The sequence below is a fragment of the Zingiber officinale genome, chromosome 1B (assembly GCF_018446385.1).
Source record: "Zingiber officinale cultivar Zhangliang chromosome 1B, Zo_v1.1, whole genome shotgun sequence".
Taxonomy (NCBI): Eukaryota; Viridiplantae; Streptophyta; class Magnoliopsida; order Zingiberales; family Zingiberaceae; genus Zingiber; species Zingiber officinale.
The window spans coordinates 84,977,023-85,049,111 of NC_055986.1; the positions used below are offsets into that span (position 1 = coordinate 84,977,023).

The following is a 72,089-nucleotide window of genomic DNA, read 5'->3' on the forward strand; positions in this document are numbered from 1 at the left end:
ACCAACACCTCAAAACACCGTGAATTTTGCATGTCACGTTAGTGTGGACGTATACAAATTCAACATTTGTAAAAGGAGGGTCTTACCCATTAATTTTATTATTTTGTCATCCTAACTTTATGACAAATAAAATTAATAGTTGGTATTCCTTTGGTCACACAAATAATAGCAGGGACTCCGTTGGGGAGGATACTATTAGATGTGCCTAAGTGTATACCATTACTTGATATAGGATTGTGCTCTTTCACCTAGAGAAGATCACACAAACCTAAATAATTTCCTATAATTATCCATAAAGGAAGTTTGATCTAGTGATCCGTAATCAAACTCATCCGTTGTGGAGGAAGGCACTCAGAGCCAACACGCAAGTTTGAATGCATCACCTACAAACCAGTAATTATAAAGGAAGTTTGATCTAGTGATCTGCAAAACAAACTCATCCGTTGTGGAGGATGGCACTCAGAGCCAACATGCAAGTTTGAATGCATCACCTACAAACCAGTAATTATAAAGGAAGTTTGATCTAGTGATCCACAAAATAAACTCATCCGTTGTGGAGGAAGACACTCAGAGCCAACATGCAAGTTTGAATGCATCACCTACAAACCAGTAATCATTCATAAAGAAAGTTTGATCTAGTGATCCGCAAACAAACTCATCCGTTATGGAGGAAGGCACTGAGAGCCAACACGCAAGTTTGTTGCATCACTTACAAACCAGTAATGGAGACATTAGAATTTATTTACAAATCCCTTTCCCACTTAGTTATTTAAGGTGAGGAATTTTAAACTATGCAAGCACACATCACATGCACACACACATCACAGTAAATAAAAGCAATAAATATGAAAATTAATTTTCCAACTATTATGACTTTTTTCATCACTGCCCTCCGTATGCTGCCAACCCTAGCTGCTGCCATCTTTAGCCACCGCAATCGGGTACAGTCGTCGCATCCATCTTGCTTCTTTTTCCACTGCATCTCTGGTCCTCAAAAAGTACCACACCTTGCAAGGATACGATCCGCGACAAAATAGAATTTTACATATATCGATCCTATATTCCACAAAGGAAAGTACATTTAATCTAGATCGAAACAAAAATGTAAAATCCTAAAACTAATACAACTCCTGCTGTATTTAATACATAGAATCATGCACGCACAAAAATACCCTTGACATGTCCAAGGGTCTAATCACACACAATATCTATAAGCCATAATAGTTGGAGTCTGCAACCACAGAGTTAGCACATCCTACTATTATCCTACCTAAATTATGTATAACATGTGCATAATTAAACTGAAACCAAACATATAGAGGCAACCCCTAGCTTTGATACCAATTATTGGTTGATACTCAGAATATCATACCGGTTCTCCTGTATAAAAATTTTGTACAAGTCCTAAACCATTCCTAACAACCTATTGTGTTATTTAGAAATTAAATTAGGAATCACAAGCGGAACTTAACATTATTGATTCCAAATTTAATTTATCTGTTCTTAGAGGTTTAGACTTGGATCACAAACGATCCTTAACATTATTAATCCAAGTCCACCCATGTTACAAAGTTGATTAAATATTTATTTCTAAAATTAGCTTCCAGGTTAAACATGGCGAGACACTAGGCCTTCTTGGTTATGGGATCATCCACCACTTCCTTGACAAAGCCTTTTAAAGAAATTCAATATTCAATATCCTTATAGTAACCCTAGGTTTAACCAATAAGAACAATCGAATCACAAGATCAAAAAAGAAAAGAAAAGAACACAAACTCAAATCACAAATTCGAAACCTAGAATATCTAGCCTCTTGTGTTTGGAATTCATACAAAGAAAACTAGTATGATGAGGAAAACAATTACTAGTTATACCTTTCTTTGTAAGCAGCAACCTTTTGATCTTCTATCGTATTCCTCTTCTTATCTCGGATATTGTGTGGGCAATGATCTACCGAGATGAGAGTCCACCAAGACTCCTTCTTCCTTCTTCCAAGTTTCGGCCAAGAAACCTTCTCCAAGAGATAGCAAGTCTCGGCCACCAACCAAGCTCCAAGGAAAACTAGGAAACAAAGCCTTCTTTCTCTCCTTCTTCACCAAGCAAATTCGGCCACCAAAACAATCTCCAAGAGGATGATAGGTTCGGCCACTAGAAGAAGAGAGGAAGAGATGATTAGGGCCGGCCACACCAAGGAAGAAAAGAGAGAGGAATAATAGAAGATATGTTGTGAGGTGAGGAACCTCTACCCCCTCTTTTATATTCCTTGGTCTAGGCATATAAGGAAATTTAATTATAATTAAAATTCCTTTATTCTCCTTTCCATTGGTTAATAAGGAAAATTTAATTAAAAATTCCTTTTAACCCTTTACATGGTCGGTCATCTCATGTGCTCCAAATAAGGCAAGTTTTAAACACAAAATTAAAACTTCCTTATTTGTTTCCGGAAATTTTTAAAATAAAAATTTCTCTAATAATTTTTCCCTTCATGCTTGGTTATAAAAGGAAATTTTATAAATTAAAATCTCTCTATAAAAACATGTGGATGATTTCCAAAAAGGAAAGTTTTCTATAAAATTAAAATCTTCCTTTTAATCTACAAATAAGGAAAGATATCAAATCTTTTCTTAATCTTTTATAGAAACTATAATAGGAAAGATTTAATTTTAAAACTCTCTTTTAAATCATGAAGATGGTTACAAAAAAGGAAAGTTTTATCAAAAATTAAAATCTTCCTTTTAACTACAAATAAGAAAAGATATCAAACCTTTCATTTAATCTTTTGTAGAAAGCTATAAAAGGAAAGATTTAAATTTTTTACTCTCTTTTAAAACTATGGTATCCACATAAGAAAAGATTTTAAAAATAAAATCCTTTTATTTTATATATGGCCGGCCACACCAAGCTTGGGCTCCAAGCTAGGGCCGACCACCTTTACTTGGCTCAACCTTTGGCTTGGTCGGCCCAAGCTTGGACTCCATGCTTGCTTGACCGGCCACCTAAGGTTGGGTAGGAAGGTGGGTATATGTGGGTATAACACTTTATAACTAAGAGTCTACGATAGAGATCGAGAGGAGGAATTGATTTTGGTCTCCCGATGAAATTAAGCTTCCCGTGTTAGCCCCGAACACCCAACTTAATTTCATCAATAATAATTCATACCATTAAAGAATTATTATCACTACAACAAAAACCCTCATAGACATCGGTTTTCCACCGATGTCTATTACATTTTCGACCGATGTCTATGAAGGCGATGTAAAAGGTCTGCCATTTTAGACATCGGGTTAAAACCAGTGTAGTATCACTTAACGACATCGGATGTAAAACCGATGTAATATTATATGTTAATAGCACCAGTTTTGGCAGTGGTATACGACCAATGTAATATTAGTTAATGACACCGGTTTTGCAGTGGTAGAAAACCGATATAATATCAATATTGTTTAACGACACAAATTCAATTTCTAAAATAGTGAAAAACCAATATTATCACCAAGCAAATCATAAAATTAAGTTAATATTATTAATTCACTAAGAAAATCACAAATAAAAATACACCGATGTATCTAAACACACCAAGTCAATATCTATATAACCAACACATAAATATTCTTCTTACAACATAAAAAGATAATAGATATTGTGCACATCAAGTCAGTATCCACAAATTACACATAACTATTCTTCTTACAACATCAAAAGGTAATAGATAGTACACAAATATTCTTCTTACTGGTGCCAATGTTATCCTTCTTGCTCTGTGCAGAGATTTAACTAAATCTTCCCCTGTAGTTTTATTTGTTAATAGACAATTTTCTTTATCTATTATTGGATGGGCAACTCTGCTTATTTGATGTCCTGAGGGTGACAACTGATTGATGATTCTTTGTAAAGGAGGCTTCCATCTTAAAGGAGCCACTGGAGGCTTTGGGAACTTTTGCAACATCCTTCTTGGTTGTCCTCTCACCATTTAATTGATTCTCCAGTTCTCTTACCTAAATAAAATAAAACAAAATAATCTGTTATAAGGCATCTTAAAGGGTACCATGACATTTGGTTAAACTCGCACCTTTGGTTCATCAAGAGGATCATATTGGCCAATCCAGTCCTATGGCCAATCAACAAGATGTGGCATTAAGATTAGACAATGCATGAATATAAAAGCAAAGATTAACTTACCACAGCAGGAATATCAAGTCCACGAGCAGCAACATCAGTGCAAAGCAGTATATACCCTTTTCGGCTTTGCAGAACTCAAAGAATGTACTAGTTCATTTTTGCTGCTTCTGCTTTCCATGGATATCGAGACAATCGACATGAATGTATCTGAGAAGCTCAGAATGGTACTTGACCAAATTGCATGAGGAGAAGAAGACCATTATCTTCTTCGAAAGGTTCCTCTTAAGAAAAGCATATAAGACCAGAAACCTTTTATTGCTAGGCAAGACACAATAGCCCTGCTGCAACCCTTCGACGGTCAACTAAGAAAGATGAATTTGTGTCAACCTTGCTATTGACAAAACAACTGAGTAAAAACAATGATAAAATAAATCTGGAGATTACCTTCGACCTTCCATCATCAACACCTACATATACAAGCTTTTCCTTAAATGACAAGTTCGTAAAATCCTCAACCTGCAATTTTTTTTTATAAGTTAAAGAAAATGAAAACCAAAATGATTATGAATAGTAGTTAGAAAGAAATAGAAACCTGCTTAGTTTGGGTAGCTGTAAATAGAGCAGTTTGCCTTGTCTGCGTATTTGGGAGTGAATGTGATAATTATAAAACATGATGCCGACTTTGCAACACTCCTGTAATAACTATAAACCGAAGGGAACTAAATAGCATACCTTTGGCAGCCGCTTAAATACTTGCTCCATGTCTTCCTCAAAGTTAGCCTCCAATATTCAGTCAGCTTCATCGATTATAAGAAACTACATTTGGTACACCAACACCCAAAATTAGTATCTCAATGTCAAACAAAGGAACATATGAAAATAATTATTGATCTCGTGGTTAGGATTAAACATGCTAGCAAATAATCATTAGCATGGATATGCGATAAGATGAAACACGCAACTAGTTGGAGAACATAAGTAGAGCTCATTAAAGCAAAAAAGAAAAGAAACAACAGATCATTTAGTAAAAGGAAATCAATGAGTACTGAGGGCATTCAATGGAAAGATATACAATTTCAGTATGCAACCACTTCAAACTACATCCAGTCACCTCCACTTTGCCATTGTAGTATCTTTCTCAATATGGATAGCATGTTGTGCTGTGCTTAGTTACATTCAATTTCCAAAAACAAATTTCAATAGAACAATGATAAATGAGATTTTCAAAAAAGAAAGTACAATTCCTCAATCCAATAGTCAATGGTTAAGGTATTGTTTAAATCAGTTCCTCACTACTTTTTCTGCTATAATTCCATATAATTGCATAATTTATCAAAACATAAATGACCAGGAACCAAAACATTGAAAACAAGAATAAGCCAATAATTTAGATACATGGGATCAAATGCTTTACAAAAATAAACCATTTACCATAATTTTACTTATTTGCTCAGCTTTTTTGATCTGCAAATTTGAAGTAATCTGTTATACGACAACTGATTTGAAAGAAGCTAAATATAGTGATGCATGGTGTATAGTAGATTATTATAATTTTTCTTGGAATATATAAAATAATTTATTCACACTATCTTCAAAAAGATTCTACTTATATTAACATAATAAATTTTCAAAAGAATAAAATGAAAGATTCTTCCTTCATTCTTAATCCTCATAAATCTAAGCAGCATGGAGGAGACATGATTATAATTAAACTTCCACATAATCAATAGATGTGAATTCACATTCTGTGATCCGAATACATTAACACTAATTTATTGAAAGGTTCATTAAACATGAGATTGAAAAGGAACATGAATTCTTCCAAAAAAAAAAAACAATGCTCCAGCTCAATGGAGGTGCAAAATGTGGGCTAGAGAGCACCTAGAACCTTGGCCTGCATATTCCTTGTCCTCTTAGATATAACTACTGTAACACCCTAAATTTCATGATTTGGAGTCCTAAAAGATCTTATTAAAATCTAGAAATGCTTTAGAAAAATTCTAGAGATTTTTAGGAATTTATAGAATAATTTTATGTAATTTTCGGAGGTCGTTTGGTATTTTTACTAAACGAAAGAAGTTTCGACAAAAAAATGCCCAAGCCAAGATTCGAACCAAAGACCTCGGACTCGAACCAAACCTTACCCGAATCCAGCTAACCAACTGTTCCACAAGTGTTTCATGAATGAAATAGGAAACGAAATATATTTAAGTGGTTATAGATAACAGAAATAAAAGGATGAAGAAGAAGGGCCGGGCCGAGGTTCGAACCCGCGACCTCGAACCCGACTCGAGACTTAGGCGGAGCAGATGACCAGGTGTTCAAGCAGTTTTTTTGTGATTAAATAGATAGCGAAATAATCTTAAGCCATAACAGAATACCTAGTATTATAAAGAGAGATAAGTTGATGTTATCCTGTGACCCAAAACCTAATCTCCTCTTCGATCTTGCGCGGCCGGCGTTCCTGTGCCCGGGCGGAAACGAAGTCGAGCCTAGGGCTTTGTCTCCGGCAGCCGGCAAGGACCTTTCCCGTGAGATCTTCACGTTCTCAAGACCCCTTCAGCGAGGAGAAGGTGTAGACGCAAGAGATCGCCGAGATTTGGAGCTCACCCGAACCCTAGAAGCACTAGAAGGTTCCTCCTTCGGCTGTGAGTCAAGGAAACAAAGGTGAGTTGCTACTCACCTGCAGTAGGAGTAGTTCCACAAGCTTTGATTCTTCTTTGTTTGCTTTCGGGCACGCTGTATAGAATTGGAATTTCTAGAGGTTTGAGAATAGTTTTGAGTTTTATTTTGGTGTTTCCTTCGAGTTTTGAGACGTGCTGTTGAGATTGTGAAGTTATGCTTGCTGTCGTGAGTTTCTGAGAAGGGATTGGAGGTTTAGGATTAATTTCGGTGTTGTCCTTATTTGCTTAAATAGTTTGCAACCTAAGAATAGATTTGTAGCATGCAGATCAGTTTCATGTTGGAGTATTTTGTTTCCTTTGGTTTCCTGCCGTGCCACTGAACAGGAGGGGTTATTTCTTTGGTTTTCAGATTTTAGTTGTAGAGAATCATGTTGTTTAGACCTTTGCTTAGATCTACTTCTTTTATTGCTCTTCCTGGTATTGTTATGTCCCCACGGAATGGAGTTTTGGAATTTATTCTTAGCTTGGGCCTGAGGCATGTGATTTTGATTGTCATGTTCAAGGAAGTATAGATGGATTCGGGTTTAATGAGGGCATGAAATTGTAAACGTTGTATCTCTTTAAGCGTGAGCTTTTGATGTGCACTTCTGTATATCAAGTAGTTTGTGAGGTTGAATCCATATTGACATTTGCCTTGTTTTGACAGATTAATGCTTTCTGTAATCATATTAGTTTAGTTAAGAATTTTATTATTGAAAGTTGTAACATGTAGGGTAAGCTCTAGGGAAAATGACATTGTTATTATACCCTCGAGGGCCACATCGACAACAACTGATCTATCTGATGATATGTGTTCATTTGCTTTTAAAAGCTCTTTTAAGTGAAACATACAGTTAATTTTCCTTACTTGAACAAGCATGAACGACCTTCATTTTTAGCTCCTTTGTGTAGCAAATTTAGTTTATATAGATATACATGAGCAGATCTTTTAGCTTTCATTTGCTAATAATTAAGCATGATTAGTTTAACATGAACTGTTATTAAGTTTATCTTGTAGTTGATTGGCTTTGCTTTATTTTATATAGCATGCTCAGTTAGTTGCAATTCTCTACTTGTTAGATCAACTTACAGTGTTCTAGTAAGCTCTAATAAAGGATTATGAGAAGTATGAGTAAAAAAAAGAAAGAAAAAGGTCAAGATCTTAAGTAGATCCCAAAGTCAAGACTTTAGGGATTTTAGGCACACAAGGTGTCTATTAAAATGCCAAGGCATTTAAAGAAGAAGTAATTAAGATTATAAGTATTTTACTTTTAAGAAGAGGCTAGTACCCGACTTCCGAGGTTGTCGTTAAAAAAATCCAGGTATCCAATTCTAAGGTCTTGGCCCTGGTAGACCGAGGTCTGCTCTTTTAGGATTGGTGGCTCGCTATCCCAACCTATTAGGGAACGCGCATAAGATGGTACTACGCCTGGGCCCAAGAGAAGTTGATTACTATTTTGAAGTATTAAAAGTATAAATTTTTGAACAAGTAAAATAAGTTTCACATCAGTACAAAAGTAGTAAAGAATAAGTTTTAAACAAGTGAGATAAAAGAATAAGTTTAGAACAAATGAATTAAGTTTTACTTTGTTTTAAAATCAGCAAGTTGAGTTTTCTTTTATGCTAGCATGTTATTTAGATTAGCTACTGTTCTTTACTATTAGAAGAGCATGAGTAGTTTACTGTTATTTGCTACTTATGAACATGATTAGCTTTACATGTTTAGTATTTCAGTTAGTTTGATTTCTTTACTATTGGATTAGCACGAGTCACTTTTTTTTCCTTAAGCATTCAGTTTTAGCATGTTTTTATTTATATACATGCATATCGAGATTTTGTGAGTTAGATAGCGCTCACTAAGCATTTTGCTTATAGTTTGCATTCCTCCTACTGCAGATAAAAGATAAAGGAAAAGCATAAAAGGAAGGCGACAAGGAGATGCTGTGACGATGTGTGATGCCAGGACTATGGAAGTCTTGGAACTAGAAAGGAGTTCCTTAAGTCTTCTTTCCTTATTCTTTTTTTTAGCTTCTGCATTTTAGTTATTGTAAACATTTGAGACTGTACTTTACACTCCGTGTCATTCAAGTTTATTTTTGTTCTAGGTTGCATGTAGGATGAGTTCAGTTTAGTAAGTAGATATTTGTGTGTTTAATACTTATTTAATTGCTTGGGTGTTTGATAAATGTTCCAGCCGCCTGTGGCTGATGTATACTATGTTTGTATCTCAGTTTATGGTCACCGGTATAGGGGGGACTCTGTCGAAATTTTTCGGTAGAGACTCTTCGTGGTTTTGATCATACCGGTTAAGTAGAGTTAGTAGTTAAGTAACGGTCACCTTAGAGAGTAATATAGTATAGTAAGAAGGGTGGTCGTTACAACTACAATCTTGGTAAAAATTAAACAGAATCAAAGCAAAAGGAATAATATTTATCCAACTCCAAGGCATCAAAAGAAAATTAGAATATCAATGGAAGAAGTAACAAATAACATTTGATCTTCACATACTTCAGAACAAATACTATGACAAATTGTCAAATAAAAACAAATGTCACATAATTGCACAAATAAAATTGAAAAAGAAAACCACCGTTTATACGGATAAGAAATGTCAATTCCTCACCCAAGTAGAATCCTTTACCACACTTTACCTCAATATTAATAACCATTAAATTGATGGGATAATTGACCAAGATCCTGATACAGATAGTAAAGTGTAATAGCAAAGTGTATAAATACAACCTGATTTAGATTAGGAATACTGAGAGAATGACCAAAATATAGAGAAAATATCAGTGAAATTTGTAAGGTAATCAAGTATAGTATTTCAAGTTCTCTCTGCAATCTATCTAAAACATACAAAAATTATATTAGTAATTTCTTGTTATCAAAGAGGTTGAGATGAGACATGCATAAGACTTACAGAAAACTAGGTGTTATGCAACTTGTATTAAAACAATCTGCCAGCAATGTGTCCTATTCTTCTACAAAACAAAATTGTTATTATCTTCTCAGAAAATGGGATAATATGAAAGAGTACCAAAGAATTAACAAGAGATTAATAGAAGTGAACTGATAAGAGTTAAGACTACTGATTTACGAAGGAAAACATACTCATACAGACGATCCAAATGCAGAAAAATAGGAATAAGCATTACAATAGAATTCTTACAAACACAGGAAAATAGGAACAATAATTAAAATTGAATTGTTAATCACATCAAAAGGTCCAAACCAATTCAAGTTTATCTAGTACTATATATAATACAAATAATCATTTAAGTAATCTTCATCGTGAAATCTTTGTAAACATGAATTGCTAAAATTCAATAACCACCTAAATAAAACCAATAGGGAGGAGCTTTAAAAAAAAGGCAAATCTACCAAAACAAAGGAAAATATCTTTGTTTATGTAAAGTAGATACTTTTAATTCCACATTTCTTGCATGCTTGGTTGCTTTCATCTATTGGAAATTGACAAAGCAGAATCAATCAAATGAGAAGGTAAGCAGAAAATATTTTGTAGCAAATAGTTGCTTACATGATCAAGAAGTGGAGATATTGCACTAGCATTCACTGGATGTTCTATCACATACGTCTGCAGAGACAATGAAGACAAGAGGGTGATTTTCAATCCAGGGAGGTGAGAGTATTTATGTAATTAGCATAGCACACTACAAACAGACAAGACGCTATGGTGTAATTTCTTATTTCACTTTTTCTTATGAAGTTATAGTCGAAAAACATGAACTTATGTTCAATATCCTTAAAAGCATAGCAAAAAATCTACTCCTGGACAAAGAACCCTAATTGTCCCTCCAAAAAAATGAAGCAGAAGCAAAACCAATCAAAGATTTGTACCTCTGACCTAAGAAGCGAAGTCAAAACCAAGAATAAAAGTAAATACTAAAAAATATTAATAGATCTACACCATCACCTTAATTTAACAAGCTTTAAACCCCTCAAAAGAAAGTCTAGCGATCAAAACAACCAACGCGAGGAAATTCCAACAAGGAACTCAAAAATCCCAACAGATCTAGCCCAGAGTCGACCGATTTCCTCCAAGAAAACACTAAGAAACAAGCTAAGCATACAAGGATCAACGAGGGATCACCTCCGCGTTTGACGAGAGCCGCCATGAGTTCAGACGACGAAGGAACAGCCCCGAGGAGCCAAATCGAGCACCAACAGCGAAAATAGCAACGAAATCAAGATGATTTCCAGGGAAAAGGACACCAACGAATCAACGGAGAAACCAGAAAGCATGAGGAGAAGAAACCCTAAGAGATGAAGCAACCCGCGAGAGGGCAAAGACGGAAGGGAGAGGAGAAGAGAAGTGGAAAGAGGATATGGATGTGGTCGTTTGGGAAAGCGGGGCATTCCGCAAACCTCACAAGGGAGTCGTGTGTTGATCCTGATCGGGAGACGAAGGAGTGTCAATCTAGGAAGGGGAAGGACGGCGCGATATAGGTTTAGGTTTGGAGGGAAGAGTGAAGCGTTGTAAATTTTGGCTAAGTATTGGTGGAAAAATTAAATTATTTTATTTATCATAGACACCGGATTTTAAAACCCGCTGTTAAAATCAGTGTCTATTAACGAAAAAAAGGCGCTCATTGACATCGACTAAAAAACCGATGTCTATGAGCAAAAATCTGCGCTCATAGACATCGGTTTTTGGAAAAACTGGTGTAAAATACTCAAAGACATCGGTTTTTGCTTAAAATCGTTGTTGTTCCACCGATGTCTATGAGGGTTTTTCTTGTAGTGTATTGAACTACCGCACCAATCCCAAATTTCATTTTGGGCTCCTTCTTATCATGAGTGTGTTAGTCTCCTTGTGTTTAAGATACAGAATACCCACTAATTAAATGAGTTACTGACAACTCACTTAATTAGTATCTAGCTCCAAGAGTAGTACCACTCAACCTTATCGTCATGTCGAACTAAATTCACCTGCAGGGTTTACATGACAATCCTTATGAGCTCCTCTTGGGGACATCAATAACCTAGATTACTAGGACATAGTTTCCTTCTATAATCAATATCACACAATATAAATAATATCATTTCCCAACTTATCGGGCCTATTGATTTATCGAACTAAATCACACCCTTTGATAAGTCAAAGAAATAAATACTAGATATATGCGCTTGTTATTATATCAGGATCAAGAGCACACACTTCCATAATAACAAAGGTCTTGTTCTTTTATTCAGTTAGTATAAAAAGAACTTACCTTAAATGGTCTAGCTCAATACACTCTGAGTGTACTAGTGTAATTTTATAGTTAAGATAAACTAATACCACATTATACTACGACTATTCCAATGGTTTGTTCATTTCCATCTTAGTCATGAGCTACTGTTTATAATTTATAAGGAATTGATAACATGATCTTCTGTGTGTGACACTACACACCATGTTATCTACAATATAAATTAATTGAACAACTACACTTAGCATATAAATGTAGACATTTGACCAATGTGATTCTTTATTACAAAAATAAATGTTTACAAAAAGCTAGGCTTTTAGTATACACTCTAACAATTACACCCTAAACAATAAGATCTAATGACTTACTAGAAATTTTACCAAATGACACTTTAAACAAACTACCCTAATTAATCTGTAACTAAACTAGACCGAATAAGACTATTGAGACAATTAAACATCTAAAGTAATTTTGACCAGTAAACCTTAGAAATCAATTCTACAAAATTCCTAAATCAAGAAACCAAAACTGAATTCAGAAATTGAATCAAAACTAAAGACCTAACTAACTCTGAACTTAGTGCGGATTAACTCTGAACCATGAATTACGAAATCAATTTGAAATCAAGAGGTAGAATTTCCATCTCAGTTGTTAACTAGAATAGAATTCAAATCTGGATGTGGGTTGCTGTGAAGAATTGCAAAGTAAATGTAAATCTAGCACAAAACTCTGATCTAAGTTATGGAAAACATTCTCAAATTCAAATCTCAGATCTAATCATAGAAACTAAAACAGAATTCAAAGAATTAAATTGCATCCACAAACTATAACAGAAAACTAGAACAGAATTCTAAGAACTTCTAATCTGAACTACGAAATCAGAAATGGGAAGTGTTTGTGTGAGAGGAAAACCCAACAAACAATTGATCTACAAACATAATCTAAAATCTAGATTAAGAAACATTCACAAACTCCAAATCATAGATCCAATCCCTTCTCTTTGCTGATCTGCACAGGAGCTGCAGGGAACACCCTTCAAGCTCTCAGCAGCTGTATCAGATCTTTAGCCAGTAAATAAGAATCACCAAGCAGTAGGGAACACCCTTCAAGCTCGCGATCTTGTTGCGTGAAGAACAGAGGAAGACATTGACATTGGAAGCTTCAATCGATTGATCAGTCCAATTTCAAAGCTACGAACATATATGAATGTGGAACGAATGCGGAGGCTTCAGGAAAACTCCTGCTAATCTTCGTAGACGCCTAGAAACCACAGATCTAGGGAACACCCTTCAATCTGTCGTGGATGCGGATCGCGAAGAAAATGTCGCGGATCTAGGGAACACCCATGGATCACGACCTGTTCTTCAATTGCTGATCGCCAAGAAACCCTGAATTCACTATTGAAGACAGAACTGAAATCTAAAATCTGGAGCAGTGAACGGATCTTGCGCCCGTGCTGAGGAGGAAGACACGACACGATGAACAGTAGAGCAAGCCACTGTTCATCTTGCCATTCCTGGGTTTTTCTTCTTTGCATCGGGCCAAGTTCATTGTTTATTCTGGTTCAATGACTTGGTCCAGTTTGGTTACAGCAACAACTGATTTGGCCCACCGAGATCAACAATACATTGGCGCGGATCAACTCCATGTTCAAGCTCACTACTTGAGTGCATCTAATTGTAATCTATGAGCCCAAATCTTCACCTACAACCAAAATTGAAATGTATGAGACACAAATCATGAATAAAAAGTAGCTAATTGAATTAGCTCTAGATATATCTTGAATAACAAAATCTAACTCCAAAATCAATTTCTCAACTAAAATGAACACCAAAACCAATCAAATTGAATCAAAATACAAAACCCATTTGACACATCATCAAAATCCTCCACACTTATTCTTACTTGTCTCAAGCAAGTTAAAAAAACTAAAGTCCTACTTAAATGGCCCCCCCCCCCCCCCCCTTAACACAATCTGACACATGATTAGAAAATTGAAAAGGAAAGTCATCTAAGATAATAAAGTTCAAAGATCTTAAGCATTCTTGGACACTCACTTTACTTCCGGTTAACTACATACTAACTTCCACTTTCATGAATGAATTAAATATGTTTCCCTCTCATCTCACAAGATAAAAACTCTGTGGTTCTCATTCTCATTCACAATGTTGATTTTGGTAGAGGGTACTCAAGCTACTCATGCTTCTTGCACTACCATATGTTTGCTCCACTTCTACTCTCCACCATGATTATGGATATCAATTACAGTATAAAGGCAGATATGAAGAAAAATAAAGGATAAGCAAATGTAATTTAGATTGCAGTTAGATACAAGAAGGAATAAGAACGAATTAATCTAGTGGAAGATATGGGTACAAAAGTATGCTACATGATTGGATTCCGACCATTCTTCCTTTAATACAGTCTTCCTTCATCACCTAAGACTTCATCTCCAATGATCCCACATTTCAGTTTCCATTCTTGTTTCGGAAACTCTATTGTGTGATTGATCTCTTGCCTTCCATACTCTACCATTTCAGAGCTTGATTCCCTTAGTTAAGAGCCTAGAAAAACATTCCATTCATTCTCAATTACAATATACTTCAATTTCGTTCAACTTCACTCTGCAGCCCTTACAGACTATAACACAACTCTTCACTGCTCAGAATTAAACAATGTTGCTAAGTCGATTTTAACTGTTTGCAGTTCCAAACTTTGAATTCAATATCTCTTCTCCCACTGTTTTCTTAATTCATTAACTAATGAATCTCAATTAGCTTCCCCATTGATTTCCAATTTCAATTATGATTCCTGTAAATCAATTCTAAGCTCCAGATTCTACAAATCTTCAATTTCTGCAATTTTTGCATTCATTGTTGCTACTGATCTTCCCTTAAGATTCAAACTTCCTCAAAATATCTCCACAGACTCTAAAATGCAAACAAAATTTCTGCAATTCTATCTTCACTTCGGCACTCTTCAATTCTCAAAATTCTTGTTTCTCTAGCATTTTAAGAAATGAACACATTTCCACATTTGTTTATGGCACTACTATATCTTTAAATGTTTCTTCACTGAATTTTAAAATTAACAATGCTTAGTTGATGCAACATTGATACTTCTACTGGATTATGCTCACTGCAATCTGATTAATTTCAGGTTTCCTTATTTGTTCTGCTTCAATTGACTTTTCACTTCCATTTCTGTTAAACTTTTGTATCAAAGCTTCACAAAGTTAGCCTTATCCTTTCTCAGATTTGAAGTCACTCATGTCCAGTATCCTGCTATTTTCAGCTGAACAACAACCCACTTGCTTCATTGTTACTGAAGTTATAAAAACTTCAGTCACTTCTCACTGATTTCCAAAAGCTAATGATGCTATACTTGATTCAATTCTTAATTTGTTACCACTAACATTACAACTTATCCCTATGCATTCTGTGTTACAATAGTTCCAAATCTATTTCCTCGAATTCCAGCTGTAGAAGCATTACTGTATTTTTAGTCCAACCTTGTTACCATAATTCCAGACACAGATTCCTGAACATCTTAATACTTCAACAATTAAGTAAAAGTGTCATCAAAATTGTTTCCAATAGCACAATGCCTTCAAATGCTTCCTCAACGAATTAAAAGGTTATCAATACTAAGTTGATACATAATTATCAGTTTCTGCTACTGCTCAAAGCAACGTGCAGGTATGCCCTTCCTTTTATTCCTTATTTTAACTCCACTGGACAACTCTCAATAACATCTCATTCATTCATTTTTAAAATGGTTAAACTCCCAGATTTAAGCAGTTTCCAGATTTTTGCAATGGTTGCACAAGTTTTTGAAAATTTCAGAGTTAACAATTCTGAACTTCTTCCATGCATTAGAACTTCAAATTTCAAGGAATTTCCTATTTGACTACATTTATTCAACTGCTTCTCTTTAACTTGATTTCATTTACTGCTCACAGCATGTCCTTGAACTTGACTCTCATTCAATTTCAGCTCCGAAATTAGGTTCTTAAGCCTTTGTCCACTTCCCCCACGCTTAAGCCTTTGTCCGTCTCAGCCAAATAATCCATCACATAACTTCTATTGTCCTCATATCCAAGAATATAAAATCAAAAAGATTACAAAGATATGATGGTAACAAAGAATAATGGTAAGAATAGTGTGGAAAAAGGATACATAAGATTCACCTTCATACATGTAATTTAATCCATTAATTGTGGCTTTGAAAGAATAAAAGCAAGTTCTAGAGTTGCAATACCATAAGAGCATCACACAAATGAAGGCTTAAACTCACTAGGTATGGTAAGTATCACTTCAACTCATCAATCTAGTTTCCATTATTAAATAGTTACCTCAAGAAAATTAAGAGTCCAATCTTGACATTAAGCCTAAAAATTAACAATAAAAAATAGCTAACTTCATCCATTTCGAACATATCATCGAAATCATGCAAAGGGGGTGCCATTTTATTATTCCAATTCTCAAAACTAAGTTCTATAAGGAAATTATCTATAGTAAAGAATTTATTATTCTATACTAACATCATTATTTGTAAACCAAGAGTTTATAGAAACAACTAAACATGCATATATGTAAAAGTAAAAGAAAAGACTAAGTTGGAACAAACTCCCCTTTATTGGATAAGTGACACCGATGTGGCTCATTTTATCCACCTCCACTCCATTGTTAGCTTCATGAAAAACTTTAAGTCGATGCCCATTCACTTTGAAAATCCGGCCAGTAGACTCCTCTCTAATCTCAATAGCTCCATAAGAGAAAACATTAGTAACAACAAATGGACCTTCCCAACGAGATCTCAATGTACCTTTCATTAATTTGAGCCGTGACCTATACAATAGCACCTTATCACCAACATGAAATTCCTTACCCACGATGTACTTGTCATGAAAATTCTTGATCTTTTCTTTGTAGATCCGTGAGTTCTCAAATGCTTCTAACCGAATTTCCTCAAGTTCTTGGAGTTGTAATTTCCTTTCTTCCCCTGCTAGGCTAGCATCAAAATTACAAGCTTTAACTGCCCAATAAGCTTTGTGTTCAATCTCCACGGGAAGATGACAAGCTTTATCATAAACCATCCTATATGGAGACATCCCTATAGGGGTTTTGAAAGCAGTTCTATAAGCCTAAAGTGCATCATCTAATCTCTTGCTCCAATCTTTCCTGTTAGAGCTCACAGTTTTCTCTAGAATTGCCTTCACTTCCCTATTTGACACCTCAGCTTGTCCATTTGTTTGGGGATGATAAGGAGTAGAAACTCTATGTGAAACTCCATATATGCTCAACATAACTTTCATGTGTCTATTGCAAAAATGTGACCCTTGATCACTAATGATTGCTCTAGGCACTCCAAACCTACAGAGAATGTGTGACCTGACAAAACTAACACCAACTGAAGAATCATCAGTCCTAGTGGGAATGACCTCCACCCATTTGGAAATATAATCAACTGCCAATAAAATATATGAAAAATCCAAAAGAGACAGGAAATAGACCCATGAAATCAATATCCCATACATCAAAATCTCACAAAATAACATGTAATGTTGAGACATTTCATTCCTAGGTCCTATGTTCCCAGTTCATTGACACCTATCACATGTTCCACAAAAAACATAGGCATCATGAAAAATGGTAGGCCAATAAAAACCACACTCCAAAACTTTCCTAGCGGCCCTCTGAGGTCCAAAATGCCCCCCCCCCCCCCCCAAACTCTGATGAATGACAAAATGCAAGTACAGACTGAAACTCAAAATCAGGTATGCATCTCCTAATGATCTTATCACTACAAAATTTCCACAAATAAAGATCATCCACACATAATACTTTAAATCACTTTTCAATTTGTTCTTTTGAGCTTTTGAAAATTGTGCAGGAAAAACATTACCTACTAAAAAGTTAACCAGATTTGTATACCATGGTGATTCACCATGTATCTTGAAAAGCTTCTCATCCCTGAAATCATCATCAATGGCCATGTGATCCAAGTCTCCTTCAATTATGCTCAAGTGATCTGCAACCAAGTTCTCCTTCCCACTCCTACTTGGATCTCCAAATCAAACTCCTAGAGCAGAAGCATCCATCTAATCAATCTGGGCTTAGCATCTGGATTCTTGAGAAGAAAATTCAAAGCTGCATGATCAAAAAATACAACCACGTGAGAACAAAGTAAATATGATCAAAATTTATCTAAAGCAAAAATAATGAAAAGAAGCTCCTTTTCTGTTATGGTGTAATTGGCTTGAGCCGAATCCAAGGTCTTTGATGCATAACAGATCACATGTGGTGCTCCCTCTACTCTATGCACAAGTACTGCCCCTATAGCAAAATTCGATGCATCACACAAGCTCAAATGATAAAGTCCAATCCGGTGGCCTAATAATAGGTGCAGAAATCAATGCCTCCTTCAATTTCTGAAAGGCTTCCTTACACCTCTGATCAAACTGAAACTCCACATCTTTCTGAAACAACTGAGACAATGGAAGAGCAATCTTACTGAAGTCCCTAATAAATCTCCTGTAGAATCCTGCATGGCCAAGAAAAGCTCGAACATCCCGTACGCATGCGGGGTAAGATAAAGAAGATATAGCACTAACTTTAGCAGGATCATCTCAATACCTCTCCTAGAGACTATGTGTCCTAAAATAATACCATGATCAACCATAAAATGACATTTTTCATAATTAAGTACTAAATTAGTCTCAATGCATCTATCTAAAACCCTAGACAAATTTTCTAGACATGCATCAAATGATGAACCATATACAGAAAAATCATCCACGAAAACTTCCATGCAATGCTCTAATAAATCACTAAAAATACTTACCATGCATCGCTGAAAAGTTCCTGGAGCGTTGCAGAGTCCAAATAGCATGCGTTTGTAAGCAAATGTACCGAAAGGACAAGTGAAGGTGGTCTTCTCCTGATCCTATGGGTCGATGCAAATCTGAAAATATCTGGTGTAACCGTCAAGGAAGTAATAATGTGGCTTGCCCGCCAGTCTTTCCAACATCTGATCAATAAAAGGCAAAGGGTAGTGGTCCTTTCTTCTTGCTTGGTTAAGCTTCTTGTAGTCTACACAAACTCTCCGAGAATTTTTCACTCTTGTGGGCACCAACTCATTCTCTTCATTAGCCACTACTATCACCCCTGATTTCTTCGGAATCACATGGATGGGACTTACCCAATTACTGTCAGAAATAGGGTAAATGATACCTGCCTGTAGAGGTCTAGTCACCTCTTTCTTCACTACATCAAGGATCAGTGGGTTAAGTCGTCTCTGGGGTTATCTCACTGGTTTCACATCCTCCTCCAAATAAATCCTGTGCATGCAAATAGAAGGACTGATACCAGGAATATCTGCTAATGTTCATCCAATGGCTTTCCTATGCTATCTCAGAATCTCCAATAATCTGCTTTCTTTGTTCTGGTTCTAAATTCTGGGCTATGATGATAGGCAACTACTGATTCTCTCCTAAGTAAGCATACTTCAAGTGTGGAGGCAATGGCTTCAACTCGTCCTGTGCCTGATCAATAGATGGTGATCCTAGGGGTAATGCTTCCAAGGAACAATCCCCTACACATAATTCTTCTTCTCTGAGCGATCCTAGGGATAGAGCTTCTCCTAAGCAATCCCCTACGCATAAATCATCTCTCTCACTCGGAAATAATCCACAAGACCTATCATCCACTCCCAAGGCTGAAATATCCTCCACATCCGTAAATAAAATATCACCTTGACCAACCTCTGCAGAATCTGAATCTGAATCTATCACTGAAAAGAAATCCATGTTGTCCAGCTCCTCTAAGATGTCCAAACTAAGAATAGAGTGATCCTCTCTAGGATGCTTCATAGCGTCAAAATTACTGAATTGGACCACTGTATCTCCTATCTCCATGGAAAGTGTGCCCGCATGAACATCAATCTTGGTCCTTGCATTCTTCAAAAATGGTCATCCTAGAATGAGTGGCGATCTACTAGCCAGATAGTCTCCCTCCATATCAAGGATATAAAAATCTACAGGAAAAATGAGTTCTCTTACTTTAACCAATACATCTTCACTAACTCTAGCTAGATAAGTCTGACTGCGGTCAGCTAATTGAATGACTACTCCTATAGGTTGTAATGGTCCAATCCCTAAAGCCTAAAAAACTAATTTTGGCATCACATTAATTGAAGCTCCCAAATCCAACATAACATCCTTAAAAAGACTACTCCCAATCTCGCAAGGGACTGTAAACACTCCAGGATCTTCACATTTCTGAGGAACTGATTGAGAAGTGCAGATACATTCTTGCCCATACTAATCAACTCATTTCCCTTCAACTTCTTCTTGTGCACGCAAAGATCCTTAAAAAATTTTGCGTGTTTTGGAATTTGCTTGATCATTGTGAGCAAAGGGACATTTACCTCAACCTTGCTAAATAAATTCACAAGCTCTTGAAATTCTTTATCCTTCTCCTCCTCTAAATTCTTCTTTGGTTGAATTTTTCATTGAGGAAAAGGAAACAGAATGCTTGGTTCGGTATCTTTCTAAAATTAGGAATTCTCATACTCTGAATTTCCAGATTTGTTGGAATTTGGCATTGCTGTTGGAAATTGTTCAACTAGACAGAATTTGCTAGAATATTCAGGAATTAAATTTCTTCTTACTTGTGCATCCTACAAATTCAATGGGACAATGGAAATTGGAGTTGAACTCGAAGTTGGAACATTCTGATCTTCCTAAATTTCTTCACTGCTGGAACTTTCTTACTGGATTTCTGGAAATTTTCCAGCAGCATTTTCTTCACTTAAAAACTCCGAAACTCTTCTTCCACTTTTTAAAGTCAATGCACTAACATTCCCTTTAGTATTAGGAGTTGTTTGTGAAGGCAATTGACTAGATCCTTGAGCTTGCATTTGATTAAGGCTGGAAGCTAATTGCCCAATCTGCCTTTCTATATTTTGAATTGTTGAATCTGTCCTTTGCTGATTTTGTTGCTGTTGCAATATATATTGCATCAATTCTTCTAATTCTGATTGTTGTGGCTCTGAATTTGAGGCATTACTGGAGCCACCTTGAGTTAAACTCAACCTTGAAGGTGCCAGAAGTGTTTGTTGTTGCTGCTAAAATTGATTTGCAGGCTAGAATTGTGAGTTCTGGAAATTCTGGAAATTATGTTGATTAGGCTGATTTTGTTGGAAATAATATTGATAAGGCTGAAGTTGTTGCTGAAATTGAATTGAAGGGTGGTAATGATGCTGAGAGTACTGATTCTGCTGCTGGAATCCCTGCTGAAAAGGTTGATTCTGCTGGAAATTTTGAGTATGCTAAAATTGCTAATTCGAAGATGGTTGTTGATAGAATGAATTGCCATATCTCAAATTCGGATGATCTCTCCAACCAGGATTATATGTAGAAGAATGGGGATCATATTTTTGCTGGAATTGAGCTCTAGAAAAGGCTACCAAAGATCCATCTTGATGGAGATTCGGACAAAGTTATGAATTGTGATCTTGGATTGAACAAATACTACAAACCACACTTTGTTTACATGGAAATTACACATTCGGAACAATAGAAGATTGCATAGCATTATTCATGGCTAACTGTTTCACCAATGACGTTAATTCCATCAATGAATTCCTTATATTCTTTTGTTCAATGGAAACCATTTGAATTTCACCAACTCCTCTAGTAGTGAGTGCTCTACTTCCGAATTGTTGTGAATTTTTAGCCATGTTTGAAATAAGCTCCCTTGCTTGCTCTGGAGTTTTGTTCACTAAAGCTCCCCCAGCTGCCGCATCTATCATACTTCTGTCCATAGGTAATAAACCCTCATAGAAGTATTGGACAACTGTTCACTAATTTGGTGTTGAGGACAACTTGAACATAATTTCTTGAATCTCTCCTAATAGTCATATAATGTCTCTCCCACCACTTGCTGAATCCCACAGATACTTTTCCTAATAGTTGCAGCCCTTGAAGTTGGAAAGAATTTCTCCAAGAAAGCCTTCTTCATATCAATCCAAGAGGTGATAAATCCTGGTGGAAAATAATACAACCAATCTTTTGCTACTCCAATTAGTGAAAATGGAAAAGCCCTTAGCTTGATATCCTCTTCTGAAATTCCTTGTGGTTTCAGGGTTGAACACACCACATGGAATTCATGCAAATGTCTATTTCGGTCTTCTCCAAATAATCCCTGATATTTTGGAAGCAAATGAATCAACCCTGATCTCAGCTCAAAATCTCCTGCCAAAGTTGGATAAGTGATGCATAAATATTTGAATGCCTCATTAGTAGCTACAAGCTCCTTCATTGTTCTACTATGATCAGCCATGGGAATGTCTGAAGGTGACAAGGTGCTTTCTGAGACCTCTGAAATTTTCTCTTGAATTCTCAAAGCCCTGAAAGTCCTCTCAATCTCTGGATCTAACTCAAATAATTTTTCTGTTGAAGTCCTGGTCATGGAATGATAACCAAAATTATTCAGATAAATTTTCTATGTAAACAAGTAAGATGCAAATCAAATAACCAAAAATTTCACAATCTAAATCAATCACACATTACTAGCATGCCCCCGACAACGACGCCAAAATTTGATGTAGACCATTTTGGATGTCACATGGTACTTCAAATTATTTAATGTTGGAACCCTAATAAACTAAAGATAATGCGTGAAGTAAGGAGTCCAAAATCATATTTTACCAAAGAATAATAGTAACTATGTGATTGAGTTAAATTCTAAAACTCTTTTTGGGGTTCCTAATCGAAAACAGAGGATAAAACTCTAAACTAAGAGTGGAATGGCACAACCTACATTAGAGCATTGGAAGGACTATTTATAAATTCTAATTTTCTTCCTAACCAATCGAATTGCTATGTGAAATAAGATCATCTCAGGGAAATCAATTGCTAAAGAAAATCTAAACAACCAAAGAAATTACACCCTAAACAATAAGATCTAATGACTTACTAGAAATTTTACCAAATGACACTTTAAACAAACTACCCTAATTAATCTGTAACTAAACTAGACCGAATGAGACTATTGAGACAATTAAACAACTAAAGTAATTTTGACCAGTAAACCTTAGAAATCAATTCTGCAAAATTCCTAAATCAAGAAACTAAAACTAAATTCAGAAATTGAATCAAAACTAAAGACCTAACTAACTCTGAACTTAGTGTGGATTAACTTTGAACCCTAAATTATGAAGTCAATTTGAAATCAAGAGGTAGAATCTCCATCTCAGTTGTTAACTAGAATAGAATTCAAATCTGGATGTGGGTTGCTGTGAAGAATTGCAAAGTAAATGTAAATCTAGCACAAAACTTTGATCTAAGTTGTGTAAAACATTCTCAATTTCAAATCTCAGATCTAATCATGGAAACTAAAAATTGCATCAATTGCATCCACAAACTATAATAGAAAACTAAAATAGAATTCAAAGAACTTGTAATCTGAACTACGAAATCAGAAATGGGAAGTGTTCATATGAGAGGAAACCCCAACAAATAATTGATCTACAAACAGAATCTTAAATCTAGATTAAGAAACATTCACAAACTCCAAATCATAGATCCAATCCCTTCTCTTTGCTGATCTTCATAGGAGCCGCAGGGAACACCCTTCAAGCTCTCAGCAGCTGTATCAGATCTTTAGCCAGTAAATAAGAATCACCAAGCAGTAGGGAACACCCTTCAAGCTCGCGATCTTGTTGCGTGAAGAACAGAGGAAGACATTGACATTGGAAGCTTCAATCGATTGATCAGTCCAATTTCAAAGCTACGAACATATATGAATGCGGAACGAATGTGGAGGCTTCAGGAAAACTCCTGCTAATCTCCGTAGACACCAAGAAACCACAGATCTAGGGAACACCCTTCAATCTGTCGTGGATGCGGATCGCGGAAGAAAATGTCGCGGATCTAGGGAACGCCCACGGATCGCGACCTATTTTTTAATTGTTGATCGCCAAGAAACCCTGAATTCACTATTGAAGACAGAACTGAAATCTAAAATCTAGAGCAGTGAACGGAGCTTGCGTCTGTGCTGAGGAGGAAGATGCAACACGATGAACAGTAGAGCAAGCCACTGTTCATCGTGCCATTCCTAGGTTTTTCTTATTTGCATCGGGCCAGGTTCATTGTTTAGTTCGGTTCAGTGACTTGGTCCGATTTGGGTACAGCAACAGCTGATTTGGCCTACCGAGTTCAACAGTACATTGGCGCGGATCAACTCCATGTTCAAGCTCACTACTTGAGTGCATCCAATTGTGATCTATGAGCCCAAATCTTCACCTACAACCAAAATTGAAATGTATGAGGCACAAATCATGAATAAAAAGTAGCTAATTGAATTAGCTCTAGATATATCTTGAATAACAAAATCTAACTCCAAAATCAATTTTTCAACTAAAATGAACACCAAAACCAATCAAATTGAATCAAAATACAAAACCCATTTGACAAATCATCAGTGAGCCATATTCCGAATGGCCGAGATCACCCAAGCAAGCGGAGCCAGAGCAGAAGACCTGGATCGAGGCGAGCTGAACTGGAGCAGAGGGTCCGGACCAAAAAGGTCAACTCTATTGACTTTCCAGGTCTGGGCACCCAGAACAATTCTGAGCGCCCGAAACAGTCCGGGGCACCCGGAACCCTTCCGAGCGCCCGGAGCTGGATGTTATCCAGATCACGGTCAAACGCGATCTATGTGAGAAGGGATAAAGTTTTATCCCCTCCTAGGAACCTGGAACCCTTCCAGGCGCCTCGACCAAAGCTATAAATATAGCCTTGGTCCAAGAAACTCAATGAACTCAAGCAATTAGTATTTCCAACACTTGTACGCTTTCTTTAAGTTTAGCTTCTATTTTTCTGTGTGCCATTGCTGTAAGAGGCTTCTCCGCCTGAAGGAGATATTCTAGTGTGACTTATTCCTTAGATTAACAACCTCCCCGGTTGTAACCAAGTAAAAATATCTTTGCCTCTTCTTTCAGTTTTATTTGTCTACTTTATTTATGCAAGTGTTATTCTGAGAGTTCAAGAAGGGTAGTTTTCTTTTACTTTTACAGGGCTATTCAACCCTCCTTCTAGCCGGCCAATGCGGTCCAACACACCCGTCATTTGTTGCTTGGCTTGGAGACCAGTACCACATTAGAGCCAACTCGGGACAGGACTTCACAAATGTGTTTGGCTTCCAGTAATTTCTCTATTTATGCCTGGATGATCAGGTTCTGCTCTGCGATGAAGTCCCTTTTTCGTTGCTTCATGGGCTGAGAATCTGATCGGATATGAAGCTCGTGTTGAGAGATGCTCGGCGAGATCCCAAGGAGCTTATGGGTCGACCAGGCGAACATGTCATGATTCCGCCTGAGGTAGGCAGTCATCTTGGCCTTTTTCTCGCTCTCTAGATCAGCGACAAAGAAGGTGGTCGCATACGACTGGTTCGAGTGAATCTAGAATTCTTCCTTTTCTTCATAAACCCTCGCAGGGGGCTTCTCAATGATGCGTTCACCACCAGGCATGGGTTTTTCTAAGTGGTCCTTGCTTCTGATCTGACCATCTCAATGTAGCATCGTCGAATGGCCAATTGGTCACCTTTGACTTCTCCCACCTTGTCGTCCACCGGGAACTTAATCTTTTGGCAGTAGGTGGACACCACTTCTCGGAACTAGTTTAAGGCTGGTCGACCTAATACAATGTTGTATGCTGACGGTGCGTCTACCACAATGAAGTTTGTGGTCCTTGTCCTCTTCAAGGGCTCTTCGCCAAGTGAAATGGCTAGCTTGGTCTGGCTGATCGGCAACACTTCATTACTCGTAAAACCGTAGAGCGAGGTCATCATTGGTAGTAGTTCGCTCTGGTCGATTTGCAACTGATTGAATGTCTTTTTATATATGATATTCACTGAACTCCTTGCATAAACAAAAGTTCGATGGATTGTATAATTGGAAATTACCGCTTGGATGATCAGTGCATCGTCATGAGGGATCTCTTTTCCCTCTAAGTCTTTAAAGATGAAGCTGATTTCGGGTCCTTCAGCTTTATCCTTGCTGCAACCAACAACGTGGATCTCGAGTCGTCGAGTAGACAACTTCCTTGCTCGGTTAGAATTTCCGCCTGTCGGCCCTCCTGCGATCATACCTATCTCCCCTGAGCGGCGTTACTTCGGTTCTCTTCCACTTGTGCCGATGGTTTGTTCCGTTCGGCGAAGCATCGGGCGGGAGTTCGATTGTTCCAACGTTGAGGCCGATGGTGGCGTGGTTTAGGCGTTGTCCATTCCCCCTCCCTTCGGCCGATTGATCGACGCCTTTTTGCCGATCAGGTGAATGACAAAGTAGGTTAAGTTAGTTTCATATTGATCTAACACTTCTACGAAGTATGCAAGAGAAACCCAAACGGGTCGACGGGTTGATGATGTGCACAAATATTATAATCTTTTACGCATATTTTAGTGCACATTCACTTGACTTATGCACGTATATTCTTTACATGATCACACCTTTTATCTTGTATTCATCATATCTATTGTTTTGTTCGGATATCTTCTTTTTGTTTGGTTTTATGTTGACAGGGAAGATTTTTAGAGCTTGAACGGAGAGTATTGATGCACTGGAACCAACCAGAAAACACGGTCATACAACCCTGCATGACTGTGTGGCCAAACATGAGAGGAAGAGTACACGGCCAAGCAACCCTGCACAGTCGTGCAACCAAAACAGTAGCCAGTCAATACACGGCGGTGCAACCCTGCACGACCGTGCCACCCCAGGCAGAGAAGAAGACTTGCATGGCCGTGCACCCCTGCACAGTCATGCCCCAGGAGACAGAGCCCAAGGGCTACACGATCGTGCGACCCTGCACGGCCGTGCAGCCACACCAGAACCGGAGAAGGGCACGGTCGTGCCACCCTTACACAGCTGTGTCGCCGCGGCCAAAACCTAGGCTATAAAAGGGTATTAACCCTTTTTGCCAAAGGGGGAGGCGAGCCGTCAGGGAGAAAAGGATCTTGGAGCAATTCTACGCCGTTTTAGACCGCCGTTCAGTGAACTTCCACCACCACATCGACTCCAGAAGCAGAGAGTTGGATCCGAAGGCTACTCTTCGATATCAGATAAGCATATTCCCTCTTACTTGCTGAGAATTATATGTTTATCCATACTATGTTTTCGGATATTTCTCTAGCATTCATGGAGTAGATCCCTTGCTCTGGGATTATGGAGTAGTCGTGGTACGGATTGATGTAAAACTCGTATTGTGTTTATACTTGTTGGATGAACTTTCATGCTTTGTTTCAATTGCTAATTGCTTACTTTTGATTGTGAAGAACTTGTTAGCTTCGTAGAGGACTACCCCTAGATCGTATACCTGAGGGGCCCTAGTGACAGGGGTTACCCGTTCACGGACATCTAGGATAGTTCCTTGAGAGGAAAGGCAAATTCTCTCCAAGGGAGCGAGAGACCAGGCTTAGCTTTACTCACTATTCTTAATTTACCAGGTAGAGTCCTGCCCTCAAGATTTACCGAGGTGCCCTAGTGACAGGGGTACACCGTGCAGGACTTCTTAGGGCATTACCCTATTCTTGCGCTTAAGAATACCCGCTTAGCTTCCGGCAATAGCATAAATAAAGACAGCGAGAGTAAGATAAAATGAGACACATCAATACTACCACGACGAAACCGACCCCCTAGAACTCCTCATCACCAAGTGAATATTTCGACCTTACGACTCTCGACTCTCTCTCTCAACCTTTATTTTTCCTTAGCTTATTCAAGACCATTGGTAGTCTAGCTAACCATAAGTGAACGATTGCTAGTGCTTATAGCCAGTCCCTGTGGGATCGATATTTTTATTACTGACGACGAATCCGTGCACTTGCGGAAGCGTAACAAGTTTTTGGCACCGTTGTCGGGACTGCATCCATAACACTAGCTAAGTCATATTGGATTAGACTAGGCTTTGTTTTCTTTATTCTCTGCATATATATATATATATATATATATATATATATATATATATATATATATATATATATATATATATATATAATCTACTAATAATAAAATATTCTCACACTTCTTCCTTACTGCATTCATTTTTTTTATTATTTTGTCATATTTTCTATCTTGTTCTCTTTCTTTTTCATGCATAGAGCTAACCTTTCAAGACATCTACTACCATTTGATCCAGAGATTGACAGGACCTTTCTGAGGGGAAGGAATTTACAGAAAGCTTTCCAAGCAGCAAAAAAATCCTCATAAATGGTCGATAAACTGCAGAAATATTATGTGGCACCATATGCACGATTGGTCCAATCTAGTATCACCTGACCACCCATCGATGCTGACAACTTTGAGATCAAGCTCGCAATAATCTGCATGGTCCAGCATGTTGAACCCCGTGGTAGTTTTGATGTGATCAACCAAGTTTAGGTTAGGTCCTGCTTTGTGTTTGATCTATGTGTCTAAGTGTTTAGGAGCTTAGGAGCGCAGGAAGTCGAGCGGAAGACGCAGCTAGCGAGAAGGACGACACGGGAAGGGAGCCGACGGGCTCGGTGTGTCCAAAGGACGAGAGAGCTGCGGAAGAGTACACCCGGTGGACATGAAGAACATGCACGGTGTTTGAGGGACGTAAAGCCGGGATGGAAGACTACTCGAGGAAAAGGCCGGGAACTGGGTTCGGGTGAGCCCCATTCCGGATGGCCGAAATCATCCAAAGAAGCCGAACCAGAGCAAGTCAACTGGAAGTTGACTTGTCAATGGTTCGGTCGACCGAACCTCCTGATCGGTCAACCGAACCTCCTGATCGGTCGACCGAACCTCCTGATCGGTCGACCGAACCTCCTGATCGGTCGACCGAACCCCTCTCAATCAGCAGCCAACCGCCAATGCCACGTCAGAAGCTGACCGTTGGTAAAGCTGATCGGTCGACCGAACCAAAGTTAATCCAGAGACTTGTCGAGCAAGTTGATCGGGCCAACTCAGCTGGAGACCGTTGGTCGATCGGTCGACCGAACATAAGGATCGGTCGACCGAACCAAAGCTCGATTCTCAGAGACTGCACCTGGATGGAAGACTGGGCAGGTACAGCAGGTTCGGTCGACCGAACCTGGGGATCGGTCAACCGATCCCTCTCGAGTCAAACCGGATCCCGAAGGTTCAGGTTATCTGATAAGCTCTAAAACCCCTATATAAAGGAGGTCTCGGGTAGCTATTCAATACAATGAAATTGAACGAAAAAGCAACTCTTGTACTCTCATTCTCTTAGCAACTACTGTGCTGTAAAAGTGTAAAAGGCTTCTCCGCCTTCAGAGAAGGAGACTCTTTTAGTGCGCCTTTCCACCGCCTTGGATTAACAACCGTCTCGGTTGTAACCAAGTCAAATAGCTGAGTTTCATTTCTTTTATGTTATTTTGTTTTGTTATTAAGTGTTGCTTATTACAATAAAATATGGTTTTGCAGCGCCGAAAGATAAAGAAGAAAACATGTGGAGCAAGAAGGAGCAAGCCGATTTTGTCGCCAACGGAAAGATAGAATTCCACCTGCTTAGCGTGCTTCCACCATAAGAGGTAAGTCGAATTGGAAGCTTTGACTCCGCGAAAGACCTCTGGGAAAAATTCCTGGAGCTTCACGAAGGTACCTCGGAAGCTAAGCTAGCGAGGCGCGACATCCTCCGGAACCAGTTAACGAACTTCCGAATGAACAACGGCGAGAAGGTAGCGCAACTCCAAGCAAGGATCAAAGAGCTGATCATGCAACTAACCAATCTTGGAGAAGAAGTAACGATCCTAGACTTGATCCGGTACGCGCTCAACGCCTTCCCCAGAACTCCAGAATGGGCGTCCTTAGTAGATGCATATTACATCTCTAAGGACTTCGAGGTAATTACTTTAGAAAATTTGTTTTCTACTTTTGAACTTCATGAATCTCGAGTTGCAGAGCCCAATGGAGTAGAAAAGATTAGTCAGAACATCGCTTTGAAGGCAAGAACAAACGGTTCTGACTCCGAAGCTTCGATCAACGGATCGGAAGCGACACTACTGGTAAGACGCTTTAATAAATTTTTTAATTCTAATAAATTTAGATCGCAGTCAAAAAAGCTCCAGCAAAAGAAAAGGGTAGTTTGTTGCTACAATTGCAACGAAGAAGGACATATCAAAGATGACTGCCCAAAACTGAAGAGCAAAAGTAAAGAAAAGAGTAAGAAGCTAGCTCGACCCAAACACAACCTAAAGGCCACATGGGATGATTCATCGTCCTCCAAATCCGAAGTCGAAGAATTCTCGGGACTAGCATTGATGGCCAACCATCAGCTAGAAGAAACGTCTAGCTCAGAAATGAGCATAGATGAAGGGGGAGGAACAACAGAAGAAGAAGAAAGCTATGATGAAGGGGGTGCATCGCAAGACGAGGTAAGTAAGGTACGTGCCCTAAACCCTAAACAATCTTTTCATTTTATTAAAGCTCTTTCTAAAGAATTAGATAAAGTAGAAAAGGAAAATGAATATTTGAAATTAGAAAATGAAGTTTTAAAATTAGAAATTAAAAAATTGAAAACTGATGCATGTTTTAAAAATATTTTTTCACATTCAAAAATAAAGTTATATGGAAAATTAAACTAGTATATAAGAAAACATCATGGCCAACTTAGAAGAATACCCAAAAAATATGTACCCCCTAAGTTTTTGACCAACCCTGTAGGTAGGAACCTTTATTGGGTTCCAAAATCTTTACTAGTTTAAATTTCTCTTTTAATTAAAAGCTTACAGTGAGAAAATTAAACATTGAGGTTCTTTATGGAAGCTTTGTCTAAGAAAGTGGTTGTTGCTCCAATAACCAAGAAGGCCTAGTGCCTCGCCACGACCTAGAAGCCGAAATATCAAAATAAAAATGTTTAATTAACTTTCTGATAAAAGCATTAAAATTAGAATTAAATAATGCTTTGAAAAGTTTTTAAACATTTCCTTAGAAATTCTTTAAATTTTTTAATTCTCTAGAAAAAGTGTTTCTTGAAATTTTTACTTAGAAATTTTTTTAAAAAAGTCTGAAAATTCATTTTAACTTAGATATTTTTTCAAAATTTAGAAATTTTTGAAATTAAACCTAACTCAATTTTTGAAATTTGTTTGCACCCCGTTTTTGTTGTGATCAAAGGGGGAGAATAAAGATAAGTTCAGTTAGGGGGAGTTAGTTAAAAAAAATTTTAAGTATAAATTTTAATGTTGGAATTTATTTTAAAGTTGAAAATTTATGCCTGAATTGTTAGTTTAGTAATTTCTTTAAATTACTATCTATTTGTTTTACCCTAACCTGAACTTGGGTTGATGCACATCAAAAAGGGGGAGATTGTTAAACCCCGTTGTAGTTTTGATGTGATTAACTAAGTTTAAGTTAGGTCCTGCTTTATGTTTGATTCCTGTGTCTAAGTGTGCAGGAGCTTAGGAGCGCAAGAAGTCGAGCGGAAGACGCAGCTAGCGAGAAGGACGGCACGAGAAGGGAGCCGACGGGCTCGGTGCATCCAAAAGATGAGAGAGCTGCGGAAGAGTACACCTGGTGGGCGTGAAGAACATGCGCGGTGTTCGAGGGACGTAAAGCCGGGATGGAAGACTGCTCGAGGAAAAGGTTGGGAACTGGGTTCGGGTGAGCCCTATTCCGGATGGCCGAAATCACCCAAAGAAGCCGAACTAGAGCAAGTCAACTGGAAGTTGACTTGTCAATGGTTCGGTCTACCGAACCGCCTGATCGGTCGACCGAACCCCGCTCAATCAGCAGCCAACCGCCAATGCCACGTCAGAAGCTGACCGTTGGTAAAGTTGATCGATCGACCGAACCTCCTAATCGGTCGACCGAACCGAAGTTAATCCAGAGACTTGTCGAGCAAGTTGATCGGGCCAACTCAGCTGGAGACCGTTGGCCGATCGGTCGACCGAACATAAGGATCGGTTGACCGAACCAAAGCTCGATCCTCAGAGACTGCACCTGGATGGAAGACTAGGCAGGTACAGTAGGTTCGGTCGACCAAACCTGGGGATCGGTCGACCGATCCCTCTTGAGTCAAACCTGATCCCGAAGGTTTAGGTTATCTGATAAGCTCTAGAACCCCTATATAAAGGGGGTCTCGGGTAGCTATTCAATACAACGAAAACGAACGAAAAAGCAACTCTTATACTCTTATACTCTCATTCTCTTAGCAACTACTGTGCTGTAAAAGTGTAAAAGGCTTCTCCGCCTTCAGAGAAGGAGACTCTTTTAGTGTGTCTTTCCACCGCGTTGGATTAACAACCGTCTCGGTTGTAACCAAGTCAAATAGCTGAGTTTCATTTCTTTTCTGTTATTTTGTTTTGTTATTAAGTGTTGCTTTATTTTAGAGTTGAAAAACTTTGAGGAGGGTAACTTTTAGTTTCAGGCAATTCACCCCCCTCTTGCCGGTCCCTGCTGCACCAACACAGCAAAATCAATTTGGAGGAGGACCACACGAAGACCCGAATCATCATCTAGAGCTGTTTTATGAAATCTGTAGCACGATGAAGGTGAATGAGGTTCCGCCAGAATTGGTGAGACTGGTTCTTTACGGATTTTCTCTGAAAGACAGGGCAAAGCAGTGGCTGAATTCTCTACTAGCAGATAGCATATCGTCTTGGGAGCAATGTGTGCAGAAATTCTTAGACAAGTTCTACCCTCCAAGCAAGACTGCCCACATGAGGAACCTGATTGCCAGCTTCAAGCAGATAGACTCAGAATCCCTATTTGAAGCCTGGGACCAATTCAAGAGCATGCTGAGACAGTGCCCCCATCATGGCCTTGAGAAGTGGCTGATTCTTCACACCTTCTACAATGGAATAAATTATCACAAGAAGGTATCATTGGATTCTATGGCAGGAGGAGCACTGATGAACAAAAGACTTGATGAAACCGAAGAGATAATAGAGAATATGGCACTAAACCACCATCAGTGGGCATCTGAAAGATCTAGCGGCGCTTTCTCAGGAATTCAAATGAAGGTGTCAGGGAAATTAGAAGTGGATGCATTCACACTCATGTCTGCAAAGCTGGACGCCCTGACTAAGAAATTTGAAGCTATGGGCAGCAACACAGCTAATGCAATAGTTTGTGCTTGCGACATTTGCGGAAGTGCGGACCACACTCAAAACACTTGTCCCCTTGGGCCAATGTAGGCACAGATAAACCAGCTTGAGCAATACGATGCAATAATAGGCTACAATCAGAGTCAAAATAATTCGTACTCCAACACATACAACCCTGAATGGAGGAACCACCCCAACTTTTCATACCGAAATAATCAGGACCAGGGGCCAGCACATCAGACCTACCAACCTGGACAGTAGACTCATCAACAGCAGCAACCTACACAGCTATCTAGGATTAAAAAGATGCTTGAGGAAGCTCTCTCGGAGCAAAAGGAGATGAGGAGCGAGATCAAACAACTGACTCAGAGGCTGGAGAACTCAGAAAAATACCAGCAGATGCAAGACAACCAGATAGCTCAGTCCATCTCGAGAGCACAGGGTACATACCCAGGGAAACCAGATTTAAATCCGACAGAACATTGCAATCGCATTACGCTACAGAGCGGACGTACTGTGGGAAATCCCCAAATCATGACACAGATGGAGCTTGACTCAGAAAAGGAATCCACTCCCCTAATGCCCAATCAGACACAAAACAAGGATGGAGAAGTGGTTACTAAAAAAATTGAAGAAGCTTTTCAGACTACCCCACAAAATTGCACGATTCCTTTTCCTCAGAAGCTTATAGCATCCCAAAGGGATAAAGAGTTCCACCGGTTTCTGAAAAAAGTCAAAGAGATTTGCGTTGAAGTACCATTGTTAGATGCGCTGCACCAGATGCTAAAGTTTGTAAAATTTTTAAAGGGAATTGATGTGCGTAGATTGTATACACTTATTAGCATGTTTTGACGCACATTCACATACTTTGAGCATGCTTGATCTATACATTTTTGTACTTCCAGCTTTCCTTTTAAGTATATTTAGTCTCTTTGTTTGGAGATCTACTTTTGTGCATTTTCTGTACATAGGAGTCAAACTTGGTGAAGGATGCGTGTTCGAGGCCAAATCTGCAAGCAAAGCGATGGAGGAAGCCATGATACCTGAACCCCACACGGCCCGGCCATGGGGGTTTACCCAGGCCGTGTGGAGATGAGAGGTTGTGTAGCTACAGTAGAGAATAAAGATGGCTTGGTCGTGTGAACCTCACACCGTCGTGCCAAGCCTTGGAGCCCAATGAAGCCTAGGTCGTGTACACCACACGGCCATGTCAGTTTTCCAGAGACCAGAGAAGCCTCGGTCATCTGTGCTACACGGCTGTGTGAGGTTTCCAGTGAGCAAGAGAGTTTTGGCCGTGTGCACAACACGGTCGTGCCAGGTTTCCAGAGGCGAAGGCAGTACAGACCATGTAGATCTACACGACCATGCAAGGGGGGCATTGGTAGAGGCAAGCTACGGTCATGTACCTCACACGACCATGTGAGGTTAGCAGAGAAGAGAATGGAGCAGGCCGTGTGAACCTCACACGGCCCTGCTTCGGGGTCATGTGGCGCCCAAACCCCTCTTCTATATAAGGTTTCCTTCAAGATTTGAAAGGGGATCTTCTCCCCTTTGGGAGAAAGGAAGATTTGGGCGATTCCTTCCATTCATGGGTGGATTTCTGGGCAATCTAAGGGAAGATCTTCATCGATTTGACTCCAGGAGCATAGATTGGATCCGAAGACCGTTTTCATAATAGATAAGCCTTCTTTCTTTCCTTTTCTTGGATTGGGATCAAGAATGCTTGTAATCTTTATGTTTTCAGATTTCTTTCTTCGATTGTTGGAGTAGTTTATCTTCGTTCTAGGATGGAGGGAGTATTTGTAAGGATTTATTGATGTAAACTCTTATGGATTTGCTAATTTTCTATTTCTATGATTTTGCCCTGTTTGTATCAATTAAATCTTGGATGTATTGTTATGATTTGGACCTAATTCACATTCTTGATTGATTGTTTGAATGTCTTGTGGATCTTGTAGAGATTATCTATCACTCGATTTTTCGAGGGAAGCATGCGAAAGGTGCAAGCCCGTGTAAGGACATTTGAGGGATGAGCTTTAGGGGAGAAATAGGATAATTCAAGAGGGTAAGATAGATTTATGCATTAATCTTTATATCTTATGGGTTGAGAGGTAATGATTTCTATGTTGATTTTCCGAGGAATCTTCGTGACAGGAACATGCCCATGTAAGGACAACATATGCTCATATCTAATTGATTGCATTAAGGTATAGATTCCAGTCCTAGGCCGGTTGTCTATTGCAAGAGAGAACCGACAACCTTCTACAAATGGTGGACAATTGAGAAATAAGATTTGGTAGATCATTTACATTAAAGAACCTTACAAAGAAACCAAAACTCCCAGAGCATCCCTTATCATTGCCCTATTTCTTGTTTCCTATTCTTTTATTCCTTTGTTTACTTTTCATAGTTATACTTAGACTTTGTCAATCCATTGATTTGTTGTCTAGCTAATTCGCATTGATATATTCTTAGTGCTTATTCCAGTCCCTATGGATATGATAATCTTTTATATTACTTGCAATATTTCCGTACACTTGCGGAGATCAACAAGTTTTTGGCACCGTTGCCAGGGACTGCGCTATAACATTAGGGATTATCAATTGAGTTAGACTAAACATAACTTTTCTTTTCTTTTCATTAGCATAATTGAAACTAATCTTTAGAATTCGGTTTTCATCATTTGCATATCTTTCTAGTTCTTGACAATTCTTTTTGTTGCAATTCTAATTCTAATTCTAACTTTGCATTCTTAATTTTTAGCACTCTAATCTAACTATTCTCTGTTTTCTCTTTTGATCTAGTTTCTTTCTTCTTTTCTTTTGTAAACATATCTTGCAATCTTTAGCATATGAATTATTCTAGTCATTTTTCTTTTTCCTTTTATCTTTTCTTTCTTGTTTTCATTATGCACTTTCTTTCTTGCAATTTAAATTCTACATTTTCTTTCTTGCTTTTCATATTGCATTTTATTTCTTGTCTTTGATTCTTCATTTTATTTATTTTTCTTGAATATCCATGAGCACTAACATGTCAAGCAGGCCCATGAGAAAATTTTCTACACCCTTTTCTGCAAGATTTTTATCTCCCATTGTGCAACCTCAAATTGAAGCAGAAAGTTTCCAACTAGACCCAGAGTTAATTGTTATGATACAAGGTCACAAATTTGGAGGAGAAGTATCAGAAAGTCCTTATCTGCATCTTGAAACATTTTTAGAGATTTGTGATATGGTAAAAAGTGAAGGAGTGTCAGCAGATGCAGTTCAATTGATGGCATTTCCTTTTAGTATCAAGGATAAAGCAAGGACTTGGTTATATTCTCTCCATCCTCAAAGTATCACAAGTTGGGAGCAATTGGAGAAGCAATTTCTGAATCATTTTTTCTATCCAAGCAGAATAGTGTATATGAGGAATTGCATAACAAATTTTGCTCAAGCATATGGAGAATCATTGTTTGAAGCATGGGATAGATTCAATAGTCTTCAAAGACAGTGTCCTCATCATGGTTTTGGAAAATGGTTGATTCTGCACATATTTTATGGGGGAATTTCTTTCTCAGACAAGAGTTTATTGGATTCATCGGTTGGAGGTTCTTTTATGGACAAAAGTGTAGATGAAGCATATATGTTAATTGATCAAGTGACATTGAACCTCCAAGAATGGTTGAATATAAGTTGGATGAAATCTCCCTCAAACATTCAAGGAGTGCAAGCCATAAATGCTATAGAGCCTGTCAAACAAATTGTAACTCAACCATCTATGAGTTTTGAAAATCACAAGTCACAGAACGGGAAGTTCAAACATTTAGGGGCAACGATTGAAAGTATTGTTTCAAATTGGTTTAAAGAAGATCCCCTTCCTTCGCAGACAAGATCTAGTGAAAAGTATGATGATGTTGGGTTGAGAATTGAAAAAAATCATGAAGAACTTCTGAAGAAGGACATGTTTAGAATTGAGGAGAAGAACAATAAAAGACCACATGAACTCAGTTCCATTATTCCAGGAGGTTCCCAAATGCCACAAGTACCTTTCCCTCAATGATTGATCATACCAACACAAGATAAGTAAGTTGAAACTCCTCCACAAACTAAAAGGGAATATGGGAAATTAGAAGTACCTTTCCCAAGACCTTCACTAAGGGTTCCTTTTTCACAAAGGTTAGTGGGGGTCAATGAGAACAATGACTTTAAAAAATTCTGTGACACTGGTAAGGTTGAGTGCAGATTTTTTAAGGTATATGAAGATAAAGACTCTTCAGATGAGGATTTTATTGATAATGCAGTGGTGAATAAGTTTTCAGATCTACCTCCAAATTTTATAGGGTGTTATAGTGACATTGAACTTTCAGATGATAAATGTGATGTGGTATATCAACTTAAAACTGCAAGTGAAGTTATTGATCCTCTTGTTATTGATTCTCCTATTGAGGATATAGATGTTGGTTTATTTTTTGATGTATGTGTTGATGATGATGTTTGGGAAGAATGTGTAGGGAGCTGTGTTGTGGAAGCAGCATCTCAAGAATCACCTCCATTATCCACACAATCCTTAGACGTTGTAAGAGTTGTAGGGATTGAGCATGTTGTAGACCAATGTGTAGGGACTCATGTAGATATAACAGAGTCTCAAGAATCACCATCTTTGATATCGCCAACACCTAAGTCTGAGCTAGAACCATCATTTGATTCAGAGGAAATCACATCCACATGTTTAAAAATATCAAGTATTTCTCAGCAAAGCAAGGTTAGTACTTCTTGTGATCTTTTGAAAAATTTTATAGAGGTACCTATCATTGACTTTGTTGGATGTGATTCAATTTTTATTTCTTATTCTGCTTATCTTAATATGGTTATGGCTCTATCTTATCTAATATTTTTGTGGGAAATTTGTACTTTCTTTGCATGTGAAGATTTCACTTGGGCTAATGATTGGAAGCTCAATCTGAACCGTCTTCGACTACCTAAAAAAAAATTTAAGAAGATGAAGATGGAGAGAGTTATACTTTACTTTGTAGCTCCATTGATGAAAGCTCTCTCCATAATAAGAACCCCTGGTAGGAGGGTTCTAAAATATCTTACCCCTCCAAGAGAGAGATTTAGATGAATCTAATGAGGTGGTCGAGCTAATGACCTTAAACAAGCGCTTCTTGGGAGGAAACCTAAGTTCATTTTCCTTATTTTTTTTATGTCTTTAATTCTGAGTTTATAATAAATCATACCCTCTACTTAATTTTTCTTGTCTATCTTTTTCTTTTTGTAGAATTCAAAGTTGTGGAGGAATATGAGTATTGGATGGAGGAGTATCTTTAAAAGCATGAATGTCAACCATTTGGAGCTCATCACTTGGTAACTTCTCTTAAAATCTCCTCCACATTGTTTTTAGTTTTCATTGGGACAATGAAAAGTTTAAGTCTGGGGGGATGCATTAGATGCATTTGATTTGCTTTGTTTGTTTTTGTTTTTTCTTATGTCTTACATTTTGTTTTGATTATTTGTGGCATACATCTTGAGAACTTCAAAACTTCACTTATATGCTTTTTTGTCTTCAAGATTAAATGTTAGCACGTTCATTATCTAGATTCATGATGCTCAAATGATGTTAGTAGTATGCTTAATGTACCTCTTTTCTCTATCTTGGGTAGCATGACATAAGCTAAGTATCATATGGAGATGAGTTTTAGTCTTGGCTTGACCTTAAGGATCTTATCTTCACTTCACTATGCTTGATGCTTGAATGATTGATATCATTGAAATAGTCATGATTCATCTTGTTTGTTTAGTACTTGGTTTCCATGGTGATTTCTCAAACTTCATTTTGGTTACTGGATGAGGCTCAACTCATGTAAGCTCATTTGGAAAAATCAAAATATCCCAACATTTGTGCTAAAAGTACATTTGTGAATAAGATTTGCACAATGAAAATACTTATGAAAATAAAAAGTAGAGAAAAAAAAGTGAATAAGGGATATAAAAAATAATTGTCGTGAGTGGAATCTAGCTAGTCACCCCTTTGAGACCGAGTTAGGTTACTGGGGAAATGACTGCTTAGCTTCTCTTGAGATTGAGCACGCCTTTGAGACCATGGGTTGATTGAGAAATATGAACCAAGTGTGTGGCAAGTAAGTGTCCATCACTGGTTACTTGTCAATCACTGGAAACATTAGGAATTCAAACTTGATGACGACTTGACTAGGACATAGATTGAAACTTGAAGAGTTTTGAGTTATTTTTGCACTGTGCACAGGGTACTTATGCTTGAGCCAAATTCAATTTGTTTTCATGATCATGCTTACTAATGAAACCTATTGATAGATCTAGGAGAGTGCATTAGGGATATGAGAGCATTGTAGAACATATGAATTTAGATTGCAGCATTTTGCTTGAGGACAATCAAAGGTTTAAGTCTGGGGGTGTGATGTGCGTAAGTTGTATACATTTGTTAGCATGCTTTGACGCACATTCACATACTTTGAGCATGCTTGATCTAAGCATTTTCGTACTTCCATCTTTCCTTTTTAGCATATTTAGTCTCTTTGTTTGGAGATATGCTTTTATGCATTTTCTGTACACAGGAGTCGAATTTGGTGAAGGATGCATGTTCGAGGCCAAATCTACAAGGAAAGCGATGGAGGAAGCCATGATACCTGAACCCCACATAGCCCTGCCATGGGGGTTTGCCCAGGCCGTGTGGAGATGAGAGGTCGTGTAGCTGCAGCAGAGAAAGAAGATGGCTTGGCCGTGTGAACCTCACACGACCATGCCAAGATTTGGAGCCCAATGAAGCCTAGGCCGTGTACACTACACGGCCATGTCAGTTTTCCAGAGACCAGAGAAGCCTCGGTCGTGTGTGCTACACGGTCGTGTGAGGTTTCCAGTGAGCAAGAGAGCTCTGGCTGTGTGCACCACACGGCCATGCCAGGTTTCCAAAGGCGAAGGCAGTACAGGCCGTGTAGATCTACACGGTCGTGCAAGGAGGGTATTGGTAGAGGCAAGCTACGGTCGTGTACCTCACACGGCCGTGTGAGGTTAGCAGAGAAGAGAATGGAGCAGGTCGTGTGAACCTCACACGGTCGTGCTTCGGGGCCGTGTGGCGCCCAAACCCCTCTTCTATATAAGGCTTCCTTCAAGATTTGAAAGGGGATCTTCACCCCTTTGGGAGAAAGGAAGATTTGGGCGATTCCTTCCATTCTTGGGTGGATTTATGGGTGATCTAAGAGAAGATCTTCACCGATTCGACTTCGGGAGCATGGATTGGATCTAAAGACAGTTTTCATCATAGATAAGCCTTCTTTCTTTCCTTTTGGGATCAAGAATGCTTGTAATCTTTATATTTTCGTATTTCTTTCTTCGATTGATGGAGTAGTTTATCTTCATTCAAGGATGGAGGGAGTATTTGTAAGGATTTCTTGATGTAAACTCTTATGGATTTGCTAATTTCCTATTTCTATGATTTTGTCCTGTTTGTATCAATTAAATTTTGGATGTATTGTTGTGATTTGGACCTAATTCACATTCTTGATTGATTGTTTGAATGTCTTGTGGATCTTGTAGAGATTATCTCTCACTCAATTTTTCGAGGGAAGCACGTGAAAGGTGCAAGCCCGTGTAAGGACGTTGAGGGATGAGCTTTAGGGGGGAAATAGGATAATTCAAGAGGGTAGGATAGATTTATGCATTAATCTTTATATCTTATGGGTTGAGAGGTAATGATTTATATGTTGATTTTCCAAGGGATCTTCGTGACAGGAACATGCCCGTGTAAGGACAACATAGGCTCATATCTAATTGATCGCATTAAGGTATAGATTCCAGTCCTAGGCCGGTTGTCTATTGCAAGAGAGAACCAACAACCTTCTACAAATGGTGGACAATTGAGAAATAAGATTTGGTAGATCATTTACATTAAAGAACCTTACAAAGAAATCAAAACTCATAGAGCATCCCTTATCATTGCCCTATTTCTTGTTTCCTATTCTTTTATTCCTTTGTTTACCTTTCATAGTTATACTTAGACTTTGGCAATCCATTGATTTGTTGTCTAGCTAATTCGCGTTGAGATATTCTTGGTGCTTATTCCAATCCCCGTGGATACGTTAATCTTTTATATTACTTGCGATATTTCCGTACACTTGCGGAGGTCAACAGGAATCTTATCCAATAGAAGGTAGAAAGGCGACTTCGAGACTGTAGCATTGACAGAGAATTGCAGTGCCCTCCTTATGGCGAATCCTCCACCCAAGCTTCAGGACCTATGAAGTTTCTCCATACCGTGCAAAATCGGTTCTGAACTTATACCAAGAGCTTTCTGTGACTTGGGAGCTAGTGTCAGCCTGCTCCCGTTCTCTTTATGCAAGAAGCTGGGTTTCCAAAACATTAAATTGACCATGATGGCACTACAACTAGCTGACCATTCATGCAAGTACCCGATGGGAATAGTGGAGGATGTGCCAGTTGAAGTAGGTGGATGCATAGTTCCTACAGATTTCATTATCTTAGACATGGAGGAAGATCCTAAGATACCGATCATCCTTGGAAGACCATTCCTTGCCACGAATGGAGCCATCATCAATGTAAAAAGCCATAAGTTATCCTTGGAGATCAACAAGGGAAAGATTGAATTTGATTTGTCCAATTCTTCCATATGCAACCCCTCTTCTCAGGAAAATTCTCACAAAATTATCATATACAAAGAAGGGGAGTACGGTTTCTATGTGAGTTCCCCTCCAGCAAGCAGTAAGAAATACATCTGTCCTGCACGAGCGAAACTGAAGGCGCATGCTAGAACATCAACCCTAAAAGGAGAACCGTCCTCCAACGGGTTCAGCCCACACTGACTGAAACAGGGTCGAGCTAAAGACCTAAAACAAGCGCTTCTTGGGAGGCAACCCAAGGGTTTTCTTTTCATTTTGATATAATGTCTCGTCATCCATTTTATTTCCTTTTATTTCCTTAAGTAGATTCAGTCGAGTAGCATTACTTAATTTGTGTTCATTTTCAGGATATGCATAATCTCCACAAGCTGGCCGTGAGCGTTTCATGGGTGTTGAGGCATCAGAGAAGCCAAAACAATAGAGGACGAGTCATCCCGTGCTTAAAGGAGGTGGTCGTGCGACCCTACACGGTCGTGTGGAGCTTGTAGAGAAGCAGAAGCCACTAGCCGTGTACCCTTGCACGGCTTTGTGGCTAGTGCAAAGAAGAGAAGGAAAGTAGTCGTGCCATTCGGCATGACCGTGCAGGAGAGTCCAGAGAGGAGGAAGCCCTGGGCCATGCCATTCGGCATGACCGTGTGAGCCCGGCCGAGGGGAGGAAAGAAGAGGTCGTGCCATTTGGCACGGCCGTGCAATCTGATCTAACCCGGCCATGTCTATAAGACACGGCTGTGCCCCATCCCGTGCGGCACCGCCTACTCCCTCCAAGAAACCCTAGCCTCTACCTTCTTCTCTCCCAAAACCCTTCCCCTCCCCAATACACCTCACCTAACCCTAATTTCTCCCTCTAGAGTCCACTTTTCCCTAGATCTACATCTAGATCTAACACATTCCCAAGCCAAAACTTTGGAAAAAGAAGCTAATCCCCTATTCCTCCTCTCCCTTGCTCCTATCCTCAAGGACTTATCTCCACAGAATTCTAAGCTTGCCATGTCGTAGATCTTGAAGAGACTTCGTCGAGGAAGAGGTGGATCTGGAGAAGGAGATGCACCGGGGTGAAAAAGGCAAAGGGAAAGCTTCATCTGTCACGCCCCGGAGGAGTCCCTGTCCGACGAAATTTCGACAACATCTCCCCTGTACGGCGGACAATTTGAAATTTTTCTACATCCTCATATACCTTAGCCACATGCGGCTGGAATAAAAACAGTAATGAAATACAACCACACAAACATCCACGCAGTTTATATATAAGTAAACAAAACAGTAATACCACGACTCGAAACCAACCCTACTCCACTACACCCATAAAACACAAATCCGACAAACTCACCTCTTCTGTCGTCCAGGCAGGCATGTAGTAAAACATATCGAATAAAAATCCATTGACATCACAAAATCCATACAATGTCTATACCATCAACCAGAACAAGTTTAGCATAATCTAAGTAAGTAAACCAAAAGACCAACAATATCTTTGAGATCTGCAGGGACTAGCAACTGGAACTCTCTCCTGACAGCATCAACCTGAAAAATAAAAACAATGGAGGCGGGGTGAGTCCAACACTCAGCAGGTACAACTGATATGCAAAATAGGGAAATAACATGTAGCACTAATCATGCGTACAGTCTCCTGATATAAAAGGATGAAATGCAACTGAAGTAAACAGGAGAAAAACTATACAAACCAGGACCTGGGTATAAGGACAAACAGTCCGAGTGGCATAGAAATCCTGTATGCATCTCAAACACAGGCGTCCAAACAATATACAGCATATAAATGCAGCAAGCACAAATACAAGCAATAAATGCATCATGCATATGATGCCAATGATGCGTCCTGGTCACCCCTGACGTCAGTCGATCATCTCACACACAATAGTGAGGCCGAGTGGGTAGGGATGTGACAACCGTGCACTCTGTCGTCACTACTCCTGATGAGTGACCGAATGGATGGGATGCTGTCGGAGTACACCTATCCTCCTACCCCAAATCATAAATGGGAGAGTGCAATTCTCTCAACTCTCGGTACACGATGTGTTAGTTAGAGCCCTAGAGCCAATCATTTGATGATTGTATGGACTCATGTATATCATATTCTTGTATATTAATAAAGGCTTTTGTTTGGTTATTATACTTATTTATAGTAGTGCCAAATAGACTAAGTATAATAGCGTCCTTGAGTAGAAGGTTCATACCTATATCAATCGATTAGTTGAATCGATAGTGAGATGATATAGGGAACACTACTCTAAATCATTCCTAGTCGAGTATTAGCATTCAGGGACAATGTTAATACAATAAGACTAGCATGTAGGTCAGCTCGATGACTTGATCTCACAAGTCATGGATATAGAGATATCAAGCTGACACATGGGTATGCATTAGAGAATGTATACTGAATGACCCGCCATGAGAAAGTATCATGGATCATTATATGAGTGTCATATACTTTCTCATGTGGCTATTACTATGACTATTAGTCCTTAGACCTGAAGTCACCATGGATCCCTACATAAGGAGTTATGTACTTTAGTTTCGTCAAACGTCACCCGTAACTGGGTGGACTATAAAGGCGATTACTGGGTATATAACGAATTATGTAGAGGGATGTGAGTGATGTAGATGGGATCTATCCCTCCCATATGACGGGAGCGACATCGGTATTCTTGATAGAGTGAGACCACTAAGTGCATGGCCATGCCCAAATGAGTCAACATTAGATGTTGAGCTCATTTGATCGAGTGAGTCTACTTGGAGTTCAAGATTTAGATTGATTAGAGGATGACACGGTCTATGCCTCACATTGATCAATCTAGATGTCTAGGATAGAAGGACATTTGTCACATATTGTGAGGAGTCACAATTAGTAGTCACAAGGTGATGTTGGATCTCAACATTCTTATAACTTGGGTAGTAATGATGTGTTGCTAGATACCGCTCATTACTTATGCTCCTAAATGAGTTTAGGGCATTGCCAACGTTACAAGAACCTATAGGGTCACACACTTAGGACAATTAGGTGGAGATTAGGTTCATTTGATGAACCAAGAGGATTAGATTCATTTGATGAATCAAATTGGATTAAGAGTAATCCTAATTGGGCTAACTTGAGTTCGACTCAAGTTGATTCATGTGTTAAATGAGTCTAATTTAGATTTTGACTCATTGAATCAATTCAATTTAATGAATTAGATTCATTATATTAAGTTGGCTCGAATCAAATGGTTGGATTAGATCCACCATGGTAGAGATTGAGTCAAGTTTGACTTGACTTGAGAAGGAAGACCAAAGGTCAATTTTGACTTGACCTTTTGCCACCTCATTGGTGAGTTGGCATTAGGTGGACCAATAATGATGTTCCACATCATCATGGGTGCCACCTCATGGAAGTTACAAAGCCACTCTCTTAATGGTTTCATATTAATTGCAATTAATGCAATTAATTGGTAATGGTTTCATATTAATTGCAATTAATGCAATTAATTGGTGTGATTTTGAAAGTGGCCGGCCACTTGGTTTTTGGGTGTGAATTTCATTTTTCCCATTCAAGTGGTGTAACTTCTTCTTCTTCCTTGTGTTCTTCCTCTCAAGCTCTCCCTCTCCCTCTCCTCCTCCCTTGGCCGAACCACATAGGTGCTAACACACCTTGGTTTTTGGTCATCTCCATCTAGTGTGTCCGTGTGGATACTTCTAGAGGACCGGCGCTTGACGGTCTTGAGATCCGGCATCATTTGGACGAGCGGGAACGCGAAGGGCATCGCATCAAAGGTATAAATGGTTTATCCTTATGTAGATCTACTGTAGATTAAAGTTTTTCAAACTCATACTCGTATTTTCGTTCGGTTTTACCTTGCACAAGATCCGTGGCTTGGGCGATTCGGGGTTTTCGCGGCCCGAAAAACCCAACAGTGGTATCAGAGCCATGTGCAAAGACTTGTACGAGTTAGTTTTTGGTTTTTGGAAAAAAAAAATTCTGTGATTTTCTGTAAAAATTCAATTTTTATGTTTTTATGGGTAATTTTTCCTTATAGGCGAAGCACAAGTGTCTCGGCACTTGTAGGTTTCGGTTATCGGGAAGAATTTTCCCAAACGGCTTCGTTTCGACCCAAAATCTTTTGGGACAGCGGACTCGGGTGCCTTTAGATCGCAATGGAGCAACTCACGATGGTTAGATCGTGGGTAGGGGCGCTGCCCCTAACCCCGCAAGGGGATTTGCTCCGCGATCGCACCCGAAATCGCTAAAAACGAACCCGTCGGGAAGATTTTTCCGAAACGGTAATGTCTCGGCCCAAATCGTTTTGGGATAGCGGGTTTAGGCGCTGTTGGATCGCAAAGGAACCCTCGCGATGGTTAGATCGCGGGTAGGGGCGCTGCCCCTGGCCCCCAGCGATTGCGCCCGAAACCGCTAAACGGGACCGCCGGGAAATTTTACTTGTAAAATTGTAAAAAATTATTTTTAAAATTACAGAAAATAAGAAAATATATAATTTTGAATTATATATTAATTTTGTGATAGTCATGGCCCAAAACCCAATATGATTGGTTGTGTTGTAATTCATAATACGGCCTGCGTGCCGTGATGTGTTTTCGCGTGTTGTATTTATTTTATTATTCGCGACCTGCGCGTCGTGCCTCGTCTTTTATTCTTGTTGTAAATTAGATTTAGACTCGAATGTAACTCGAGTTTCAAATTGTAATGTACAAATTGGAGCGGTGGACGGTCCACACGAGACGGAGTTCGAGGCGGGCACGAGTAACACAAGGTGGTCAAAGGGAGGAGCTTGAGAAGCTGGTGACCCTAGGTTGACCATTCGATCTTCTCATTGGCTTGAGAAGATCGTAGTAGGGCCATGACTAAATCACAAATAGATTAATTAATTAATTATTATGTATCTGATGCATGTTTAATAGTTAATTAATTAATTAGTGTCTTAACGATTAGATTAGATCTAAGTCGTGCACATGATGCACCCTTGCGATTAGATTAGATCTAAGTCGTGCACAAGATGCATCCTTCTCGATTAGATTAGATCTAGATCGAACCAACTCTAAATGCCTAACCGTGCCGTGATACCTATCACTACCTCGATCACATGTATTGTTGAATCTGCCAAAGCAGAGCAATACATATTATCTTGGTAGGGTACGGAGGGACAATCTTGGTCCCGCCTATAAACGCATGGGTGAATACAAACTCAATTAGATTGAGTATTCCTAGTTACTCGGTTGGATCGAGTCAACTATAGGCATTATTCCAACGGTTGGAAAAGATAGGTCAAAATCACATCTATATTAACTCTCGGGCGTATTAGCCAAAGCTAACTCGAGTTTTAATATAAATGCGGATATTGATTCTATAAACAAGAGTTGCATAGAGATGTAATTGGTAATCGTTACCTACCGATCATACTAAGCCTTGGGCGTATTAGCCAAAGCTAACTCAAGGGTTAGTATGATGTGGATCTTGTCCCACAAGAATTATAGAATTCAGTGGGAGCATCGTTTAATTAAAGGCCTAATTAAATGATTTTTAAAGAATATGATATTTATTTCTGCAAATTTTCTGTTGTAGATAACCATGACGTCAAATACGAACATTTTCTCTCTGCGATCTGTCCTTAAGAAGGACAAGCTCAACGAGCAAATTTCCTGGACTCAGGAACACGAGAATAGTTCTCACCCAAGAACGTAAACTGTACGTTCTGGAGGCTCCTCCTGCCACTTCCATGCGAGCGCACCGAGATGCTTACAAGAAGCATCAAGATGGCGCATTAGATGTGTCTTGTCTTATACTGCAACCATGAACTCGAGCTTAAGAAGCATGAGTTGATGGCGCTTACGATATGGTTGAACATCTTTGTCACCTATATCAAGGACAAGCAAGGCAAGAGGAACTCCAAAGAATACTGGAAGATCTTAAGAAGAAGAGAAATAAGATTTCTACTTGGTATAAATGTTATAGAAGTCAACCTCTCTATTTCTTCATCGTGGGTATTAGATACTGGATGTGCTTCGCACATTTGTACGCTGAGGAATAGCAGGGCATTGACGAAGGGTGAGATAGACCTACGAGTAGGCAATGGAGCACGAGTTGCTGCTATTGCTGTAGGAACTTATCATCTATCTCTTCCCTCTGGGCTTGTACTAGAATTAGATGATTGTTGTTATGTGCCTGCCTTGACTAAGAACATAATTTCTGTTTCTTGTTTGGACAAGAAAGGATTTTCGTTTATAATAAAGAACAAATGTTGTTCCGTCTATTTAAACGATATGTTCTATTGTAGTGCACCTCTGATAAACGGACTCTATATTCTAGATCTAGAGAGCCCTATATATAACGTAAATACCAAGAGATTCAAGTCAAATGACATGAACCAAACATACCTCTGGCACTGTCGCTTAGGTCATATAAATGACAAGCGTTTATCCCAGCTCCATAAGGATGGTTTGCTGGACTCATTTGATTTTGAATCATATGAGATATGCGAGTCATGCCTACGAGGCAAGATGACCAAGACTCCCTTTAGTGGGCACAGCGAGAGAGCAACTGATTTGTTAGGACTCATACATAGTGATGTATGTGGCCCTTTCAATGTTGCTGCTAGAGGCGGTTATAGATACTTCATCACATTTACTGATGACTTCAGTAGATACGGTTATGTGTACTTGATGGCACATAAGTCTGAATCGTTTGAAAAGTTCAAAGAATTCAAGAATGAAGTACAGAACCAGCTTGGCAAGAGTATTAAGGTACTTCGATCAGATCGAGGTGGTGAATACTTAAGCCATGAGTTTCGTGACTACTTAGCTGAGTGTGGGATTTTATCTCAACTCACTCCTCCTAGAACACCACAGTGGAATGGTGTATCCGAAAGGAGGAATCGTACCTTATTAGATATGGTACGATCTATGATGAGTCACACAGATCTTCCGACATATCTATGGGGATATGCTCTAGACACGGCAGCTTTCATACTCAACCGAGTTCCATCAAAGGCCGTGATAAAGACACCATATAGGATATGGACTGGGAGAGATGCCCAGGTGTCTTTCATGAGGATTTGGGGTTGTGAGGCTTACGTTCGACGTCAAGTCTCAGACAAATTAGGACCCAAATCTGACAAGTGCTATTTCATCGGATATCCCAAGGAAACTAAGGGATATTACTTCTACATTCCCAGTCAGCACAAGGTAGTTGTGGCAAAGACTGGGGTCTTTCTAGAAAGGGACTTTGTTTCTAGAAAGACTAGTGGGAGCACGTTCGATCTTGAAGAAGTTCAAGATGCGAACAATAGCACTGATGCCTCGATGGAAATTGAACTGGAACCACAAAGTGTTGTGGATGATGTTGTTCCACAAGGAGTTGAGGAACAACAACCAGTTCAAGTAGACATACCTCTTCGCAGGTCTGATAGGGTACGTCGTCAGCCTGAGAGATACTCATTTCTCTTGTCTGACCATGATGACATTATGCTCATAGAGGATGAGCCTTCCACCTATCAAGAAGCTGTGATGAGACCAGATTCTGAGAAATGGCTAGAAGCCATGAGATCCGAGATAGAATCCATGTACATCAACCAAGTATGGACTTTGGTTGATCCACCTGAAGAGGTAAAACCTATTGGGTGCAAGTGGGTCTTTAAGAGAAAGACTGACATGGATGGACTTATCTATAAGGGTCGCTTGGTAGCTAAAGGTTTCAAGCAGATTCATGGTATTGACTATGATGAAACCTTTTCTCCGGGCGATGTTTAAGTCTATTCGGATCATGCTTGCTATTGCGACCTACCATGACTATGAGATATGGCGGATGGATGTCAAAACCGCGTTTCTGAATGAAACCTACTCGAGGATGTGTACATGACACAACCGAGGGTTTGTAGATCCACAACATACTAGTAGAGTATGCATAGGTCCATTTATGGACTAAAGCAAGCTTCTCGGGTGGAATCTTCGATTCGATGATGCGATCAAGCAGTTTGGTTTCATCAAGCGAAGATGAGCCTTGTGTCTACAAGAAGGTTGTAGGGGACATAGTTGTCTTCCTCATATTATATGTGGATGACATACTACTCATTGGGAAGGACATCCCTATGCTTCAGTCTGTCAAGACCTGGCTAGGGAGTTGCTTCTCAATGAAGGACTTAGGTGAGGCATCCCGCATTCTAGGGATACAGATCTATAGAGATAGATCTAAGAGATTGCTTGGCCTAAGTCAGAGTACATATATTGACAAGGTACTCCTTCGGTTTGCCATGCAGAACTCCAAGAAGGGATTTCTGCCGATGTCACATGGCGTGAGTCTTTCGAAGACTCAAGGTCCCTCTTCTAGAGAGGAGAGAGACCGCATGGATCAGATCCCTTATGCCTCAGCCATAGGATCGATCATGTACGCCATGCTGTGTACTCGACCTGATGTCTCGTATGCTTTGAGCATGACGAGCAGATACCAGTCAGACCCAGGTGAAAGTCACTAGATAGCGGTCAAGAATATTCTTAAGTACTTACGAAGGACTAAAGAATATTTCTTGATATATGGAGGCAATGATGAGCTAACTGTAAAGGGTTACAGTGATGCTAGCTTCCAGACCGACCAGGATGACTATAGATCGCAGTCGGGGTTCGTATTTTGCATTAATGGTGGCGCTGTCAGCTGGAAGAGTTCAAAGCAGGATACAGTAGCTGATTCAACAACAAAAGCTGAGTACATTGCTGCATCAGAGGCAGCAAAGGAGGCAGTTTGGATCCGCAAGTTCATCACTGAACTTGGGGTGGTTCCTAGCATTGCTGACCCCATTGAGCTCTATTGTGACAACAATGGAGCTATAGCACAGGCGAAGGAACCTCGCTCACACCAGCGGACCAAGCATATACTACGGCGCTTCCATCTCATTCGAGAGATTATCGATAGAGGAGATGTGAAGATTTGCAGAGTATCTACAGAGACTAACATCGCAGATCCCTTGACCAAGGCTTTGGCACAGAGGAAGCATGACGGTCACACTAGGTCTTTAGGCCTTAGAGCCTATACTGATTGGCACTAGTACTAGTGGGAGATTGTTAGTTAGAGCCCTAGAGCCAATCATTTGATGATTGTATGGACTCATGTATATCATATTCTTGTATATTAATAAAGGCTTTTGTTTGGTTATTATACTTATTTATAGTAGTGCCAAATAGACTAAGTATAATAGCGTCCTTGAGTAGAAGGTTCATACCTATATCAATCGATTAGTTGAATCGATAGTGAGATGATATAGGGAACACTACTCTAAATCATTCATAGTCGAGTATTAGCATTCAGGGACAATGTTAATACAATAAGACTAGCATGTAGGTCAGCTCGATGACTTGATCTCACAAGTCATGGATATAGAGATATCAAGCTGACACATGGGTATGCATTAGAGAATGTATACTGAATGACCCGCCATGAGAAAGTATCATGGATCGTTATATGAGTGTCATATACTTTCTCATGTGGCTATTAGTATGACTATTAGTCCTTAGACCTGAAGTCACCATGGATCCCTACATAAGGAGTTATGTACTTTAGTTTCGTCAAACGTCACCCGTAACTGGGTGGACTATAAAGGTGATTACTGGGTATATAACGAATTATGTAGAGGGATGTGAGTGATGTAGATGGGATCTATCCCTCCCATATGACGGGAGCGACATCGGTATTCTTGATAGAGTGAGACCACTAAGTGCATGGCCATGCCCAAATGAGTCAACATTAGATGTTGAGCTCATTTGATCGAGTGAGTCTACTTGGAGTTCAAGATTTAGATTGATTAGAGGATGACACGGTCTATGCCTCACATTGATCAATCTAGATGTCTAGGATAGAAGGACATTTGTCACATATTGTGAGGAGTCACAATTAGTAGTCACAAGGTGATGTTGGATCTCAACATTCTTATAACTTGGGTAGTAATGATGTGTTGCTAGATACCGCTCATTACTTATGCTCCTAAATGAGTTTAGGGCATTGCCAACGTTACAAGAACCTATAGGGTCACACACTTAGGACAATTAGGTGGAGATTAGGTTCATTTGATGAACCAAGAGGATTAGATTCATTTGATGAATCAAATTGGATTAAGAGTAATCCTAATTGGGCTAACTTGAGTTCGACTCAAGTTGATTCATGTGTTAAATAAGTCTAATTTAGATTTTGACTCATTGAATCAATTCAATTTAATGAATTAGATTTATTATATTAAGTTGGCTCGAATCAAATGGTTGGATTAGATCCACCATGGTAGAGATTGAGTCAAGTTTGACTTGACTTGAGAAGGAAGACCAAAGGTCAATTTTGACTTGACCTTTTGCCACCTCATTGGTGAGTTGGCATTAGGTGGACCAATAATGATGTTCCACATCATCATGGGTGCCACCTCATGGAAGTTACAAAGCCACTCTCTTAATGGTTTCATATTAATTGCAATTAATGCAATTAATTGGTAATGGTTTCATATTAATTGCAATTAATGCAATTAATTGCAATTAATGCAATTAATTGGTGTGATTTTGAAAGTGGCCGGCCACTTGGTTTTTGGGTGTGAATTTCATTTTTTCCATTCAAGTGGTGTAACTTCTTCTTCTTCCTTGTGTTCTTCCTCTCAAGCTCTCCCTCTCCCTCTCCTCCTCCCTTGGCCGAACCACATAGGTGCTAGCACACCTTGCTTTTTGGTCATCTCCATCTAGTGTGTCCGTGTGGATACTTCTAGAGGACCGGCGCTTGACGGTCTTGAGATCCGGCATCATTTGGACGAGCGGGAATGCGAAGGGCATCGCTACAAGGGTAAACATTTTTCTCGTAGATCTAAGTAGTAGATCAGTTTTTGAACTCGTACAAGAAATAGTTTTTCGAATTTTGTATACGAATCTTTGCACGGATCTACGGCTTTGGGTCCTTCGGGGTTTCCGCGACGCGAAAAAGCGGTTTTCGTGGCCCGAAGAACCCAACACGATGATGGGGAGAAATCCCTGTCGGCTATTACGTTGCATCATGCTACCCATGAGCGGACCAACGGAGCCAAACAAAGTCCCTGCTGCAACACACACTGCCTGAATCGACCACTAACCCATGAGTGGTGGTGTGTGCAGATCCATGTAACTGACGATGTGCTCAACAATAATGGAGCGGACTATCGCACAACATGCAATCATGCAAATGGTGCATGGCACTAACCACAAAATATCCTGAGCTAATCCATATATATATAAAAGTGCACCATAGGTCAAGGAATCAAATCAAAGGTACACTGAAGGTATAAAACCTAGGTCCTGAACATGGTGAAGCATGGTATATCACTACCCCTATAAGCATGTATCAACAGGTAAGGAATACATGAGATGCAAAACAAGCAATCAACCAATCATGAAATAGGTATCGGGTAGTGATTAATCGAAACAAATAAGAGAACATAATTATTGCTACTTGTTAAATTCACTACTATGCATATCAAAGACATAAAGTCAAAAGTACCCGCCTCCAATAGGAATGTCCAAATCCGATATCGAGATACTCATCTCGCGTCAAAGTCCTGTGTCAAACAAATAAATCTTTTTATTTAGCTACACTCCTATAAATAGCTAAATAAAAAATCTCCTACACTAGATTAGGCAAAATCCCTAATCAACAATCACATAAACCTAACCCAAAATCAAACTCATACCAAATACAAAACATAACCTAATTTAACATTCCTTGCTGACCTATCAACCAATCATCTACAAGATGATCAAATTCTTTACCTCTTACCTCAATTCACAACTGTAATTGCTGCTGGATCTAAGATAAACAACCACTGGATTAAATTGCTGGACCAGGGAAAACACCACAGCAAGTCCTATTAGGAATTCTTCCTCACTGTCGGTTCAAGATGAGATCACAAACCAAAAATACCTAATTACAAAATACAATGCCTTACCTGAAGTGCTACCAATTGCTTCCACTGCCGGAGACTTCACTGAGAGTGTTTGAAGAAGGGACCGAGAAAGACCCAACAGTGGTCTCTCGTCCAAACAAATGGCTCGGCAAATGAAGAATTAGGGCAGAGGGGATTCTGGCCGAAACAGAGGAGAGAAATCTAGGGCACAATTGAAACTCGACCGCCGGCGCCAGGGCACAGAAACACTGGTGATGGATCAGCAGTGGCACGTGGCTGGAGGCGAGGGCAGAGGGAAGGTATCGGCTGCGTCGCGAGCCCGCAAGAGGAGGAGTCGCGGTATTTGGCGCTCGCCCAAGCGTCGCCGACGTTAGAGCACAAGGATGGCGGCGTCGGCAAGGCACAGTGGTGGCAGCCGACACTGGGGCTCGGCTGGATTCGCGTCGGTGAAGGGGAGAAGGCGTCGGCTAGGGCACAACGTCACTCGGCTGTGGAGAGGGAGAAAAGATTCGGGAGGCAGAGGAGAGGAGAAGTGGCCGAGGGATTTCAGGTTTCGGCGAGGAAGAAACCGCCGGGGCCGGCGGTTAGGGCACGGGATCGCGACAGGGAAGAAAGGGCGAGCGGGGTTCGGCGAGAAAAGAAAAAGAAAACAAATTATAAAAAGAAAAGGAAAAACAACTTTTCCTCACTAAACGGGGTAACCCAAAGAGGCTTTCCCGGACCCCCTTTTTATCCCCGTTAACTCGTCCGTACGAGCTCCGAAAAATTTCCGAAAATTTTGAAAAATTCCCTTATTAATATTCGCCTATTTTCGGTATTTTACATTCTCCCCCACTAATAAAAATTTGGTCGTCAAATTTCGTTATCTACCATCAGCATGTACTAACAACAAATATAGAGTATAAATGCTGAACGGTAAATAAATCACATACCGCAAGTGAAAAGATGGGGGTATCAAGCTCAGATAGTATCCTCGAGCTCCCAAGTAGCCCCCTCGTCCGAATGATGCTGCCATCCGACTTTAACCAATCGGATAGTCTTGTTCCGCAACTGACGCTCTTTCCAGTCCAGAATCCGTACCGGAACCTCCTCATAAGTAGCATCAGGCTGAAGGGGAACTGGGATATCTTTCAGCACATGTGTCGAGTCATGTACGTATCTCCTCAGTATCGATACGTGGAATACATCGTGAACGCCTGACAGGGACGGTGGTAGTGCCAGTCGGTAAGCTACTGCTCCGATCCTCTCCAAGATCTCGAAAGGGCCAATGTACCGCGGAGCTAGCTTACCTCTGAGACCAAATCTCTTCACCTCTTTCGTGGGTGAAACTCGCAGAAATACATGGTCACCAATAGAAAACTCTAGTGGTCTGCGTCTCCGATCAACATAACTCTTCTAACGGTCCTGCACCTCTGACATCCTCCGTCTGATAGTACAGACCAATTCTGCATCCTGCTGAGCTCTATGAGGTCCCAACATCTGGGCCTCTCCAACCTCATCCCAGAGGACAGGTGTCCGACAAGACCTACCATACAACGCCTCAAATGGTTCCATCTGGATACCCGAATGAAAGCTGTTGTTGTAGGCAAACTCTACCAATGGCAGATGGTCCTCCTAACTGCCTCCAAAATCCATAACATATGACCTCAACAGATCCTCTAAAGTCTGAATGGTCCGCTCTGACTATCCATCTGTCTGCAGATGGAAAGCTGTACAAAATCGGAGCTGTGTGCCTAAGGCCTGCTGCAGACTCTGCCAGAAACGAGACATAAACCATGAATCTCTATCCGAAATGATACTCAACGGAATGCCATGTAGTCTGATGATCTCTCGGCAATACAGATCTGCCAATCGATCCAGGGAATCAGTCCTCCGGATCGCTAAGAAGTGCGCGGATTTGGTTAATCGATCAACAATTACCCAAATCGCGTCATGACCTCGTCGTGTCCTCGGCAACCCTACCACAAAGTCCATGGTAATGTGATCCCACTTCCACTCAGGAATAGGAATCCGCTGAAGTAATCCTGCAGGTCTCTGGTGCTCAGCCTTCACCTGCTGACAAACAAGACATCTAGCTACGAAATCCGCGATGTCTTTCTTCATGCTGTTCCACCAATAGGAACGCCTCAAGTCTCGATACATATGGGTCCCGCCTGGATGGATCGTAAATCGAGAGCGGTGTGCCTCCTGGAGTAGCTCCTGTAAGACCAGATGAGACTGAGGTACGCATAATCTGCCTCAGAAGTATATAATACCCTCCTCATCTCGTGTAAACTCGATCTGCTGCCCGGAAGCTATCTAACTGCCAATAAACTGCAAATGCTGATCACTGGCCTGGGTCTCTCGAATCCTCGTCCTGATCGACGACTGAGCAACCATGGTAACCAGAATACCCTGCTCTGTCGGTCCCTGCTCCTCAAGATCTAACTCAGAGAAACCCTGAACCAAGTCTGTAACTGAAACTCGGTGGCAAGCCAAAGTCCCTCTGGACTTCCTGCTGAGTGCATCGACAACCACATTAGCTTTCCCCGGGTGGTAGCTAATGGTACAATCGTAATCCTTCAGGAACTCCATCCATCTCCTCTGTCGGAGATTAAGCTCCTTCTGAGTGAAAATATATTTGAGACTCTTATGATCAGTGAGAATCTCAAATGTAATACCGTATAAATGATGCCGCCAAAGCTTCAGAGCAAAGATGATGGCAGCTAACTCCAGATCATGAACTGGGTAGTTCTTCTCATGTTCCTTCAACTGTCGAGAAGCATAAGAGACTACTCTACCGTGCTGCATCAGAACAGCGCCCAAACCCTGAAGAGACGCGTCGGTGTAGAGTACAAATCCATCCTCTCCAGAAGGTAAAACCAAAACTGGAGCCGACACTAATCTCCGCTTCAGCTCCTGAAAGCTGGTCTCACAATCCTCGGACCACATGAACTTCACTCCTTTCCTAGTAAGGCGTGTCAGCGGCATAGCAATACACGAGAAACCCTCGACAAAACGTCGGTAATATCGGGCCAATCCCAGAAAACTACAGATCTCCTGAACTGACTTTGGCTGCTCCCAACCGGTGACAGCCTCGATCTTCTGAGAATTAACTGAAATACCTCTGCTAGAAACCACATGTCCCAGAAAACCGACTGAAGATAGCCAGAATGCACACTTGCTGAACTTCGCGTACAGCTGATGTCGTCTAAGAGTCTCCAAGACTATGCGAAGATGCTGTGCATGCTCCTCCTCGGAATGAGAGTAGACCAATATATCATCGATGAAAACGATAACAAACTGGTCCAGATACTCTAGAAAGATGCGGTTCATCAAGTCCATAAACACCGTTGGAGCATTGGTAAGCCCAAATGGCATTACCAAAAACTCATAATGACCGTATCTGGAACAGAAAGCTGTCTTCTGAATATCTGAGTGTCTGACTCTCAGCTGATGATATCCGGATCGCAGATCAATCTTAGAATACACTGAAGTACCTCTGAGCTGATCAAATAAATCCTCGATCCGTGGTAGAGGATATTTATTTCTGACGGTAACTACATTCAGCTGTCTGTAGTCAATACATAACCTCATAGTCCCGTCTTTTTTCTTGACAAACAGAACTGGAGAACCCCATGGTGAAACACTAGGGAGTATAAATCCCTTATCCAAAAGCTCCTGGAGTTGAACCTTCAACTCGTTCAACTCTTTCGGTGCCATATGATACGGAGCTTTTGATGTCGGCGCGGTTCCCGGAATCAGCTCAATAGCGAACTCCACTGGCCTTCTGGGAGGCAAACCAAGTAGCTCCTTAGGAAATACATTTGGGTACTCATGGACCACAGGAACGTCGGAGAGCTACAAATTACTACTGTCTTCAGTACTAATCAGAGATAATAGAAAATCGTGACAGCCATGAGATAGCAGCTTCTGCGCCTGAATCGCCGAAATAATCGAGATGTCGTCATCTCTTATGCCAGTGAAACTCCACGAGGGTTGGTTCGGAGGCCGGAAGGTGACCACCCTCGTCTGGCAATCAACGGTAGCATGATATACTGACAGCCAATCCATGCCAAGTATGATATCAAACTTGACCATCTCCAATACTAGAAGATCTACTATAAATATCATGTTGCCAAAGTCTAACGGACAACCTCTGATCTCCTGGGTGACGTCTAAAGTATCACCGGATAGTAGGGAGACAGTTAATCGCTGCAGTCTAACAATAGGTAATCTACCAATCTCCCGCATAAAGGTACGGGATATGAAAGAATCCGAGCTACCAGTATCAATCAATATATCAGTGGAAAATGCATAAATGGAAATCGTACCGTAGAGAACGGATCCGTCGGCCCGCTGTGCATCCTCCCTGGTAATCGCATGAACATGTCCAATCTCTGGCGAAGGAGGAGGTGGTAACGCTGCGGTGCTAGATAATGTGCGAGAAGAGGCGAGAGGCGGTGATCGTGTAGATGGGGACCGAGTCTGCATCTTGGTCTAAAGGTGATCGTCATCGCCTGCATCGGATAATAAGGTCCGAGCAGAACTCTGGGTACTATGGAAGCACTGGAGTACTCTGTCCAAGCATGCCAAATGTCGCTGCAAGTGAAGTATCCCTGAAGATGTGAAGGGCTTCGCCCTCTTGATATGCCCCGTCGACTAGACTTTCCCCTCGACTGACCCTCAGGAGCGGTGTCTTGAGCCTTGGTGACAATTTGCTCTGGTGCCGAAGTTTGCAATAAAAATGTCCCGGAGAGCAAGGGGTGAGGTGATCTCTGGACCCACATCTGAAGCAGTGAGTATCTGAGAGGTGGTTACCGGTTCTCTTGAGAAAGGGCGTCACGAAGAAGACGACTTCCGAGGCCTACGAGATACCCTGAACTGACCGACTGCGACTACTCTGCTGCTATCCTGTCGCCGGTGTCTGCTGGATCTGTCCGGATGCCTGACCCGTATGCTTCCCCTTCTTGTCCGAAAATGCTCTCTGCTAAGCTAACTCTATCATCAAAGCTCGATCCAGTGCATCTGAGTAAGATACGATCCTTAAACCGGCAAGCCTTACTTGCAGATAACTATCCAGTCCCTGTATAAATTGCATTATGTGAGATCTATCCTCCGCAACTAACTCTGGACAAAACTTAGCCAACCGGTTGAATTCAGTGTTATACTCTGTCACCGTGCGATTGTTCTGCTGCAAACTCATGAAATCCTACCAGCGAGCCATCTGATATGATAGTGGGGAAAAACGGCTCTCAAAAGCCTCTCTAAACCTGGTCCAAGTGACGTTCCGCTCGCCGATGATAGAACGCTGAGTAATCCACCAGGCGTTAGCCTCATCCCGTAAATGGAAAGCAGCCAGCTCTACTTTCTCCCACTCGGAGCAAGCCATATAGAAGAAGGTCTGCTCCATAGTCTCTATCCATGATAGAGCCATACTCGGGTCAAGGTCTCCTCGGAAGAGTGTGAATCGAGTCTTCATCGACTCTGCTAATACTGGAATCCTAGCTCATGCCGCGGTAATGTCAGTGAGGTGTATCGGGACGGCTGCAGGAACTGGCGGAACAACTGGAGCTGGTGCTACAGGTGGTACCGCTAAATAGATCAGAGGAGGTACTCCTGGTGCTGCTGTATAAACTGGAGCATAAGACGTCGGTGGCTCTGTAGGATGAACATAGGTGGTCGCGACTGGAGGTACAGTAGGTAGTGATACCGGAGGTGGAGCAGCCGGTATCGCTGATGCAGGTGCTGCTGGGTACACCATATGTACTGGGGGCGCAGGTGCCACTGGTGTCGGGTACACTGTAGGTCCAGGTGGCGGTGGTGCTGAGTACGCCGTAGGCTAGACCGGAGCAGGTGCAGGGTATGCTGGTAGTACCCCTGGTGGTACCGGAAATACAGTAGGGATAGGTACACTCAGCACAGCCGAGGTAGGTACCTCTATAGGAGCCATCGAGGTCTGAGAGCCCGACGCGTCCGCGATATGCTGAGTCTGTCCCTGACTGACAGGCTCAGCCCCAGTAGGCATCTCTGGGGAATCCAGAGATCCCAAAGTCCTCGTACGTGATCGTCCAGCACCACGTTTTACAGCAATACGTGTAGACCTCCTCATATTTGTTAATTTATATCACAGATATCATTACCAGTATAACAATCATAAAATAACATCATACCTATTTGCCGTCTGGAGATGTTCCGTCGCTATCCAGTCCCCAATTTGACCTCAAAATTTCGAACGAGAAAATAGCCGGAAATCCATATAAATCCGAAACGGAAATCCGAAACATAACCATAATGAAAATCCGAAAATGCCCAGTTTGACTCGCAAACTTGGCTCTAATACCAAATAAATTGTCACGCCCCGGAGCAGTCCCTGTCCGAAGAAATTTCGGCAGCATCTCCCATGTATGGCGAACAATCTGAAACTTTTCTACATCCTCATATACCTAAGCCACATGCAGTTGGAATAAAAACAGTAATGAAATACAACCACACAAACATCCACGCAGTTTATATATAAGTAAACAAAACAGTAATACCACGACTCGAAACCAACTCTACTCCACTACACCCATAAAACACAAATCTGACAAACTCACCTCTTCTGCCGTCCAGGCAGGCATGTAGTAAAACATATCGAATAAAAATCCATCGACATCACAAAATCCATACAATGTCTATACCATCAACCAGAACAAGTTTAGCATAATTTAAGTAAGTAAACCAAAAGACCAACAATATCTTTGAGATCTGCAGGGACTAGCAACTAGAACTCTCTCCTGACAACATAAACCTGAAAAAAAATAACAATGGAGGTGGGGTGAGTCCAACAATCAGCAGGTACAACTGATATGCAAAGTAGGGAAATAACATCTAGCACTAATCATGCGTACAATCTCCTGATATAAAAGGATGAAATGCAACTGAAGTAAACAGGAGAAAAATTGTACTAACCAGGACCTGGGTATAAGGACAAACAGTCCGAGTGACATAGAAATCCTGTATGCATGTCAAACACAAGCGTCCAAACAATATACAGCAAATAAATGCAGCAAGCACAAACACAAGCAATAAATGCATCATGCATATGATGCAAATGATGCGTCCTGGTCACCCCTGACGCCAGTCGATCATCTCACACACAATAGTTGTTGGAACCCTGAGGTATTTTGATGTGATCAAACCAAGTTAAGTTAGGTCCTGCGTTGTTTAACCCTTGTGTCTAAGTGTGCAGGAACTTAGGAACACAGGAAGTCGAGCGGAAGACGCGGCTAGCGAGAAGGACGGCACGGGAAAGAGCCGACGGGCTCGGTGCGTCCGAGGGACGAGGTGTCCGCGGAAGAGTACACCGGTGGACGAGAAGAACGTGCGCGGCGTTCGAGGGACGAGAAACCGGGAAGGAAGGCTGCTCGAGGAGAAGGCCGGAACATGGGTTCGGGTGAGCCCTATTCCGGATGGCCAAGATCACCCAAGCTAGTGGAGCCAGAAGATCCGGACCGAGGCGAGCTGAACCGAAGCAGAGGGAGCAAAAAGTCAACCGAGTTGACTTTTGGGGTCCGGCGCCGGAACCATCCGGGCGCCGGACCCCTCGGCGCCGGAACCATCCGGGCCCGGAATTTTGACCAGATCGAGTCAAACTCGATCTGACGTTGGGGATAAAGTTTTATCCCCAGGCGCCCGGAACCCTTCAGGCGCCCCAAGGCTATAAATATAGCCTTGGTCGAGAATCAATTAATCAATTCAGAACTTGTAATCAACTTCGTGTGCTTTACTTTTCTTCTTGTCGTTCAACGCTGGAAGAGGCTACTCCGCCCGGAGGAGAATCAGATAGTGCGCTTTCTTTGCCTTGGATTAGCAATCCTCGATTGCAAACCAAGTAATTCCTCTGTCTATTTTACCTTTTAATTAGTCTCTTTTTTTAATTACAAGTTCTTTTAAGTTAGTTGAATATCAGAGAAGGGTTTTGTTTTATTTTGTAGGGCAATTCACCCCTCCTCTTGCCGGCCTCAAAGGGACCTACAAGTGGTATCGAGCCGAGGCGCGGAGGACTAACCGCCGATCGAAGCAACAAAGATGGCCGGACCAAGCATCGTTCCACCAAAATTCGAGGGGAACTTCACAGACTGGAAGCGTCGTATGGAGGTATTTCTAAAAACCGAGATTGAAATTTATTTCATTATGAAATACGGTTTTGTAGCTCCAACAAATCAGAACGGTGAAGAAAAAGAAGAAAGCAATTGGACAAAAAAAGAGCAGAATGAGTTCGTAGCAAACAGCCGTGCGGAACATCACCTGCTAAGCGTATTACCGCCTCAAGAAGTAAACCGCATCGGAAGCTACTCATCAGCTAAAGAACTTTGGAATAAGTTTCTAGAACTCCACGAAGGCACATCCGAAGCGAAGCTCGCTAGAAGGGACATCCTCCGAAACAAACTAATGAACATCCGCTTGGAGAAAGGTGAGAAAGTAGCCGGTCTACATGCAAAGGTAAAAGAACTAGTTACTGGTCTCGAGAACCTCGGTGAAAAGGTAACAAATCGGGACGCCTTACGCTACGCACTCAACGCCTTTCCCAGAACTCCAGAGTGGACGTCAATAATCGACGCCTACTACATCTCAAAGGACCTGGAGGTAAGTACATTAGAGGAATGTTTTTCCACTCTTGAATTACACGAAACTAGATGTGCAGGAACAACAAAGGATACAACCCAGACTATAGCGCTGAACACAACTCAGAAGGATGAACTCGAGTCAGACTCCGAAGACGATCAAGAAGCGCACATGGTAAGAAATTTTAAAAAATTCTTTAGGTCTAATAAATTTAAAATACAGAATAAAAAAAATCAAAAAGGAGGAAGAAAGGTGCGATGCTACCAGTGTCAAAAGGAGGGACACATAAGAGAAGACTGCCCAGAACTCAAAAAGGACAAAAGGAAGTCTCCCAAGAAACACAACCTAAAAGCAACTTGGGATGACACTTCTTCATCTGAATCAGAAGCTCAAGAATACGCCGGGATAGCACTGATGGCAAGCTACGATGGACAAAGTATATCAGAATCGAGCAACGATGAAGAGGGAGCGACCTCGGATGAAGGCAGCGAAGCAGGGGGAGATTCAGGCTTTAAGTCTGACATGGTAAGTGAGGTATGCCTCTTACCCCCTGATCAACTTTACTCTGGCATTAAGGCAATGACTAAATCCATGTATAAATTAGAAAAAGAAAATGCCAAATTAAAAAATGAAATTTTGGAAACAAAAGGAATTTTAGCAAAATCATGTCTTATAGAGGATTTTGATAGATTGAAAATTGAAAATGAAAAACTAAAAGAAGAAATAGAAAGATTGAAAAAATATAAAAGTTCAAATATTTCTACTTTTAGAAATTATAGAGGTTTAAATTGGTACTATAGATTTCATCAAAGTCAAATTAGAAATATATCAAAAATCTATGTACCTAGGAAATACTTAGTTAACCCTGTAGGTAGGAACCTCTACTGGGTTCCAAAAACCTGTTTAATTTAACTTAGCATTTTCAGCAAGAAAATTAAACGACTAATTTCATTATAAGGCTTTGTCTAAGGAAGTGGTTGTTGCTCCAATAACCAAGAAGGCCTAGTGCCTCGCCACGACCTGGAAGCCAAGTATCGAAATGAAAAGTTTAATTGACTAACTGAAAAAGCATTAATTTAATTTACCTAATGCTTTAAAAGAGTTATTCAATTTGTGTTAGAAAATATTTAAAATTAATTTTAAAAAAAAAAAAATTTTAAATAATTTTTTTTTAATTGACTTAGAAAATTTCTGAAAATTATTGACTTAGATATTTTTTTTTAATTTAACTTATAAATTTTTCTATGAATATTGGCTTAGACATTTTTCCTTTGAAAATTGCCTTAGAAATCTTTTAAGAAACTAAATAAAAGATATTCTGAATATTGACTTAGATTTTTAAACTAAATATTCTCTTGTGAAACATTGCCTTAGAAATTAATATTAATTGCCTTAGAAAGTTTTATGAAAATTCACTTAAAATTTTCTTTACCTTAGACTTGTTTAAAGAACCCCTATTTTTAATGTGATCAAAGGGGGAGAAGTATGTTAAGTCTAGGGGGAGGTAGATAAACTTTTTCTGAAATATCTTAACTTGTTTTTATTACCCCTATTACAAATAAATTATTTTTATTGCATCTGTTTTTCCCTAGCTTAACTTGGGTTGCTCACATCAAAAAGGGGGAGATTGTTGGAACCCCGAGGTGTTTTGATGTGATCAAACCAAGTTAAGTTAGGTCCTGCGTTGTTTAACCCTTGTGTCTAAGTGTGCAGGAACTTAGGAACACAGGAAGTCGAGCGGAAGACGCGGCTAGCGAGAAGGGCAGACGGGAAAGAGCCGCGGCTCGGTGCGTCCGAGGGCGAGGTGTCGCGGAAGAGTACACCGGTGGGCGAGAAGAACGTCTTGGCGTTCGAGGGCGAGAAAGGAAGGAAGGCGCTCGAGGAGAAGGCGGAACATGGGTTGGTGAGCCCTATTCGGATGGCCAAGATCACCCAAGCTAGTGGGCCGGAACAGAAGATCCGGACCGAGGCGAGCTGAAAGCGACCGGACGGAAAAAGTCAACCAGAGTTGACTTTTGGGGTCCGGCGCCGGAACCATCCGGGCGCCCGGATGACTTTGACCAGATCGAGTCAAACTCGATCTGAACGTTGAGATAAAGTTTTATCCCCAGGGCGCCGGAACCTCCAGGCGCCCCGACCAAGGCTATAAATATAGCCTTGGTCGAGAATCAAATTAATCAATCGAACTTGTAATCAACTTCTGTGTGCTTTACTTTTCTTCTTGTACGTTCAACGCTGTAAGAGGCTACTCCGCCCAGAGGAGAATCAGATAGTGCGCTTTCTTTGCCTTGGATTAGCAATCCTCTGATTGCAAACCAAGTAATTCCTCTGTGTCTATTTTCTGTTTTAATTAGTCTCTGTTTTTTTTTTAATTACAAGTTCTTTTAAGTTAGTTGAATATCCGAGAAAGGTTTTTGTTTTATTTTGTAGGGCAATTCACCCCTCCCCTCTTGCCGGCCTCCAAAGGGACCTACAATAGTGAGGCCGAGTGGGTAGGGTTGTGACAACCGTGCACTCTGTCGTCACTACTCCTGATGAGTGACCGAATGGACGGGATGCTGTCGGAGTACACCTATCCTCCTACCCCAAATCATAAATGGGGGAGTGCAATGCTCTCAACTCCAGGTACACGATGACGGGGAGGAATCCCTGCCGGCTAACACGTTGCATCACGCTACCCATGAGCGGACCAACGAAGCCAAACAAAGTCCTTGCTGCAACACACACTGCTTGAATCGACCACTAACCCATGAGTGGTGGTGTGTGCAGATCCATGTAACTGGCGATGTGCTCAATAATAATGGAGTGGACTATCGCACAGCATGCAATCATGCAAATGGTGCATGGCACTAACCACAGAATATCCTAAGCTAATCCATATATATATAAAAGTGCACCATAGGTCAAGGAATCAAATCAAAGGTTCACTGAAGGTATAAAACCTAGGTCCTGAACATGGTGAAGCATGGTATATCACTACCCCTATAAGCATGTATCAACAGGTAAGGAATACATGAGATGCAAAACAAGCAATCAACCAATCATGTAACAGGTATCGGGTAGTGATTAACCGAAACAAATAAGAGAACATAATTATTGCTACTTGTTAAATTCACTACTATGCATATCAAAGACATAAAGTCAAAAGTACCCGCCTCCAATAGGAATGTCCAAATCCGACATCGAGATATTCGTCTCGCGTCAAAGTCCTGTGTCAAACAAATAAATCTTTTTATTTAGCTACACTCCTATAAATAGCTAAATAAAAAGTCTCCTACACTAGATTAGGCAAAATCCCTAATCAACAATCACATAAACCTAACCCAGAATCCATCTCATACCAAATACAAAATATAACCTAATTTAACATTCCTTGCTAACCTATCAACCAATCATCTACAAGATGATCAAATTCTTTACCTCTTACCTCAATTCACAACTGTAATTGCTGCTGGATCTAAGATAAACAACCACTGGATTAAATTGCTGGACCAGGGAAAACCCCACAGCAAGTCCTATTAGGAAATCTTACTCACTGTCGGTTCAAGATGAGATCACAAACCAAAAATACCTAATTACAAAATACAATGCCTTACCTGAAGTGCTACCAATTGCTTCCTCTGCCGGAGACTTCACTGAGAGTGTTTGAAGAAGGGACCGAGAAAGACCCAACAGTGGACTCTCGTCCAAACAAATGGCTCGGCAAATGAAGAATTAGGGCAGAGGGGATTCTGGCCGAAACAGAGGAGAGAAATCTAGGGCACAATTGAAACTCGGTCGCCGACACTAGGGCACAAAAACACCGGTGATGGATCGGCAGTGGCACGTGGCTGGAGGTGAGGGCAAAGGGAAGGTATCGACTGTGTCGCGAGCCCTCAAGAGGAGGAGTCGCGATGACCGACGCTCTCCCAAGCGTCGCCGGTGTTAGAGCACAAGGATGGCGGCGTCGGGAAGGCACAGTGGTGGCAGCCAGCACTAGGGCTCGGCTGGATTCGCGTCGGTGAAGGGGAGAAGGTGTCGGCTAGGGCACAACGTCACTCGGCTGTGGAGAGGGAGAAAAGATTCGGGAGGCAGAGGAGAGGAGAAGTGGCCGAGGGATTTCAGGTTTCGGCGAGGAAGAAACCGCCGGGGCCGGCGGTTAGGGCACGGGATCGCGACAGGGAAGAAAGGGCGAGCGGGGTTCGGCGAGAAAAGAAAAAGAAAACAAATTATAAAAAGAAAAGGAAAAATAACTTTTCCTCACTAAATGGGGTAGTCCAAAGAGGCTTTCCCGGACCCCCTTTTTATCCACGTTAACTCGTCCGTACGAGCTCCAAAAAATTCTCGGAAAATTTCCAAAAATTTCGAAAAATTCCCTTATTAATATTCACCTATTTTCAGTATTTTACATTATCATCAAAAGGTAAAGGGAAGAAGGTAGCATGCGACGAAGGTAACGAAAATATATTTAATATTGTTTTTAGAAATCAAGATCAAAAGGCTAGATATGATAACCTTGTCGCTAGGAAAATTGTATGCACGAAATATATGGATCCCGCCACTATGGATATGCTAGGAATTAGGGATGATATTGATTGGATGATTAGCTCTTTAGATTGGAATGATATAATGTACTGTCATGCACTGACTTACCCTCGTCTAGTCCTTGAATTTTTGAGTACACTTGATGTTAAATATTCATCTGAAGAGGACTGCATAGGGATCATAACTTTTTGGATGATGAACAAAGAAGTTTGGTGGACCTTTAATGATTTTAATAATTTTTTTGGTTTATCTAATGGAGGTGCCTGAGGATTTAATAGTGGGATTAGATGGAATGAATTTTGGAGGTCGATAACCGGATCGAATGACCCTTATGAACCCTCTAGAGCTAAGGCATCCCGCATACAAAACCCGACCTTTAGATACATGCACCGAGTGATGAGCAAAACAATCTTTGGTCGAGGAGATAGTGACAGGGTGATTAACAAGATTGAACTCTATTCTCTTTGGGCAATGTTGAAGAAAGTTGATTTTGATTCCGGATTCCATTTCCTGCAAACCTTAGTAAGGGCAGCTAGGGCATCTTTGGGGACAATTGTGTTTGGTGGATTGATTACTCCAATAGCACATAATTTAGGTTGTGAGCTTGATGGACTAGAGGTTATTCATGGCAATGACAAGATCGACATCGATTCTTGTCTTGCAATGAAGATGATTTGTCGGGATGAGAATGGGTTTGCCTTTCCTAGGGCGTTTATTTTTCCACTACCCCTTCCTCATCCCAAGCGCACTTCAGTTCGCATTCCCGCGAATTGGGTGATCACGGATCCAGTTTTTGAGGATGTTCCCTCCACTACAGATGACATTGATTACCACCATGAGCCTTCGTCATCAGGTTTCTCGCAGCCTTCCAGACATCTGGAACCTCCTAGGCACTCTTTTGCCTAGGCACGGGACCCTCTAGTTTTGATTTTTCTGACTTCCGTACCTCCTTAGAATCCCTTCACGAGAAGCATAATGCCCAACAACAGTTGTTGGAGGGTCGTTTCAAGCTTTCTGATGACCAATTTAGGGAGGTACGAGATCATTTTCAGTTCACTAGAGACTTCCATAGTCAGGTGATGGGGTTCGTACAGGATTATGAGGTGGACCAGGAGAGAATGAGGAACTTTATGGATGATATGGATATCACTCGACAACAAGTAGACACTTTGTATCAATATCATCAACACATAGGCTATCTCCCTGGTTTTCCTAGATTTCCCCCGGAGCCACATCAAGGAACTCTTTATCCTCCACCCCCGCCACCATATTGATTTCATCGGGGCGATGAAAAGTCTAAGTCTGGGGGGTGTTGTTGCACAACCTGAGTCTGGTTGAGAGTCTTTCTTTTATTTTTTCATATTTTATTTGTTTTCTTTTATATGTTTAGTTAGTTTTATCTATTTGCATTTTATTTGTTTCTGTTTGCACATTAATATTTGAGAACATCAACCGTCTACTTTTTCGGCCACTTATCCAATAGCAAAATGTCTAGCATTTTCTTAGTTCATGAGTGGTCCAGATTGTGTTAGTATGTTTAGTGTATCTCCTTTCTCTATCTTTAGTAGCATGAAATAAGCTAAGTATTGTACGGAGTTCGGTATAAGTTTTTGGCCTAACCTTAAGGACTTATTTTCACTATACTTAAGTACTTAAGCTTGAATGGTAGACATACTTTTGAAATAGTTATGATTCATCCAAATTGTTTAGTACTTGTGTTCCCATGGTGATTCCTTATTTACATTTTGGTTACTGGATAACCTCGGATCATGGAAGCTCATTCAAAAAAATCTAATTCCCAACATATGCATCGCATATGTAATAAGTGCTACACCTCTATAGCACTATATAAAAAAAATATAATAATAATAATAATAATAATAATAATAATAATAAGGGATAAAAAAATAGTTGTCGTGAGTGGAAACTAATAATTCACCCCTTTGAGACCGAGTTAGGTTACTGGGGAAATGAATATTACGTTTCTCTTGATTCTAAGAAGTACCCTTTGAGACCTTGTGTAATTTAAGGAAAACGAACCAAGTGTGTGGCAGGTAAGTGTCTATCACCGTGAACATTAGGAACTCAATTGTATGACGACTTAACTAGAGCAGAGAATGGAAACTTGAAGAGCTTGAGCTACTTACTGCACCGAGCACAGAGAACTTATGTTTAGGCCATACTTAGGTTACTCCACGGTTATGCTTATCAGTGAAACTAGTTGATACAGTTAGGCGAATGCACTAAGGATTATGAAACACTGCAGGATTTCATGAACATAGTTTGTAGCATTTTGCTTGAGGACAAGCAAAGGTTCAAGTCTGGGGGTGTGATGTGCGCAAATATTATGATCTTTTAATCATATTTTAGCGCACATTCACTTGACTTATACACGTATATTCTTCACATGATCGTAGCTTTTATCTTCTATTCATCATATCTATTGTTTTGTTTGGATATCTGCTCTTTGTTTGGTTTTATGTTTGTTAGAGTGTATACAGAAAGCCTAAGCTTTTGTAAACATTTATTTTGAATAAAGAATCACATTTGGTCAAATTGTCTACATTTGTTTGTAGTTGTTTAATTAATTTATATTGTAGATAACATAGTATGTGGTGTCACATACAGAAGATGATGTTGTCAGTACCTTATAAATTATAAACAGGGGCTCACGACCAAAATGGAAAGGGACAAACCATTGGAAGGTCGTAGTGTAATTAGGAATTAGTTTATCTTAACTATATAATTACACTAGCACACTTAGAGTGTATTGAGTAGGACCATTAGAGGTCGTTTCTTTTATACTGACTTTATAAAGGAACAAAGACCTCAGTTATTATGGAAGTGTGTGCTCTTAATCTTAATATAATAACAAGCACATATATTTGATATTTATTTTTTAATTTATCAATGGGTGAGATTTAGTTCGATAAATCAATAAGCCCGATAAGTTGGGAAATGATATCACTTATAGTGTGTGTTGTTGATTATAGAAGGAAATTATGTCCTAGTGATCTAGGTTGATAATGTCCCCAAAATGAGCTCATAAGGATAGTCATGTTAAACACTGCAGGTGGACTTAGTCCGACATGACGATAAGGTTGAGTGGTACTATTCTTGGACTAAGATATTAATTAAATGAGTTGTTAGTAACTCACTTAATTAGTGGACATTCGACATCTTAAACACAGGGAGACTAACACACTCATAATAAGAAGGAGCCCAAAAATGTAATTTGGGATTCGTGCGGTAGTTCAATAATAGTTCTCTAGTGGAATGAATTATTATTGATAAAATTAAGTTGTGTGTTCGGGGCGAACACGGGATGCTTAATTTTATCGGGAGATCAAAACCAATTCCTCCTCTCGGTCCCTATCGTAGCCTCTTATTTATAGAGTACTATACCCACCTATACCCACCTTCATACCCATGGTGTAGGGGCCGGCCAAGCTAGCTTGTGGATCAAGCTAGGGCCGGCCAAGCCTTGGTCCATGGGTAGCTGGCCCTAACTTGAACCCAAGCTAAGGTGGTCGGCCCTATTAAATTAAAAAATAATTTTAATTTTAAATTTTTCTTATGTGAAAGATATAATTTATTGGAAAGATTAAAAATTAAAATATCTCTTTTATAAGGTTCTACAAAAGATTAAAAAAAGAGATTAAATCTCTTTCCTTATTTGTAGATTGGAAAGATATTTTATTTTTCTCCTTTGTAAATTATTCACATGTTGAAAAATTAAAATCATAGAGATTTATTTTTATCAACCATGAAGGGATTTTAAAAGGAAATTTTAATTTTTAAAATTTTCGAAGACAAATAAGGAATTTTTAATTGTTGATTAAAAATTACCTTGTTTGCTCTCCATGAGGTGGTCGGCCATGATATAATTAATTAGGAAATTTTATTTAATTTTTCTTAATTAATTCATGTCAAGGAAAGTTAAGGAAATTTTATTGTAATTAAATTTCCTTATTTGCCAAAGCTAAGGATTATAAAAGAGGGGGTTTTGGGAGCCTTCAAGGTGAACAACCTCTATTATTTTCACCCTCTTTTCTTCCTTGGTGTGGCCCGCTTCATCCTTTCTCTTCTCTCCATCCTTGTGGCCGAAACTTCCTTCATCTTGGAGATCTAGTGGTGGCCGGTTTCTAGCTTGGAGAAGAAGGAGAGAAAGCTTTTATCCCTTGGAGCATTGGTGGTGGTTTCTCTTCTTCCATGGAGGTGCACTTGATATGGCCGAACCTTGCAAGGAGGAGAAGAAGGTGCTTTGGTGGTTTCTCATCTCGGAAGATCGTTGCCCATACAAAGTCCGAGGTTTGAAGAGGAATACGGTAGAAGACCTAGAGTTTTTTTTGCTTGCAAAAGAAAAGGTATACTAGTATTTAATTTCCGCATCATACTAGTTTTATCTTCATGTAAAAATACAAAATACAAGAGGCATGCGATTCTAGTATTTCGAATTTGTTTTCGATGTTGTGTTCTTTTGTTTTTCTTTTCCTTGTGATTTGATTGTTCTTTTTGGTTGACCTAAAGTTATTTAAGGAAATTAAATATTAGCTTTCCTTAAAAGGCTTTGCCTAGGCGGTGGTGGTTGTTCCCATATCCAAGAAGGCCATGTGCCTCGTCATGCAGTCCTGGAAGCCAATTTTGTAAATTAATATTTAATGGAATTAATAACCTAGGTGATTTGAATCGAACGTGTTAAGTTCCGCAGGAGATCCAAGTCTAAACCTAAAAGAACAAATAGATTAAACTTTGGATTAAACGTGTTAAGTTCTGCAGGCGATCCAAGTTTAATTTAAAAGAACACATGGTAGCTAGGAAAAGGTTCATACCTTTGTACAAAATTTTTGTACAGTGGAACCATTAGGTTTTCCGAGTAGCAACCAACAATTGGTATCAGAGCTAGGGTTTTGCCTCTGTGTATTTGGTATTAGTTTAATTATGCACATGTCATACATAATTTAGGCAAGTTAATAGTAGGATGTGCTAACTTTGTGGATGCAGGATTCAACTATTATGGCTTATAGTTTTTATGTGTGTGATTGGACCCTTGGACATGTCAAGGGCATTTATTGTGTGGGCATGATTGTATTATAAAATACAGCAGGAGCTGTATTTAGTTTTATTAGGATTTTATTTTTGATCTAGTTACATGTACATTCCGTTTATGGAATATATGATCGATGGATGTAAATTTTTATTTTATGTTCGATCTAGTTCACATGTACATTCCTCTGAGGAATATAGGATCGAAAAATATAAAATTCTATTTATGTTGCGAATCGAATCTTGCAAGGCGTGGAACCTTTTGAGGACCAGAGACGCAGCGGAACAAG

General features: G+C 40.1%; 1 long non-coding RNA gene, 1 other non-coding gene and 1 pseudogene across 2 annotated transcripts; all 3 read right to left on the reverse strand.

Annotated features, from left to right (window-relative positions):
- Positions 1-4,623: 4,623 nt before the first annotated feature.
- LOC121976047 lies at positions 4,624-4,871 on the reverse strand. The gene is made up of 3 exons (XR_006110505.1): positions 4,852-4,871; positions 4,712-4,753; positions 4,624-4,635 (listed from the first exon to the last, which is right to left on the reverse strand). It is a non-coding gene; the product is annotated as an uncharacterized LOC121976047 (long non-coding RNA).
- A 27,867-nt stretch (positions 4,872-32,738) lies between these two features.
- On the reverse strand, positions 32,739-32,810 carry LOC121994426 (annotated as a pseudogene).
- Positions 32,811-36,496: 3,686 nt separating this feature from the next.
- LOC121993807 lies at positions 36,497-36,602 on the reverse strand. The gene has a single exon (XR_006115421.1). It is a non-coding gene; the product is annotated as a small nucleolar RNA R71 (small nucleolar RNA).
- Positions 36,603-72,089: the final 35,487 nt, after the last annotated feature.